Genomic DNA, 72,089 nt, shown 5'->3' with positions numbered 1-72,089 from the left:
AGTTACTCAGCCAAAATAAATTCTTCGTTGTAAGTAGGCTGGTTGTAAGTAACACTGAACAAGAATCTATGCAAAGTCCATGAGTACTAAAATAACTACTAGAGTACGTAATGCTGGAAACAGTGGAAACAAACTTAGCAAAATAATCATAAAACAAGAACAAGATGTCCACACAGATTACTTAATCAACTTGACTAAGTATTAAGCTATGCATATTATTAGGAAACGAATCGACCTCTCAACCAAATTACCAGAATAACTACATGTTCATTAGCCTACAACTAATTCCTAGGTAAAATGCAAAGAAACAAAGTCACCGCTGATCAGAAAGTGAACCCAACACTGGAAATTCAAGGTGACGAAGTCAATTGCCAATGATCAATCCCCACAATGCATCCAATGATTAATTTGATGCATTTAAGAAACTCTCAACAAGTAACAGGGTTTGTGAACTGCGTTTACTTGAAACATCAAACCAGATATAAGAGAAATTGTGATACCGCAATACAAAATTACAAACTCAATCAAAGAACACAACTTTTTTAATCCAAAATTGAATCATCATTTCGCTTTGAACTGACATTACCAAACCAATCTAACAAACAACTTTGAGATCTTATAAACAACCCAAACATACACTTTTCCATAAACAAACAAGTTCCCCCCAATTTCTCACAAATCCACATCAAAAACAACCAAATAAATGCGAAAACGAACCTGGGTTTTCGGAAAGAAGAAGAAAAAAGATGTCAATTTTGAACAAGGATGAGGAGACACGATTTCAATCTCTTTTTTCGTCGGTTTAGGTTTCGGGAGAGAGAGAGAGAGAGAGATTTTTTTTTTAAGAGCTCAATGACAATAAAACACGTGTTAGGCTTAAGGAGTGATTTGGTTAGATCCGACTGGATATAATTTGGGTGGGTTTAACTTAGGTTGGGTTGTAGTTTTGTTAATTCATTAAGGGTATTTTGGTTGTTAGCCACGTTTTGTAATTAAAAAAGATAAAAAAAAAAATATTAAGATGGGGCATATAAGAATAAACATGGGAGGTAGTAGGACAATCTTATATCTTATACAATAAAGTAAGGTATGCTCTCTCCTCTTTGCGCCACGTCATCAGTAAAAGATGGGCAAAATGCGACACATCAGCATTTTTTTTGCGTATAGTAGTTGTTGAATACCGTAATGGGCTTCTAATTTTACTCTTATTTCCTGGGCTTGCGTAAGTTATAGTTGTGATTTTCTATTTACGCTAATTTAAGAAACCCTAAAGGCGACGTAACATTGTCTGGTGAAACGCTTTCTCCCACAATGATGAATTATCAAACCGTTCTTCATTATTTATTTAAGGTCAAAGAGATGTTCTCTTCGTATCCCCAGCTTCTCCATAAAATACCCTAGGTTATTTCGCTTCTTTCCCATTCCGCGCACATGGAAAAACTCCAACTATCAGATCCATGGCTAACAAGCAGTGCCGGTCCGGATTGATGTGGTGCCTAAAGCGGAACAAAAAAGTACTGCCCCATAGTTATAATTTTTTGTTTACTCTATAATTATCTTAAAAAGGAAAAAAATCCACAATTTTATCACTAAAATAAATTACATTCATAATCCTACAACAATAAACATTAAAAGAAGAATATAAATTAGAGAAGAGAATAATATACACATATCTTAACAAATAAAACAATTAGACAGCATCAATTCTAGTTTGTAAAAATTTATTAAGTTTTTATAGTCTCTCAGCTTATGCTAAGTTTCAGAAAAAAATAGAGAAGAATGAAAACGAAACTCATATGCGGTTAGAAAAGGAGAAAGAAAAAGATAAAACCTTTGGTATGAATTTAACATTTACACCAAAAAAAAGATACAACTTTTGTAGTAAGAAATTGACAGAGAAGAATGAAAAAAATAATGCTGAGAAGTAAGGAGATAAGTGTCAATTGCTAAGGTAAAGAAAAAAATTACTTTTGTTTAGTTTCCTTCTTTATTTTATAACATGTATAGTTCGTATTTATAAGGAAATTAAAGTTTTTAGAAAAAGTGATCAAAATTTACTGATCTAATGTTCTTTGTATTTATTTCCATTAACGAAAGGGAAACAATGAAGGGGATACAACTAAGTTCAGGTTCGAACCTGCCTTTAAAGGTTATAAAAAACAGTTGATAAGCCACTGCACTAAAGGAAACTATTGAACTTGGTGCCCTAAATATTTATCTATATTTTGGCATCTAAAGCCCTTGCTTTATGGGCTTTAGCCCAGGACCGGCTCTGCTAACAAGATCTGAAAATCAACAACGACAGAACCCTTCGTGCTATCCTTCCACGACATTCCTCCCGGGTTGGGAGGCCAGGATCATCTCCAAGCTCATCCCTTTATGAATCAAAACCCCTGAGTAATTGCATCTACACATGGCATCATAAGTGTTTACTGTTTACTGTTTTTGTTTTAGTCTTTTGGAAAGATTAAACAATTTAATATGTTTCCATGTTTTCCACGGCAGACAAAGGAGTTCCAATATTCTGGCTGATGGCTTTGAAGAACAATGATTTTACTTCTGATAAGGTAATCTATATGCAGTTTTGGTATTCATTTGTATGCAACTCCCAATCATAACCATGGAATAACTCTAGCTTGATGTCCTTCATGGCAGGTCAAATATATTAATGGTAGGACTGAAGAGCCTAGATGATTGAAACTTGAGTTTTTATTTAACTCAAATCTCTTTTTTTAAGAGCACTGTCTTGACAAAGTCTTATCATATGATTGATGAAGATGATCCACTTCTTGAGAAGGCTATTAGGTAACTGCTTATACTGTTCTACAAATGTTGCATATACTTATATGATTATATATAATAGTATTAAATCATATTCATCTTATGTTGACCGTGAGCTCGAGCTATGCTCTTGATCAGATTCAGAGAGATGGGAGACATCTTAGGTAACCACTATGGCTGGAGCCTTGGCCACAGCTAAGGAACCAAGAGCTTGAATTCATGTGTCATTTATATTAATTCTCTTCAGGACTTTTTGAGGTAAAGAAATCATCTTGTGTGCTCCGAGTTGAGTTTTTATTTCATTTTTGATTGTTGATATGTCTGTAATTTAACGGGTTCGATTAAGTGTTTAACGCTTTGGTTTCCCATTAGGCATTATTCTTATGAATATTCTTCAAATGTCGATTTTCGAAATGCAATGTAGTTGTGATTTCTTAGGCGGCTTTGTTCATGTCACAAGTATTTTTTTGTATCAGGATCCTTTCTTTTTTTTGCAGAGTGATTGTTTTTTTTTTAAATCATGTATTGCAGCGGAGTTAGTTGTGGCTGCAGGAGAGGAAGTGGTTGTCAAAGACAAGGGTGATGGTAAGAAAAAAAATAAAGCAAAAAGACTGAGTAAGAAGATGAAGATCAATGAGAAAGCGGGTGGTTCGGTAAGGAGGGCAGTGACAAAATTTCGAAGAAGAAATCTTCACAGTTGAACATGAGCACGAGCTCACATCCATCCCGTAAGATATGTGGAAAAGCATCTTTAGAGTCGACTTCCCGTAAGGTTATTACAACATCTCCAACTATAAATATCAGTAATCACCTTCGAATCCCTCCACCACTAACCCAAAGCATAAAAAACAGAGAACATGAGCACGAGCTCACATCCATCCCTCCTAGAATGCCTGCCCCGGCCAATCTATTTTTTGACGAGGGTGGTCAAAGCCATCACGCGAAGACCAAAGCCGATGCATCCTCACGTATCCAACATTGGCAGTTAGCGCATGAACATACTTTTCAGTTTATATTAGTTTTTTATTCCTCAGACATAAAGTGAAAATAATAAAATGTGTTAACAATTATGTTTTTTGAAATATTATGTTCTTTGAGATGATGATAGGCCTCAATTAATCTCCTGGATATCTAAAACGATCTTTACGTTATCCGTTCATGTCGTTTAGCCGTTTGCGTTTTACATTTCTACTTCAGTTCTCAGTTTGTATTTCTGTTTCAAATGCTAGATTCATCTGCATCTAGACTTTGCAACTCTTGCTTTGTTTCCAGTTCTAAATTGCAATTTATAAAATCTAAAACCTTTAAAAAAATATCAATCCCTTCTTTACAGTTTTCCATTTGAATGTCTGTTAGTCTTAGGGTTCGACTGGTGACCATTCTGGAAACAAGAAGAACGAATAGAAAAGTAACGTAAGGAATAAAATTACAGAAATGAAAATGAATGGTTATTCCTTCTCAAATTTAACAAGGAATACTTTTATTCTTTATTTCTCTACAAAAAAAAAAAGGAATGGTATGGAATGAGAAAAAAAATTTATTCCTCGTGAATGGTGATATTTTTTAGGAACGTTAGAGAATGCATTATTCCTCACCGTTTCTGTTCACCATTCATACCCTTATTGTTTTGTCTACCATTTCTTACAATTTAACTACAAATGATCATGCGATCAATAACTTAAGGTTTTCTGACTATAGACTTCATGGGCTTCAATAGTCCCGAGCCCAAATAGCAACAACTCTGGAATCATACCGAAAATAAAATCTCCGGTCTTGCGCAAACCGTTCATTAACCAAAACATTGAAAACCATGTGTTACGTCTCACCCACGCAAACAAGAGGAATACCTGGAAAAAAATCATGCACCGCAAAATTCTAAATCCCATTAAGCCCGTTATTATCTCATTATATTCTATTACCATATTAACTTGAAAATATCAAAAACCACATCCACATTTGGGAATATCAAATCAGTGAAGATTACTATACGACTAAATTAAATAACAACATTAGCAATCCCTGATTATAATCAATCCGACGACAGTTACGTGAACACAATCGCAAAACAACAAAATAAAAAATCCCGAGGTAAACTAAACAAATATTATAAATTAGCTTCAAAACATATTCACTTACATCACTATCAAACACTCAATTTTTTTTTAAACAAAAAATGAATAACTCTCCAGATCTCCGTGATCCTTCATCTCAACAAGGTTCTAACGACGTCTCCATTCCTATGGAATCCGAGCCGGAGATCAAACAAAGCGTCGATACATCAGATGGAGACAGTTCGGACGCAGAACCTGCATCCTATTTCCGCAACCTAAGCCTAAAGTATTTTGCATCTGAACCACTCCGGATGGTGGATCTATACATGTACTTAATGGAGTCGTGCTTAGAACACAACAACCCGGAGGCACACTATATTGAGGGGATCAATAAGTTTTTCTTCCGTAAACGACGAGTCAAAGGCCTCAGACGCCTACGCCACTCGGCCAAAGGAAAATATGACAACGGCACCTACCTTTGTGGTAAATTGATGCTGTGCACAGGGAAAATCAAAGAGGGGGAAAAGGGTGCTTGATACACTTGACTGGGAACACACACTTTCGACTTCGGATCGTTGCTGGAGCAAAATCAAAAAAACGCTTAGTGTTTATCGTATTGATCCAGAGGACACGTACCTAGACAATATGGCCAGACTCAAACCCCCTCGAAGCTGCAACCTCCAAAACAATAATCATCTATGCAAGGATTGCTACTACTTTTTAAGAGTGGAGAAATTTGTACAATACGTACATCATAGATAGATTGTTTCTTTCATACATTTTTTCTTTCAATTTGGTTTCTTCTAAATTTATTTACGCAAACATGGCTTCTAAAAAATAAATACACTCTATTGTATTCATCCCTACATTAAAGTTTCTTATAAAACCAAAACAAATAAAATGCGACAGCAACTTCGCTATTAAGCATACGAACCATGTCATCATTTGACCATGTTCTAATAGGCGGAAAATCCTCCTTCTCTCTCCTCCTTATCTCCTCTCTCGCAAAAGTTCGATAAAGTAAAGCTCACTTTTCCCCGGCGTACGGTGGCGCGTCCGTGCGCGTACCGACGCCGGAGGCTCCGTCCTCGCGTCTATGTTCTTCTCTGTTGCTGCTGCTTCAACTGTCCTGCTTCCCCTTCGATATGCACAAGTTTCTGGGTTAGGGTTTGGCTCCGGAGATTGCTCCGCTGCAGAGGGTTTGCGTCTCCGGCGGTTTCTCTGCATCCTCTGGTTCCTTGGCGAGAAGGTGAAGCTATGGTTGGGTGCTGCAGTCGGCTCTTTGGGTTTGGATCTAGATCGTTTTTACCTAAGATCTGGTCTGTTTCTTCTGCTCGTGAGGAGGAGGTTTGGTTTGACTCTCCTAGGTCGTCGATGGGTCTCTCCTTCCGGACTAGTGTGTCATTTGGCTCGGGCTGGAGTTTCTTAGTTCTCGTCGTTCTCGTCAGGTGCTGGTTCTCCTTTTCTAGCCAGAGTGTGTGTCGGTGGGTCTCTCTACCACGACAACGTGCCTTGTGCTTTGAGTTCGTAGGTGAGTTGGTTCTCGAGTACAATCAAGGCTCGTGTAGGTCTAGCTCGTGGTTCAAAGGGCGGTTGTTGATGTTAGGAGTTTTCAAGGCTCCTAAGATAAATGTTGTAGTATAAATGATTGTCGAACCAGTTCTGAGAGATATGAAAGCACCGAGAATGCAAGTAATCACTTAATCTAAGTGCAACCAATGGTTTTTAAAAGGGTTTTTAAACTATAACTAACTAAAAGGAATAACTAAAAGATACTTTCTCACTACAAGAAAACACAAATTTAACGACGGCCAAAATCGTCGTTATTTCCTCGTAAAAGAAGAGTTACGAGGAAATGGCGATAAAAGGCGTTTTGTCGTTATACGTTTGTCGTAAGAGAAGATTCGTCGCCATTTCCTCGTCCATTAGCGAGGTTATATTTTCCTCGTAAAGAAGAATTAAGTTTTCCTCGTAAAGACCACGTGGGCTTTCCACGTAACGCGGTCGTTGTGCTTCCTCGTAATAAACTCGAAAAGGATTCGTCGTAAAAGACCCGCAAAAACCTCTAAATATATTCGTCGTAATAAAAACGTAAAGAACACGAAAATATTTCGTCGTAATTGAATCGTAAAGTATACGAAATAGAATCCACGTAAAATCCTCGTTAATAGTTCCTCGAGATTTTGTCGTTAATTTTCCTCGTTAATACATCGGGAATTAGCGACGAAATTACTTTGTTTTCTATTTACTGAATTTATAAATAAAAATAAAATAAAAATTATATTTATTTAATTTATTAATAAAATTTTAATTGAAATTAAATCAAATAGAAAATTTTTTTTTGGCCGAATCAAAATGAAATTATATAATATATAAATAAGTTTTGAATTTTAAAATACAATAACAAAAAAAAAAACTAATGCTGCATTGCCGCGTCGTAGAATTCCTCGCTCCTTCTCGAGAGATCTGCCTCGTTGACTTGCACGGATGTCTCGCCTGGAATGGGGTTTTGTTGTTTCATGGTCCTGAACATGGCCTCCCATTCCGGATTTGGGGCCGCTATGACGTCCAAGAAGTTCTCGAGACCACTCATACGAGCTGTGAACGACGTTTTTGTCGAGGCCAACTCGTTTTGTGTCGACGTCAGCTGATGTTGTGTCGTCTCCAACACGTCGCGCAGCTGAGAGACTTCATCATCCCGTCTCTGGCCATAAGAGGAAGTCGTTCTCGGAACATCGTTGACGGAACCAATCCCCAACACACGTCCCTTTTTCCTAGGAGCGACCTTAAAAAACAATAAAATATATATTAAAATTTAAATTTTAAAGTAAAATGGAATTAATAAAAAATTTATATAAAATTTACCTCCTCGTAAATTCTATCCACTTCTATTGTGGATAAGACGACGGGTGATCCGTCGGCGGACTCCTGCGCCAGCTGGGTCTCACGCTCGTCAATACGAGCTGCCACATCATTGTAGATCTTCTCAGACTTCTCATCTACAAATCCGCCCGCCTTGTTCTTGTGGGTCCGATCGAAAAGTTCCATAAGAGTCGGTAAACGTCCCAACTCCTTGGCCTAAAAACAGTTAAGAAAGTTTTTATTATATATATATATATATATATTAAAAATCAAAAAGTTAAATATTTAAATTACGTACCATTTCCAAACGGACGCGGGCGTGTGGCTTTTGGCCCGTACTATGTTGCATCGCCCTGTGGCCGTGCTCATCTACCGAGTTACGGGAGGCGGAGCAAGACTGGGCGACTCTCATGGCATCAGGATCCCTCCAATAACGGATGAGGCCATCCCACACGTCCGTGGTGATGGTTGAGGGTTTGCCCCGCTCATAGCCCTTCACGATCCAGTCACCCTTCCAGTTGGAGACCGTGTCCAACAAACGTTTCTTCGCCTTGTCGATAAACTCTTTCCGCACCTTCTCAGTGACCCCCATGGACCAATTAAATTTTTGCTGCAAAAAAAAAAATATTAATAATTAGTTTAGAAAAATAAAATTTAAAAAAATATAAATCAGGAATAAATTGTAAAAACTTACAGCGTAAATCTTGAACCACGTCCTTCTGATGTAGATCGGAGTGGATTTCCAGTTGGGATGTGCCATGGAGAAGTAACCTTTAATCGTCTCGGTTACTTCTGTTGCAAGGCAGTTATCAACCCCAAACCTGAAAAAAAAAAAACAAATTTAAAGTTTTAAATATTTATTAAAGTCACAAATGAATTTAAAAAAATTAATGTAACATACATACCAGAGAGTTCCGTCAGGTCGGTCGGGGTCTATGATCGGTAAGCCTTCTCTGCCTGGCAAACCGAGAATGTCCTCAACAGTGTACTGAGAGTAAGGACAACTCGGTGGCACCATCAAATCAGCATGAACCTGATTGGCGGGCATCTGAGGAGGCACATGAGGAGCTGGCATCGGATGAGGAGCTATCGGAGGAGGCACATGAGGAACTGATGGCGATGCCGTAGAAGAAGGCGAGACTCTCTGAGAAGATTGAGTCTCGGGGACGGTCTCCTGCTGACCCGAAGAACCGGGAGCTGAAGAAGAACCGGGAAGTGAAGGCGGGTCTAACCGACTACCCGGTGGACCGAACATCTGCGAGTAGTGAGCAGTACGCTGGTGCTTGCGAATAGTCTGCAAAATTTAAATTTCTAAATTAAAGTCAAGAGTAAAAAAAAAATTATGAACAGTATTAACTACGTAATTAATAAAATTACGAAACCTAAATTTTCTAAACTAATTTCGTAAACTAAATTCCCTAAACTAACCACCTAATCTAAATTCCCTAAACTACTTAGAGAGGAATGAGAGACTTACCATGGTGAGAGGAAATAGAGAGGCTGTAGAGAGGAAATAGAGAGGAAATGAAGAGGGCCTGCGGTTTCGCCTATATATAGGATTACGGTTCGTCGAAGATTAATCGCAAAATAACGAGGAAAGACAGAGGCCCGTCTTTCGTTTCGTCGCAAGGCCCACGCAAATTAACGAGGAAATACAGAGGCCCGTGTTTTTTTTGCGAGGAAATACAGAGGCCCGTCTTTTATTTTACGTCGTTCTTGCGACGATTTTTGTTTTTATCATCGATTTTACGTGCAAATGGCGAGGCTTTTTTTGCTAACCCCTAAAATCTTAAACCCCAAACCTCAAACCCTATCTTTCTTATCTCCAAACCTCAAACCCTATCTTTCTTATATTTCTTATCTTATACTTCATATATTTCTAACCCTTTAACTTCAATATATATATTTTTTTGAATTTGAAAGGTTTAATACGTTGAAAAACAATTTTACAATATCTTACGTATCAAATATGAAAGGTTTAATATGTGTTTCCAATATCTTACGTATCTCGTCATATGTGTTTCCAATATCTTTTTTCTCTTTTTTTTTTTAAGTTTATATAAAATAGAAAATAATTGTTTTTAGGGTTTGCACATTTGGGGTTTAGGGATTTGGGTTTCATTTTAGTTTAGGGTTTATATTTACCGACGAATTAACGACGAAAAGTAAAATAAAAAGCGAACCTCGCTCATTCCACGTAAGTTCACGAGGCTCTTACGACGTTTTCATCTTACGTGGAATAAGCGAGGTCCGCTTCTTTAATTATAAAGCGTCTCTTATTCCACGTAAGTTCACGAGGCTGTTACGACGATTTTTGTTTTTATCATCGACATTACGTGCAAATAGCGAGGCTTTTTTTGCTAACCCCTAAAATCTTAAACCCCAAACCTCAAACCCTATCTTTCTTATCTCCAAACCTCAAACCCTATCTTTCTTATATTTCTTATCTTATACTTCATATATTTCTAACCCTTTAACTTCAATATATATATTTTTTTGAATTTGAAAGGTTTAATACGTTGGAAAACAATTTTACAAATTTTGAATTTGACATATCACACAACAAATCAAACACACTCTACAATTTTGAATTTGACGTATCTCGTCATATGTGTTTCCAATATCTTTCTTCTCTTTTTTTTTTTAAGTTTATATAAAATAGAAAATAATTTTTTTTTAGTTTATATGAAGTAGGATGGGGAGTTTTAGGGTTTGCACATTTGGGGTTTAGGGATTTGGGTTTCATTTTAGTTTAGGGTTTATATTTACCGACGAATTAACGACGAAAAGTAAAATAAAAAAGCGAACCTCGCTCATTCCACGTAAGTTCACGAGGCTCTTACGACGTTTTGGTCTTACGTGGAATAAGCGAGGTCCGCTTTTTTAATTATAAAGCGTCTCTTATTCCACGTAAGTTAACGAGGCTATTACGACGTTTACTGTTACCGTGGAATATGCGAGGTAATGTATTATAAATCGTCGTAAAATTCCCGTGAGGTAACGTGGAAAGTACGACGACTGTCTCTAAACCCCTAAAACGAAACGCCAAACCCCAAACCACATCTTCTTTATCTTCTACTTCATATATCAAACACTTCTATCCTTTAACCTCAAGCAATTCATTCTAATCCAAACCGAAAATTATAAAAACACAATTCCTTTACTTATAATTAATGTCGATATCTTATTTATAAATAAACTCCCATTATCTTTAATTATATATAATAAATCAAACTCATACAAATATCAAATACATTAATCGGATTCATCGACATTCTCGTCATCACTTGAAACATCATCATTTTCATGAAACTCGTCTTCAACAGCTTCCTCCGTGGGATCTTCGGTAAGATCTTCATACTCGTGATTATGCGGATCAATGAGAAGGATGTCATCAATTTCTTGTTCAGGTTCATGAACTTCATTTATTTGTTCTTCTTGCAATGGTGGTTCTTCTCCTATGATGATTCGTCCTCGAGGTGTAACTTTGATCACGGCTAACCAATTTATACCCGACTCTCTCATCCGAGGGTATGGAAGGAAGCTAACTTGGTCTGCTTGTGAAGCTAAGATGAAGGGCTCGAATTTGTTGTACCTCCGGCCACCGTTGACATCTACAACACCGAATTTGTTCAACCGAACACCTCTATTGACGACGGGGTCGAACCATTCACACTTGAAGAGGACGCATTTTAGCTTCAATATCCCTGGGAATTCGACTTCAATAATCTCCGTCAAGATTCCGTAGAAATCTGTTTCTCCTTTCACACAAATTCCATAGTTACTGGTTGCCCGCTGTTTACCATACTCATATGTGTGAAAAGTATAGCCTCGTGTGAAATACATCTGTGATGTGGTGACCTTTACAAGTGGAGATTGAATTACTTCGTGTAACCACTTAGGATAATCTGCATCGTCGTCATAATCAACCTATTTAAAAATAAAAAGAACGTTGAAATACAAATCATTCATGTATGAAAATTTTAAAAGTATTTGATTAATACCTGATTCTTCAACCACTTAACAAAGTGTTGATCTTTTCTTTTGTCTACGTCACTTGTGGATATACCAGGAAATGTTTCTTCGACTTGTGAAACAAACATGCTGTAAAATCACATTTTACATGAATTAATCTCTCTCAATTATATAATGTATACTCAATTTAAGTTACCTTTCAAAATAACGCATCAATGGATCCTCGCAATTGAGTAGAATATAGGTGTGTGCACTATGAGCGTCTTCTTCACTCGACCACCAAACCTGTTTTGATTTCCCACCAAGTCGTCCAATCTGGCTAAAGATTTCTGGAACACCAACAACTGCATATGTGGGCGCAACGCCACCATCATCATATCTTCTTGGAGCTCTTCTTCGGGTACGTACTTTTGACGCAAAGTAGTACGATGTGAAGTGAGAAACTTCTTCTGTCAAACTTCCAGCAATTATAGAACCTTCAACTTTGGCGAGGTTCTTTGCTTTTCCCTTCAAATATTTCATGGCTCGCTCGTACTGATACATCCATCCGTAATGTACCGGTCCACGAAGCAATGCCTCATATGGGAGGTGGATAGCTAGATGCTCCATCACGTCAAAAAAGCCTGGAGGAAATATCTTCTCCAAGTTGCACAATAAGATAGGAATGTTCTCCTGAAGCTGTTCTACGACTTCTTCTTTAAGAGTGCGTGTGCTCAAATCCCTGAAAAATGCTCCAATGCCTATTCCAAAAACAATTAAACACATTGTTAGTCAAATACTATTATTGTAAACTAAACCAATTTAATATTATTGTCCTATTGTAAACTACCTGCAAGTGCTTCATGTACGTTTGTTGGAAGTAGCTCCGCAAATGCAAATGGCAGAAGTCGTTGCATAAAGACATGACAATCATGACTCTTCATCCCGGAGAACTTTTGACCCTTTTCAACACATCTTGAAAGATTTGAAACATACCCATCAGGGAACTTCACTTCTGATGCCACCCAATTGAACAAAACCGACTTTTTTTCTGAAGACAATCTAAAAATTGGAACGGGAACTTGGCCATTGCTTTTTATATGTAACTCACTTCTTGAGCAAATATCCGGCAAGTCCAACCTCGATTTTATGTTGTCTTTTGTCTTCCCTGGGACATTCAATATTGTATTCATGATGTTCTCAAAGAAATTCTTCTCTATATGCATCACATCAAGGTTGTGGCGCAGAAGAAGATCCTTCCAATATGGTAACTCCCAAAATATACTCTTCTTGTGCCAGTTGTGATGAACACCGTAAGAATCAGGCATATTACGAGGGACATGCCAATTACCACCCCAGCGAACTGTTTCGTTAGCTCCGTAGTAGTCGATTTGCGCTTCAATTTGTTCTCCAGTTAGATATGGAGGAGGAGTGTCTCTCACAACCTTTTTGTGCCTAAACAAATTCTTGTTTCTTCGGTACGGATGGCCAACTGGAAGAAATCGACGGTGACAATCGAACCAACTTGTCTTTCTACCATTCTTCAGTTGAAATGCATCTGTCGTTCCATTACAATATGGACAAGCTAATCTCCCATGTGTAGTCCATCCAGACAACATCCCATAGGCAGGAAAGTCACTTATGGTCCACAAAAGCATAGCTCGCATCGTAAAATTCTTCTTCGTTGAGCAGTCATACGTCCTCACCCCTGTTGACCACAAATCCTTCAACTCTTTTATCAGTGGTTGTAGGAAAACATCAAGTGACCTTTTTGGATGCTTCGGACCGGGTATTAATATGGTCAAGAATAAAAACTCCCGTTGCATGCACATCTCCGGTGGCAGGTTGTATGGCGTAAGAAAGACTGGCCACAATGAATATTGTCTCCCTGACATTCCAAATGGACTAAATCCATCTGTGCATAATCCGAGGTACACATTCCGGCTATTGCTAGCGAAATTCGGATGTACTTTGTTAAAATGTTTCCAGGCTCTTGCATCTGATGGATGAGTCATCTCACCATCCGTCTGAGTATGCTCGGCATGCCACCTCATCTTTCCAGCAGTCTGCTCCGATTGGTACAATCTTTTCAATCTATCTGTAATTGGTAGGTACCACATCCTTTGGTACGGTACCCTATTACGTCCCCTTCCTTGCGGCTTGAATCGTGGTTTCTTGCAGAATCGACATTCTTCCAACTTCTCATCATCTCCCCAGTAGATCATGCAGTTGTCGATGCAAACATCTATCATCTCCGAAGGCAACCCAAGACTATAAACCAGTTTCTGAATCTCATAATAAGAATCAGCAGACTCATTGTCTTCCGGCAAATACTCTTTAAATAAATCTGCCCATTCGTTCATGCAACTTTCAGGTAGATTGTGATCAGTTTTAATATTCATCATTCTAGCAGCCAATGACAATTTAGAGAGACCTTCTCTACAACCACTGTAAAGTGGTTGATTTGCCGCATCTAACATTTCATAAAACTTTTTTGAATCTATGTTAGGTTCTTCATCTTCATCATCATGAGCTACGAATGCATCAGTTACCATATCATGAACCCTATCATAATCTACCATTGCCTGATCCTCCTGATGGTAACTATGTGCATTATGCAATTGATGATCAACCGGTTCTTCTTGAAAGTTGCTATTACTACTACTAGCTTCATTCTGATCATAACTATAACCTTCTCCATGTTGAAACCAGATATAATAATTTGGCGTGAAACCTCTATTTACTAAATGCTTCCAAACATTTTCACGATTTGCCAACTTTGAATTGTTACATTTTCTACAAGGACAGAATATTTTACCGCTTTCTTGGGCGAGCGGTGTAGAATCTGCTTGATGCATAAAACGCTCCAACCCAGCAAGATATTCTTTCGTCACTCTCCCGTTAGCATCTCTATGCATATACATCCACCTCCGCAACTCGAAAATATTTCCCAAGCCCGACATTTTTTTCACGTTTTTTTTTCTTGTTGGTGTGCTTAAAATTATGTTCAAACCTCCATATTTATAGAAAATTTTCGAATCTGGTAGTTGAATTTTGCTACGAATTTACGACGAAATATTAGGTTGGTGGCAAAAAAAATGTGTTAAGTTGGTGGATTTCTCGTTCTTTCCTCGTAAGTTATTTCCTCGTAAAAATCATGCTAATTTTACGACGAATTTGCGACGAAACACATTTTTCTCGGAAAAACCACGTCAACTTACGACGATTTTACGAGGAAACGCATTACTCGGTATTTTACAAGGCCGTTACGAGGAAACTTTATTTCCTCGCAATTTCATCGTTAAGTCAACGTAATTTCACGAGGATTAGTTTTCATCGTTAAATTTCCTTGCTAAAACTGTGTTTTCTTGTAGTGTCTTAACTATGGGAAAAGAGAACTCATGGATATAGGGATTAGACCTCGGGTGATCAAGTTTCGAACTAAGGATGGCAAACGATCAATCAAACTATCAACCTTAAGCTTAGACGCAATCCTAAACAAACTCTATGTCTAGATGAATGTTCATTTACTAACACAATCCAAGCATCAAATGTCTTTGGTTGAATAATATGAAAGTAATCATAACTAGCAAGTCCAATGGCTATCTTAGCACCTTTAACAACAAATGTCTTTGGCAAAGTATGCTAAAAGCTAGGAAGAGTTGTCTCGGGCATTTCCTCGAACACCTTTCGGGTGAGAAATGCCTAAGATCAACAACTGAGTGGCCAACTCAGAAGATGCATTAGGTTCACTCTGCTAGCAAGGAAATATGAATGATCTACACTAAAACATCCTAGCTCTAACCTAATCACCCTTAATCTCCCTAACCCATGAATTCAAAGGGGATTACTCACTAATCTCCATGATTCCTCTTAAACCCATGTTGGATTTCAGATTAATCATGTAGAGAAACACAAAAAAAAAGATATAAGAACACAGAATTTCAATAACAAAACTGATCAATTGATTCAAGAGATGACTTTCCAAAGGTTTTTGGTGGTTTTTCTTAAGAACAAAAGATGATCTGCCTCCTGGTGGCTTACAGAGTATTAAAACATAGGTTTAGAAAATAAAAACGTGCATCATGAAATGACCAAAAGGCCCTTGAGAAATCATAAGTTCGAGCAGAAATAAGACGCGGAGCGACCTCCGCTCGTCGCTCCGAGTAGTCGCTCCATGCTTCGGGAGCGACCTCGCTGTGTCGCTGCGAGAGGTCGCTCCGGACTCGTTCTCGCGTTTCCGAGTGATGAAAACGCGAGCGACCTCCGCTCGTCGCTCCGAGTAGTCGCTCCATGCTTCGGGAGCGACCTCGCTGTGTCGCTGCGAGAGGTCGCTCCGGACATGAAAACGCGAGCGACCTCCGCTCGTCGCTCCGAGTAGTCGCTCCATGCTTCGGGAGCGACCTCGCTGTGTCGCTGCGAGAGGTCGCTCCGGACTCGTTCTCGCATCTCCGGGTGATCAAAACGCGAGCGACTCTTCCCTGTCGCTCTGGTAAGGTCGCTCTGATAGGGAGATCAGAGCGACTTGACGGTGTCGCTCCGGACTGGTCGCTCCGGTAAGGTGCTCGCCCAATGATCACTTTAAACACTTCTTTTGGACTCCAATTGCACCCAAATGTCTCCAAGAACTCCATGTGGTACTCCAATACCTGATAAGGACTCATGTATGCAAAATGCAACCTAAACATGGCTAAATCCTAATCTATATGATCAAAATGCACATGGGTGAATGGATAAAACATTAGAAATATGCAAGATATCAACTCCCCCAAACTTGTTCTTTACTTGTCCACAAGTGAACTTTCTAGAACTCATAGGGAGAGAGGTTTGAAGGTGGGAGCTCATAGCCAAAAGAAACACAACTAGCAAACACGATTAGCACACTCTCTTATTACACTCTAGCTTCTCTAGGCCTATCTCAACTCCTTTTGTCCCTACACTCGTCATCAAGCATCCACACATTCAAATCAACCAACTCTCACATTCATTAAGCACAAAACATCTAGTGAATTCTTGCAAATGGTCAGTCGGTCCAAGTCATTTGGGTAAGGGAAGGCTTTTATTCAAGTGATTCAAAAGGTTCGAAACATAAAATCTTTACGGTGGTTTACTCTCGAAACAAGTAGCCTTGACATTGCACATAATATATCTAAGAAAGGGACCAACTCATGCATACAATGCTCAATCTCCATTGTTCTACCCTTTTCCCAAACATACAATTACACAATTTTTCCCAAATGTCAAGCCCAACTCACATCTCTCACCAAAAGATCTCAAGAACACCTTGCACGACAAAACTCTTTTCTTTGAAATCTCATAAGGATTTTTCTCAACTTCAAAACAAAACTTAGCTCTAAACAGTTTTGCTAGCCCCCCTTTCTTTCTTTTTTTTTTTTTTTATTTTTTTTTTTTTTTTTTTTTTTTTCGGGGGCCAAGACTTTTCATAAACTGAGCTAGAAGTTTCTCTACTTATCCCATAAAGACTAGCCAATTAAGCACAAGAGTTCACTCTTTTCCTTCCATTTTCTCAAACTCCCAAATCAAACTTTACAACACTCACCCCCATCTATGGCTAGACAATGATGTGCCTAATCTAGCAAGAATGAAGATCAAGCATTGTCGTTCCCGATACTCTCAACATTATGCACATGTAAGACTTTCCTAAGAAGGCCTCACTCATCAAACAATGAAAGCTTAAAAGGAGGGAAAGGTTTTTGGGAGTGGTCTACCACTAGAGTTTGTCAAAAAAGATTGGCATAAAAGATGTGACAACTCAAGTGTGTATAGCCATGACTCAGTACACAAGGGACCCTAAGCAAGAAGCATTAAGTTCGTTTAGTTCAAATAGGGTTGTAGTTGGCTTCAAAGAGTAGGTTTCAGCAATCAACAAGTTTCAAGAAGAGTTTTCAAGGCACGAAACATACAAGTCTTTTCGAGAGGTGCATAGCTTTTCAGGTGAAACGTAGTGTTCTTTATAAGGCATTTAAAATCATTGCTCCCAGTGCAAGTGAATGCAACCTATATGCCCTAGACTCTCCTAGAAATGCAAAATGATGCAAACTAAATGAATTTGTTTTTTTTTTTTATATGCAAATAGGTATGCAATGCATGACTCATGAAACAACATCAAAGCAAACATGATCAAATGCTTGGTACCTCCCCCAAACTTGAGTTACACAGTCTCTGTGTTGTCAAGTAAAGAGAGAGATACCGAAATGAAAACTAATATGCAAAAAGGGAATGGTATATACAAGGGAGAGAAAGAAGTACCTCCTATGGATAGTAGGTGGGGGCTGATGCCCCAGCATCGTCGTCGTCAGGTGGGAAGGAGGTGTAGTAACCACCGGATGCTGAACCGGAGCCTCCATACCATGGTTGGCTCTCAACCTCGTCAATCTCGACCTCACTATCAGAAGAAGCGAGGGAGGGGGACTTGTTACCGGAAGTGGAAGGTTGAGTGGGTGGGTTCCTCCTCTTACGCTGAAGCTGCGCAGCAGTGAGGGGGAAGCCAAGAGCATCAGGCGGAGGTGGAGGCTGGGGGTTTGAGGTGTTCGCGAAAGCGAAGTCTGCTGAGCTACATCCCGCTATTCCTCCCCTGGTTAAGACATCAGCTACTTTCTTCATGAATTTGGCTGAGGTCTTTGCCTGCTTCTTTACTGTCTTGCTTAGCGCCTTGCACTTATCCTTCAGCTTTTCTATCGTTCTGTCCTGAGCCTTGTTCCACCTCTGAAGGCGACTAATGTGGTCATGAGCATCACGAAGAGCTCCAGGGGGAAGAACTCCGTCATGTGGCTTGAAGTAGTAGCGCGGAGGTCCATAGATATGCTCAGAAGGGTCTGCAACAGGCGAGTCATGTCGCGTAGGAACACTTCTTCTCCTTGATGGAGCAGCATTAACTGGATCGAGAGGCCCGTGTTCTCCAAGAAAGTACTCCTGGGGTATGTTGAAGCTAATAGCTCCAGGTATCTCTAAACTCGTCAGGTTCCGGTTTGGAAGAACCACTTCGACTGGCTTGCCCTGCAAATAGTAGTGGTAGACGTAGTCCTTCCCATACATCCCACTAAAATAGGTAGCAATCCTCAAGTAGGTGCCATCAATGAACTTCGGTCCCACTGCGTCCTTTCCCAAGGGAACATTCAGAAATTGGAGCAGTGGTGTGATCATTCCACCTATCCCCATCTTTGGGCGCGAATCAGTGGTGTACCACGCCCAGTCTCTGTAGTGCTGGAGACGACCCACAAAGAAACTGACCATCCCGAAGGTAGCATAGATGTCGGTGCTGGGAAGGGGTAAAACTCCAGGTTGGGCGTAGGGACGGATAGCCGGACAGAGCAGTCGCATGTCTTCCTCAGTAACCGTACCAGCTTGCTTCCGTGGGTAGAATGCATGGACTAGCATCCTGTGGAGGTAACGTACGGACGGGTGTCGGATGTGTGAATTCTTGTCAGCCCCGGTAGTGTGTTTGTTTCCAGTGATCAACTTCCAAAGCTCCGTGGGAAGGTTCTCACACTTGGGTAGGGAGTGGTCTTCTAGGTCTTGGAACCCCATGACTCTCCCAATGTCCTTGAAGTTCATGTTGTATTCTCGTCCATTGACCTTGAAACTGATTTTGCCCCATCCTTGCCTCACATGCGCGGTGTCGTGGTAAGTGACCGCAAGAGAAGATAAGAACTGACAAGTGACATCCTTGTAGAAAGGATATGCCATGGTGAGGAGTTTTGGCATCTTCAAATGTCCTAGCATCTCTTCAATGTCAGATTCAAGACCCAACTCCTTCAGCAGATCAAGGTCGGCGAACCTGGTTGGAGTCCAAGTGACCTCATTCTTCAAGTGATCATACAGCTCCTCCACAGATGGAGTTTTCGCCCTATCTCGATCAACCGCAACCCCTTTGCCTTTGGACATCTTGGCTTTCTTCGTAGGTGCCTGCTCATCAGCACTCTCAGTTTCACTTTCCTCATGGATGGGAACTGCTACACTTTTCCCTGCCCTCTTCTCCTGTTCTTTCGATTTCCTTGCAGCCAAAGTCTGCTGTCGAACAGTCTTCTGCGTCCCTGAGCCAGTTGGCTCGCAGGGCAAAGCTTTTCCTCTTAGTGCAAACTCTTGTCTTTCAGCTTCTTGCCTCTCAGCTTCCAACTTTCCCTTTGTCTTCTTAACCATTTTCACCTGAAAAATTAAAAACTTGAAAAGGGATAAGTAGATGGAAGTAAAGAGGGCAAGACTTTGCAAGTGAAAATTTGCAAAAGTGAACTTAACAAATGAATTATCAATTTAAACTCAAGTTCAACACAATGCAACGATTTTCACTCTTGTAACACCTTAACGCATCTAGTTCACTCACAGACACACCCAAGTAAGGTCAAATTCGAAAACCCCCAAATCCATGAACCCTAACTTTGCCAAAGTGCAAATTAAACTCAATTTCACCGTTTATTCGACAACCCAACTTGATAGATAAGCTTTCCCTAGTCTATTTCACCACAATCTAGCAAGAAAATGACCAAATTTCGATTTTTAAATCCTAGGGTTCATGGACCTACGAATTTGAATTTTAAAACTCAATACCTTGCTTTGGATGAAAAGAAATGGTGAATGGGTGGTGAGGAATAGGCTACAGGGGCGAAAGCTTGGATTTAGAAACAAGAACTAGTCGATTTGGGTGAGAATTGAGAAAGTTTTGGGATTTTTGGTGTGGGTGAGTTTGAGAGAGTTTGAGAGTTTGTGAGAGGAGGGGAGAGTGATAGAGATGGATTCGCGGGGGCTGGGGGTAGGTTTAGGGTCGTCCGGTTCGGTCTAGGGTGGTTAGGGTCGGTTTACTTGAAGTAAACCGGGGTTTAGAGTCAGAAAACTTACCTGGACCGGTTCGGGAGCGACGTGAGGGTGTCGCTGCGAGAGGTCGGTCCTGAGTCCTTCTCTCACGTCGTGATTTTATACGCGAGCGACTCTGGAGTGTTGCTCTCGAAACCTCGCTCTGGAGCTGGAGCGACTTCGAGGTGTCGCTCTAGGACGTCGCTCCGAGCCAGTTTTTGGGCTCCGTGACGACGAAAACGCGAGCGACTTCGAGGTGTCGCTCCCGTAACGTCGCTCCCAGTTGGAGCGACTTCATGTGCTCGCTCTGAGAGGTCGCTCCGAGAGCGTTTTTGGAGCACAAAACGTCTTTAAGCCGAGCGACTTCGAGGTGTCGCTCCCGTAACGTCGCTCCCAGCTGGAGCGACTTCGAAGTGTCGCTGTGAGAGGTCGCTCCCACGCACGATTTTTGCTCGAACCTGCATCGATCAAGCACCTGCACACGACTTCTCTCTCTTTTTTTTTTTTTTTTTTCAATAAGATGAAAATGAAAATACCAATGCAATATATACAAGGATACGCATGGGACTTCCTCCCAAGTGAGCTTGTTTTAAGTCTCTAGCTTGACTTTGCCTCTTTTTGGATTAGGCCGGGGTAGGGTCAGACAGTGGAGTTGAAACCCCATCTTCCTCTGGTGCAGTAGCCATGTAGAGCTTAATCCTTTGCCCATTGACTGTGAAGTCTCTTCCATCAGTACTCCACAAAACTATTGCTCCATATGGCCTAACCTCTTTGACTTTGAAAGGACCTGACCACCTTGACTTAAGCTTTCCTGGAAATAGCTTTAGCCTAGAGGTGTGGTGCCCAGTGGTATCTTGTACGCTGTCCTATAAGCCCAAAGTGCATCATCGAGCTTATTGGACCAATCCTTCCTTGTGATCCCCACAATCTTCTCCAAGATAGACTTGATCTCCCTGTTAGAAATCTCAACTTGGCCACTTGTTTGGGGGTGATAAGGGGTTGCCACCTTGTGCTTCACACCATTCTTCTTGAGAAGTCCCTCAAGCAGTTTGTTAATGAAGTGGGAACCTCCGTCACTGATCACAACTCTTGGGACTCCAAACCTTGGAAAGATGTTGCTCTTGAACATCTTGGTTACAACTCTAGCATCATTGGTGGGGCTTGCAATAGCTTCCACCCATTTGGAGACATAATCGACAGCCACAAGGATGTATTTGTTTCCAAAGGATGATGGAAATGGTCCCATGAAGTCAATACCCCACACATCAAACACTTCAACTTCAAGGATTGGATTCTGAGGCATCTCATTCCTCTTTGTGATGTTTCCTCTTCTTTGGCAAGAATCACACTTTGAGACAAAGTCTTGTGTATCCTTGAACATATGTGGCCACCAGAATCCAGCTTGTAATACTTTCGCAACTGTCTTGAAGGTGGCAAAGTGGCCTCCATAAGATGATCCATGACACTGTGTAAGGATCCCATCAATCTCCTCATTTGCAACCACTCTTCTATAAAGCTGATCCTTGCAGAGAATGTAGAGATAGGGTTCATCCCAGTAGTATCTCTTCACATCCTTGTAGAACTTCTTCTTGGCATAGCCCACAAGATTCAAAGGTTCTCTTCCTGTGGCTAGGTAGTTCACCAAATCAGCATACCAAGGTTCCTTCTCTTCTGTTGCCTTGACTTCTTCCAGCTTCCTACCAGTCTCACAAACTGCTATCACTGCTTCAATAGCCATGATCTGCTCCTCAGGAAGTCCTTCGTCAATAGGAATACCAGACTCTACCCTCAACCTGGACAAATGATCAGCTACACCATTCTCAACTCCGGGCTTGTCTTTAATCTCCATATCAAACTCTTGAAGCAAAAGGATCCACCTCAAAAGCCTGGGTTTTGCATCCTTCTTGGCCAAAAGGTGTCTCAAGGCAGCATGATCTGTGTAGACAATGACTTTAGACCCAACCAAGTAGCTCCTGAACTTCTCAAAGGCAAAAACAATTGCCAGCATCTCCTTCTCTGTTGTGGCATACCGTATCTGAGCATCATTGAGGGTTTGGCTGGCATAGTAGATCACATGGGTTTTGCCATCTTTCTTCTGCCCCAAAACAGCTCCCACAGCATAGTCACTAGCGTCACACATGATCTCAAAAGGGAGATCCCAATCAGGTGGCTGGACAATTGGAGCACTAATGAGTTCACCTTTCAGCTTCTTGAAAGCTTGTAGACATTCCACATCAAAACTGAAGGTGGCTTCCTTGCACAGCAGCCTGGTCAAAGGTCTAGTGATCATGGAGAAGTCCTTGATGAACCTCCTGTAGAACCCAGCATGACCAAGAAAACTCCGGATGTCTTTCACTGTCTTTGGTGGGGGCAAACCAACCATAACATCGATCTTGGCTTTATCCACTTCAATCCCTTCTCTGAAATCTTGTGTCCCAGCACAATCCCTTCCTTGACCATGAAGTGACACTTCTCCCAATTCAGCACAAGGTTGGTGTCTTCACATCTCTGTAGGACCCTGCACAAGTTTGACAAACAAGCAGAAAACGAAGATCCGTAGACAGAGAAATCATCCATAAATACCTCCACAACATCCTCAATCAGATCAGAGAAAATTGACATCATACACCTTTGAAAGGTGGCTGGAGCATTACATAGACCAAATGGCATCCTTCGATATGCAAAGGTACCATAGGGACATGTGAATGTCGTTTTCTCTTGATCATTGGGGTGTATGGGGATTTGGAAAAATCCTGAGTACCCATCAAGAAAGCAGTAGAATGGGTGATTTGCAAGTCTCTCAAGCATCTGATCAATAAATGGTAATGGGAAATGATCCTTTCTAGATGCGGAGTTTAGTTTTCGGTAATCAATGCACATTCTATGACCTGTGATGGTTCTTGTTGGTATCAATTCATCCTTGTCATTTTTAATCACAGTGATACCACCTTTCTTTGGTACAACATGCACAGGTGATACCCATTTAGAATCTGAGATAGGGTAAATAACACCAGCATCTAAGAGTTTAAGAATCTCTTTCTTTACAACATCCTTCAGGTTAGGGTTTAACCTTCTTTGATGCTCGATAGAAGTCATTGATTCATCCTCAAGATGTATCCTATGCATGCACAAAGAGGGTGATATTCCCTTGATGTCATCCAGTGAGTAACCTATTGCCTTTCTAAATCTTTTAAGCGTTTTCAAAAGTTCAGATAGCTCAGTTTCAGTAAGTTCACTACTCACAATGACAGGATAAGTTTCATTAGGACCAAGGAATGCATACCTTACACCATGGGGTAGAGGTTTAAGCTCCACTTTAGGTGCCTTAAGCTCACTCCAGTCATTCTGCTGGGTGTCATCTTGCTGAGTGGCTGAGACTTCTTGGTGAACCATCTGTGGAAACTCCTCGTACTGATCCTTACTGACAAACCCCTGGTGTGAATCCAGCATCATCCCGTAGGCAGTACTCTCCAGGTTCTCAATCACCACAGCCTCTCTCTCTACAGTCAAAGCATGCTGTAGAGGGTCCTCTAGTGACAACTCTTCAAGGAGTTCATCAGCAAGGGCGTCCATCTCTTCAATGTAGAACACTTGCCCTTGAACTGTTGGCCTCCTCATTACCTCTTTGATGTCAAAATGGAGAATGTGCCCTTTACCCAGATGGAGATCAATCTTGCCTTCTTTCACATTAACAATAGCTCCTGCTGTTGCTAAGAAAGGCCTTCCAAGGATTAAAGGGTCTTGAGCTTCTTCACCCATTTCAAGCACCACAAAGTCTGTAGGGATCTCATAATTTCCAACCATCACTGGGAGGTCCTCTAAGATACCCACAGGGTACTTCACTGAACGATCAGCCAATACCAGAGAAAGTCTACACTTCTTGTACTGAGTGAAGCCGAGCTTCTTAGCAACAGATAGGGCATCAAGCTGACACTAGCTCCCAAATCGCAGAGACATCTATCAAATACCATAGGTCCAAGAGCACAAGGTAATGTGAAGCATCCTGGATCTTCTAGCTTCTTTGGAATGACAAGCCTCTGAATGATAGCACTGCACTCATGAGTGAGAATCACCATGCCCTCCATCTCTTTCTTCTTTGCAGCTACAACATCTTTCAGGAACTTGCTGTATTGAGGAATCAGCATGAAAGCATCAATAATGGGCATTGTGATCTGGACTTCACTCATTTGCTTTTCAAATAGAGCTTGGTACTTCTCTAGCAGCTGCCTCTTGAATCGACCTGGGAATGGGAGCTTGGGCTCATAGGCAGGAGGAACAAAAGAACTTTCACTGGCAGGAGTGACAACTTCACCATCCTTAACTGTTTTCTTCTCTTCTCCAACCTTTCCTTTTCCTTTGGCTTCCACTATCTTCTCTAAGATCTCGTCATTGATCTTCTCATCAACAATCACCACTTCATCATCTATGTTGATGGCAACCCCCTCACTTTGTTTCTCAGCATCCTTGGTGAGAGTTCTCTGAGGTAACTCCTTACCACTCCTGAGAGTGATAGCTTTCATGGTTTCCTTTGGGTTTTGCTCAGATTTTCCAGGTAGAGAACCTTGTTGGCGATTTTGTTGAGTGTTCATGGCAGCAAACTGGTTCTCCAAAGCTCTGAACTTGTTGTTGAGCTCATTGTAGCTCCCATCAATCTTTGAGTGAAGGTTCTTCAACTCATAGCCAACATGCTTCTCACTTCTTGTTTGAGACTCCAGGATTTGTTTCAGTAGAGCTTCAGTGGTGTTGACCTGAGGAGTTGAGGTAGAGGGATTAGATTGCTGTTGGGAAGAATGGTTGCCCTTGTTGTTGAAACCAGGAGGAGGGTTTTGCTGAGGTTGATAGCTGCCTTGCTGATTATTCCGAGGCTGATAACCACTCTGTTGGTTGTTGGAATAGGATTTCTGTTGGTAGTTGTTGTACTGAAAGTTGGGCTCTTTCTTGTACCAGCTACCATTGTTGTTGATGAAACACAGCTCTTCCTGACCTTCCAAACCCTCAACTTCATGGACAACAACTGGTGTCTCTTGGCTTGGGTTGCCAACAAAGTGCAGCTGCTCTTGGGTAGCTTTGTCAGCAATGAGGATGTCTATCTTATCTTGTAGAGCCTTCAACTCCTTCCTCGTCTGCTTATCATCTGTTCTACTACCTCTGTCGTGGTCTCCACTGTAGACTGCATCACTTTTAACCATGTTGTCAACCAGCTCCTCTGCATCCTCCTCAGTTCTCCCCAAGAAGAACCCATTGCTAGCTGTATCCAGTCTGGCCCTGTACTTAGGAAGAGCACCACGGTAGAATGTGCTCAGCAAACTCTCCTTAGAGAAACCATGGTGTGGGCATTGAGCTTGGTAGCCCTTGAATCTCTCCCAGGCTTCACTGAATCCTTCCAAGCCCTTCTGTTGAAAGCTGGAAATCTCATTTCTCAGCTTAGCAGTTCTTGAAGTAGAGAAGAACTTCTCCAAGAATGCTCTCTTGCAATCATCCCAAGTGGTGATAGAGTCGCTGGGTAGAGACTTCTCCCACTGACGTGCCTTATCCCCCAAAGAGAAAGGGAATAGCTTGAGCTTTAAGGCATCTTCGGACACACCATTGGTTTTTGACAACCCACAGTAGCTGTCGAACCTGTCCAAGTGATCAAATGGATCCTCTAGAGCCAAGCCATGATACTTGTTGTTCTCGATCACGTTGAGGAGTCCTGATTTGATCTCAAAGTTGTTGGCTGCCACAGCGGGTGCTCGGATTCCCAATCTATGACCATGAATGTTGGGGCGATCGTAAGTGCCAATGGGTCGAGCTGCTCGCTGTTGGTTAGCTGGAGCATTGTTATTAGCGCCATTGACGCCTGCATCATGCTGATGAACGTCTCCCATATCAGTGTTCAGTCTTTGCAGTTGAGCCTGTTGCTCTTCTTCTCTTTTCTTTCTAGCACACTCTCTCTCTAAAGCTCTGATGTCTGCAGCTCGTGGAACTAGGTTTGATGGACCGTTGCTCCGCAAGTTCATACACCTGTAGAATAAGAGGAGGTGAAAAAGAGTCAGTAACAAAAGAAAATAAAAATGACTTAGTCTCAAGCAATTGACTAAATCTCAATGTTTAAATCTACTCAGAATTTGGCAACGGCGCCAATTTGATGTTAGGAGTTTTCAAGGCTCCTAAGACAAATGTTGTAGTATAAATGATTGTCGAACCAGTTCTGAGAGATATGAAAGCACCGAGAATGCAAGTAATCACTTAATCTAAGTGCAACCAATGGTTTTTAAAAGGGTTTTTAAACTATAACTAACTAAAAGGAATAACTAAATGATACTTTCTTAACTATGGGAAAAGAGAACTCATGGATATAGGGATTAGACCTCGGGTGATCAAGTTTCGAACTAAGGATGGCAAACGATCAATCAAACTATCAACCTTAAGCTTAGACACAATCCTAAACAAACTCTATGTCTAGATGAATGTTCATTTACTAACACAATCCAAGCATCAAATGTCTTTGGTTGAATAATATGAAAGTAATCATAACTAGCAAGTCCAATGGCTATCTTAGCACCTCTAACAACAAATGTCTTTGGCAAAGTATGCTAAAAGCTAGGAAGAGTTGTCTCGGGCATTTCCTCGAACACCTTTCGGGTGAGAAATGCCTAAAGATCAACAACTGAGTGGCCAACTCAGAAGATGCATTAGGTTCACTCTGCTAGCAAGGAAATATGAATGATCTACACTAAAACATCCTAGCTCTAACCTAATCACCCTTAATCTCCCTAACCCATGAATTCAAAGGGGGATTACTCACTAATCTCCATGATTCCTCTTAAACCCATGTTGGATTTCAGATTAATCATGTAGAGAAACACAAAAAAATAGATATAAGAACACAGAATTTCAATAACAAAACTGATCAATTGATTCAAGAGATGACTTTCCAAAGGTTTTTGGTGGTTTTTCTTAAGAACAAAGATGATCTGCCTCCTGGTGGCTTACAGAGTATTAAAACATAGGTTTAGAAAATAAAAACGTGCATCATGAAATGACCAAAAGGCCCTTGAGAAATCATAAGTTCGAGCAGAAATAAGACGCGGAGCGACCTCCGCTCGTCGCTCCGAGTAGTCGCTCCATGCTTCGGGAGCGACCTCGCTGTGTCGCTGCGAGAGGTCGCTCCGGACTCGTTCTCGCATCTCCGGGTGATCAAAACGCGAGCGACTCTTCCCTGTCGCTCTGGTAAGGTCGCTCTGATAGGGAGATCAGAGCGACTTGACGGTGTCGCTCCGGACTGGTCGCTCCGGTAAGGTGCTCGCCCAATGATCACTTTAAACACTTCTTTTGGACTCCAATTGCACCAAAATGTCTCCAAGAACTCCATGTGGTACTCCAATACCTGATAAGGACTCATGTATGCAAAATGCAACCTAAACATGGCTAAATCCTAATCTATATGATCAAAATGCACATGGGTGAATGGATAAAACATTAGAAATATGCAAGATATCAGTTGTCTATGCCTCCTCAGTGGCCTCCTGCTCTGCCTCTTCACTTCGAATCCTCTCTTCCCGATTCCCTGGCTTGTCCATTCTCTAGAGGCGTATGTTCTTCGGTTAGGTATGTGCTCTGGTCAATTGTTTCAGCACTGGAGTTAGCTCGTTGGTTCTCAACGGCTTCAAGCGTGCAAGTGGTTCTCGTGTCTTTGACTCCTTGCTTTGAGTGCTTGGTTTTCGCTCACATCACAGCATCACTGAGGTTCGTTTGAGGATTGGTGGTGGTGTGCGGTTTCATTTTAGTGCAGGTTTGGGGCTACTGGTCAGGGTGTGCAGAGGTTGCAGCCTGTTTTTGCTTGGTCTGGCATTGTGTATAGGCTGGTTCCGAGTCAAATAATTGCTTGTTCTAGCTGGTGTTGGTGTTCTTGGCCTCTACCTTTACAGTTTGTTCATGTGGGTGTATGCTAAGAGGTACTCCGCGAGCTGTTCTCGGCTGAGCCAATATCTTTAAGAGCAGTTGCACCGGGGAGGCTAAAATTACCGGGCTCTGACTCTCGGTTTAACTTGGTTCAGTCTTTTGCGGCAAGCGGTAGGTACCAAACTGGTCGTGCTTCTGGATTGTTATTCTAGTGTGTTGTGTCATGCTCCGATTTAGGCTAGATTGAGTTTTGTTTAGATTTTGTTTTCTTTTCTGCTTCTTTGTTAATCTCTGCATGTCTGTCAAAAATTGAAAAATAATAATATTTTTATATTTTCACTAAAAAAAAAAAACCATGTCATCATTTGTGGCACACAACATATCCAACACTTTCACACAGCAAGATATACGAACCCGTAGTATAGAATAAAGTCCGTTGCGCAACTGCAAGCTCCATCACGATGTCGACACTAACTTGTTTCTTTCTCTAACTTGTTTTCTATCAAGATTCTCCTATTTAATTACTGTAACACCCGTATTTTCCAAAATAACTTAAATAAATAAAAAGTCTGAAATCTCCATTTATTACTTCTCAAAAGTCCACTCCAAAATCGTAAATCCAAAAAATGACTATAAATCCAAATAACATAATAAATCCTGAAAATATCGATAAAAGCATAAAATCCGCAAGTCTGAAAAAGACAGAAATAAAACTCCCAAACACGCAAACCACTCACTTGAGTAAATAGAAGTCCCACTATGGAAGTTTAGCTCTAACATGAACACACACGACGCCTAGCGCGTCACACAAACCAAACAATGCGGTGATAGCATAAAGCTAGTCCATATACCCCGCATCTCCTCATATGGATATATAATACGTAGCGTCGCTAGTACAGTATGTCTCTGTACCCCCGCCCTCTCAAGTAGCGTCCATGGTACAAACGTCTCTGCACCACACGCCCGCACAAGTAGCATCGCAAGTCCAGACGTCTCTGAACCCCTGCCCGCACAATCAAAGTAGCGTCGCTAGCCCAGACATCTCTGAGCCCCCGCCCGCGCACATAGTCCCTACTAATAACTATGTATACATACATATATATATCGCATCTCTTAACATCACACAATCCAATCAACGGTTGAATCCTCTAGACCCCTAGTTCCAGTTTACAATGGATGAACTAACTAACAATCAAGACTCAAACAGACACAATTCAAACAGACGGATCATGATTCGAAATCTAAACTAACATAGGAAGAATTCTACACTGGTACGGGATTTACGGAATAGACCCTCACCTTAGCCACTGGCAGGAAATAAACAACGGAAGATGCGGTCAACTGAGGTCAGCTGCAACACGACAATCAGCGACTTAAGTTTCCTAAAATGGAACTTTTCCAAAAATGGAACCTTTCCTAAAATGGAAACTTTCCTAAAATAGAAACTTTCCTAAAGTAGAAACTTTCCTAAAATAACAACCTTTCTAAAATAGATTTCTGTAACTAGAAGTAAGGAGGCGACAAACTTACTAGAAAAATCCGCCGGAAGCTCGTCAAGAAATCCCGCCGGAAGCTCGCCCAGAAATCTCGCCGGAAGCTCACCCGGAAATCCCACCGGAAAAATTCACTAGTGACTGGTTGTCGAATAATTCAACAACAACTCGTCACACGCAAAGAAATACTTTGACTTAATGAGAATAAAGAGAAAGGGTGGAGTTTCTTATATAAGAGAAGGGAAGGGAGGTAGGTTATCTAAACTTCCAATGTGGGACAAAATAAAACGAAGGGTTTAGGGTTTTAATTAATAAAAACAAATGAGCTTTCCCACATTGGGTCACGGTCGTTACAATTCTTCCCCACTTAATCAGAATTCGTCCCGAATTCCAAGACGGAACACGAGAAAAACTTCAACGAATACGAAGGAGAGAAGAACACGAGATGAAAACAAAAGGAAACAAACAGAAACTTGATTTTCATCCACACCAAAAGAAAAAGTCAGAAACGCTAACTACTAAACGAATGATTCTGGACAGAAGGGTGTCACTTTTATTTTGAAATTCTCAATCCCCAACAAACATTGAAAACCGCTGAAATCCGAGTCCCATAAATCGCCGTCCCGGGTCAGAGCCGGGACGGAACCCCGCTCTGATACCAAATTGTAACACCCGTATTTTCCAAAATAACTTAAATAAATAAAAAGTCTGAAATCTCCATTTATTACTTCTCAAAAGTCAACTCCAAAGTCGTAAATCCAATAAATGACCATAAATCCAAATAACATAATAAATCCTGAAAATATCGATAAAAGCATAAAATCCGCAAGTCTGAAAAAGACAGAAATAAAACTCCCAAAGCACCAGCCCGATAGCAATCACTCCTGCTCGTCAGTCTCATCTGAAAGGGGAAGGAATGGAGGGTTGAGCAACAGGGGAGTTACTCCGTGAGGTATGGGATGCTAAACACGCAAACCACTGACTTGAGTAAATAGAACTCCCACTATGGAAGTTTAGCTCTAACATGAACACACACGACGCCTAGCGCGTCACACAAACCAAACAATGCGATGATAGCATAAAGCTAGTCCATACACCCCGCATCTCCTCATATGGATATATAATACGTAGCGTCGCTAGTACAGTATGTCTCTGTACCCCCCGCCCTCTCAAGTAGCGTCCATGGTACAAACGTCTCTGCACCACACGCCCGCACAAGTAGCATCGCAAGTCCATACGTCTCTGAACCCCTGCCCGCACAATCAAAGTAGCGTCGCTAGCCCAGACATCTCTGAGCCCCCGCCCGCGCACATAGTCCCTACTAATAACTATGTATACATACATATATATATCGCATCTCTTAACATCACACAATCCAATCAACGGTTGAATCCTCTAGACCCCTAGTTCCAGTTTACAATGGATGAACTAACTAACAATCAAGACTGAAACAGACACAATTCAAACAGACAGATCATGATTCGAAATCTAAACTAACATAGGAAGAATTCTACACTTGTACGGGATTTACGGAATAGACCCTCACCTTAGCCACTGGCAGGAAATAAACAACGGAAGATGCGGTCAACTGAGGTCAGCTGCAACACGACAATCAACGACTTAGGCTCAGATTCTCCAAAAATAAAGTTTCCTAAAATGGAACTTTTCCAAAAAATGGAACCTTTCCTAAAATGGAAACTTTCCAAAAATAGAAACTTTCCTAAAGTAGAAACTCTCCTAAAATAACAACCTTTCTAAAATAGATTTCTGTAACTAGAAGTAAGGAGGCGACAAACTTACTAGAAAAATCCGTCGGAAGCTCGTCCAGAAATCCCGCCAGAAGCTCGCCCAGAAATCTCGCCGGAAGCTCAACCGAAAATCCCACCGGAAAAATTCACTAGTGACTGGTCGTCGAATAATTCAACAACAACTCGTCACACGCAAAGAAATACTTTGACTTAATGAAAATAAAGAGAAATAGTGGAGTTTCTTATATAAGGGAAGGGAAGAGAGGTAGGTTATCTAAACTTTCAATGTGGGACAAAATAAAAAGAAGGATTTTGGATTTTAATTAATAAAAACAAATGGACTTTCTCACATTGGGTCACGGTCGTTACAATTACACTCTCTTTCATTCATGTCTTTGGAGTTTACGAGAATACTTCTTCTTACGCTAACTTTTTCATGATCCCGACGAAATCTTCTTGGTCACTCAATGTTCTCCATCGATGTTCGATAATCTCAGATACTATTTCCAATTATTATTATTTTTAATTTGAATTTTGTGAAACTGACTATGGGTTTTAATGTTTAGGTTATTTGGAAACTGTTTCCTCTATACTTGTTTGGATCAGATAAAGATTCTCTCTCAGGTATACTTCATCGAACACAACGTCAACGATCTCCTTTGAAATAAAGATTCATATTTTGACCATAAAAAGAAAAAGATTAAAACTATTTTTTTCTCCCTTCACAAGTCTTTGCATGTTGTTTGAAGTTTCCTACCTTTTTTTTAGGTAACAAGAAGTTTCATACTTTGTCCACAAAAAAGAAAAGATTGAGTGTTTTTTTCTCCTCACTCCAAAATCTTTGCATGTGATTTGAAGTTTGAATGAGTAGAAAATCAAAGAACAAGTACTTTTGTTCTGATATGTTTGGTTTTGTTGCAATGGGTCATCTGTTTACAGCAACAGACTCCATCTTGCAGGTAGTTCCTCAGACAATGATGGCTGCTTCTTCATCAACCATCCTTTGCAATGCAGGCGAGTCTGACCTTTGTCGTGACGACTCCACTGCGTTTCTGCTTAAGTTAGTAGCCATTGCTTCCATTCTCTTAGCCGGAGCTGCAGGTGTATCTAGGGATGTTAAAACGGGCTACCCGGACCCGTTTAGACCCTGTCCGTTTAACACCCTGCCCGTTTAGACCCTGTAACTTTAAGCCCGTTTACTTACATACCTTTTTAAACCCGTTTAATTTTAAACTCGTTTAGTTTTAAGCCCATTTATTTGGTACGGTCCGTTAGACGCGTTTATGTTTATGGCTTTTTTTTTTTGGTGTAATGGTTTTTTTCTCTTCTAAATGCAGTTTTAATTTTTTTTTTTAAATACCATGTTTTTAAATACAGTTTTGATTGATTATTTCACCTGTTTAATAACATGTAATGAACCTGATTTCTGATACTCAGAAAGTGAAATACAACAAACCATAGAGAATCTGAAAATACATAAAGTTTACTTATAAAGAAACTGCAAACCATAGAAAAATAAGATAGAAACCAACTTCAACCTCCTCCTTTGATCTCAAACCAACAACCCTTTCTCCATCTTCTTGTTATCTGAAAATATGCCAAACCAAAACATGAAAAGAATACATTTATTCGAATATCTAAGTAAGGAACATCACAGGCGAAGATAAACAGTGAGATAACAGCTAGCAATCATAAAAAAAAACAATGAAAAGAATCCACCTTTGGAATCACTAAACAGACGATTACTAAAAACCTCTTATTAGCGATGAACCACAACTAAGCTAGGTACACAGCAGAGTTCAAATTCAAAAAACACCTTCAAGAACACACAGTTTAAGTACCAAGAACTTCAGACAAGCCAACACATATAATATATAACACACGGTGCCTAAATAACCCACAAGTAAATATTTTTGAACATGGTTTGTTGGTTATACCTCTGGCTGTTTTTTCTATTGAGGTGTGGACTCTGAAGGATAATTATTGCCTTGAGTAGAAGAAGTACCACGTTCTTGGCCTGTACCGAAGAGAAACACGTGGTTCAAACATTGTATCAAAATCTGAAGAAACTGAATCTGAAGAACGAGATGGGTAATAATTCACTCAATCAACGAATCTCAATAAAGAAAAAGAAGAATCAACAAAATAACAACACTTCAATTCTGTGGAGAAGGAAAAAAAAAGACAGACACACGGATGAGTTTATGGTGCTTACAATTGAAGCGAAGATAGAGTTTCGGGACTCAGATTGAGTGGTAGTGAACGCGAGAGAAGAGGACTCCTGCAACCCAGAATCAAAATCAGAAGAAGAACTGTTTTAGAGATTACTGTTGAAGAAGATGAAAAAATGTCAAAACAAGCGGTTACCTTAGCTTAGTGAAGAAAATCGAAAGGACCCTTTTCTCGATTTCTCAAAGTTAGATTCGTATAGCTTTTCCAGATTTCATCTACTATGATGAGTTTGAGCCTTTGATGTAGAAAACCTAAAAAAACGGCGTTGTTTCATATTTTGTAGAGGAAAAAAATAAATAAATGGGGTACCCGTTTATACTTGAGGTGTTTATACTTGAGGTGTGCCCGTTTATATAAACGGGCCTTAAAGGGTAAACCTTGTTGAACCCGTTAATTTTTTACATATAAATAAACGGGTACGGGTTCTACCGTTTAAACCCCGCCCGTCAAAGCCCGCGGGCACCTTACCCGTTTTAACATCCCTTAGGTGTATCTATACCACTCGTCGGGAGAAACCGCATGTTCCTTCAAACAGACAGTAGTCTCTTTGTGACTGCTAAAGCCGGTGTGATCCTAACGACCGGGTTTGTTCACATGTTAGCCGGTGGCACGAAAGCTTTGAACAACCCTTGGCCCCTTGCTTACCGGAGTTCCCTTGCTCTAAGTTTCCTTTCCCTGGGTTCTTTGCCATGCTTGCTGCTTTGATCACTCTGCTTGTGGATTTCTGTTACAGGCTGGAGACTGGGTCGCCCAAATGGTTGTTGGAGGTTCAAATCGGATCAACCAAAGATGTGACCGGTTAGTCGATATGGTCTGAAATCGATTGTAAACCTGAAACAAAAGCAAAACCAATGAGATGCGGTTTATGATATGAATAAAAGAAACAAATCAAAGAGATAGAAAGGATAGATATGGCGGAATCAAGCTGCTGGATGTGTATCACTCTCAGCTTGATCAAATGATGGATTGAAGTGGATTTGCGGATGAAGGTTTGATTGAATCTCTCAATCTGATGGAATGATGGATCGAATTGATTGACTCTTTCAATCTGTGTACTGAGCTTATTTGATTTGCACAAATAAACTAGATTCACGAAATCAATAGAACAACAAAGAATCTCTCTTTGAATCCTAAAGACCGATATTTTATACAAAGAACAATCTTTGATAAAAACTGAATAAACTTTTTACTAACTTGGTGATTGAAGGTGTAGGTAAGCTTCTTGGGAACATATTGAATGCTGAAGACTTGGCCGAAATCTTTGTAGTCTTGGCTTGAAAAGACCTGTTGGGAATTGATGGCCAATAATTCCAAAAATAGCTCCAAAGATGGCAAGTCTGATCTTGCTTGAATCTGTGTGCTCTGGTGAGTGCTGGTGCATCTTAAGACTCTTAGACAAGTAAGGAATGCTTCCAAAACGCTGCAGCTTTGATGGCTTGGTCGTTCGTCACTTATTCTCCAAAGTGGGGATGCATCAAATTTAGGAAAGTTCTTAAACAATAAGATCCTCCTGATCATGTGGGCTCTGGTGCATGGTAAGAACTCTTCTACTCCTTCTGGATTGTTGGATATACTTCTCAGATGCTTAGAAACCTCTCCTGGTCGCCATTGTTTGGTTTGACTAAGATTGAACCGGTGAGACTCCAAATTAGGTAATTGCAGAACTGGATTGACCGGTTTAGGGAACTGGGCCATAACTCCATATTTCCGTGGACTTTTCTCCTCATTCTTGGCTTGTTGGAAAGCTAATAGATCCATATTGAAGTCCATGCGTTTTTTTGGGTCGTAACGCTTCTTTAGTGGGTTTGAAACAACTTCTAAACTCGGATATTCGCAGATGGACTGGCTGGATAACCTCCAGTTTGTAAAATTCATATCTTCTTGGTCCGAGTAGATTTGAAGATGATTCCAACTTTTCTTGACTCCTTGTTGAGTGTAGAATGCATGAAAATTGGTTTCATGGCAAAATTACTCCTGGTTGGTTAGATACGACGTTTTTATTGAACACATCTCCTGGTTGGTCTTTTGGTTAGCCGATTGGTGCAACTGATTGGCCTCTGGTTCAACTACTGATTTGATGGCCGCATCATACCCTCCCCCTTGAAAAAGTTTCGACCTCGAAACTGGATAATCTGTACCAAGATAGAGCAAGTCAGGTTTCATCCTCCTTTGAGATTCTAGGACCTTACCTTGGTATTTGATCGGTTTGATCTTTGATGGCACATCTGGTGGTTCTCCTTTGGGTAGGAGCGACATCACTACTCCTCTGTTTTGGTCTGGCACTCTGATGAGTGGTTCTTGATCTCCTGGGTCGTATGGAATCAAGAAGTTTCTTGTGGTAACTTCTTGTTTTACTTTGGCATCTAAACACCTTGTAATCTCCTTGTGTTGATCATCAATGTGATCACTTGCTTCTGTTCCTGAAATAAATTCGACACTTTTGGCAGTAAACAAGTGTATTTTATCTGGGTTTGAAATCTTATAAATAGGACAAGTAAAGTTTAGATTTACCAAAATGGTTTCAGCAACTTGAAGAATGATCTTCTTCATTGGACAAGAGTGCTCATTATTCTTCTGAACCCTAGGTTCCAAACTTGGGCTTCCTGTACCAAGAACACACATATTAGTTTTACTAATTGTATCTTGGTCATGGGTCATACCTGGTATAGTGCTGGTCGGATTGGCCAGTATGGATGCCTTGGAATCGATCTCCTTAGGCAACATGTGTCGCCTTATGTCTTGAGATTTATTCTGGTCCATCACGAGGGTTTCTCCTGGTGGTTCTTCTTTAATGGACTCATGCTCCTTAGAACCTGTATTAACACTTTTTGGCATAGACAAGTGCATTATACAAGCATTGGAAACCAACAAATCAGATTGAATTAAACTATCACTTATTTTTGAAATTTCAGTTTTCTCTCCTGGTGATGTTTCTTTCAATTTCTTAGATGGACAAACAGCAGCAAAGTGTCCACGTCTATGACATCTATAACATGTCTGATCTTTAAAAATTTTAGAGTTAGAGAACTTACCTTGGCTTCTTATGTCCTTTTGTTGGTTGAGAGTTTCTTTAGACCTTTGACATACTTCTTGTATCCCTTGTGATCCCATCAAAAGTGTAGGGATTGGTCTCTCTTGAAACTTCTCTGTTTGGGGACGACCTCATAGCTCCTTTGTGGGGTGTAAGGACACTTGATGTCACCTTCTTGGGCTTAAGGTCGTGAGCACTCATAGGCATAGAAGCAGATTCTGGTTTTAAGCTAGACACCTCTCTCCTTAATGTTGCTTGGTAATGGTGCTTTGATGTGGTGCTTGTCCAGCCTTGATACTTCTTGGCTGGAGAAAGTTTCTCAACCTCCTCTGGCTTCTTTGAAGTAGACAATGACTTCCTTGGATCAGGACAGTGGGCGTGCCTCTTCTCAGCAGCTGGTCTTGGCTTTGGTGTTGACATTGAACTCCACCGATTTTCTTGGTACATAGGCCTTGTGAGAATTTTGTTGCTGGCCCTGAGCTTTCTTACAAACTCTTATACATGTGTGCCTTAAGATCTTCCCAATTGAGTACTGGATTAGAGTAGTAAGTCTGGGCATCTTCTTGTTTCCACCAAGTGTAAGCCTTTCCAATAAGCATATCAAGGGCATATGATAGCTTATCTTCCTTAGGGATGTTCTTTGCTCGCAGCCACTGCTTCATATCATCCTCCCATCTTGAATAGACTCCAGGGTCCATGCTAGAGCCTGAAAAGACTAGATAATCAGGTGTGTTCCCACGTTCTGTTCTGGATTGCTTCTTTGTGGCAGCTGTGTTGATTGAGCTTTTCTAGTGGTGGTGGGTTTGGATCGGCCTGGTACTTTGTATGGAGTAACTCCATAGCTGGCTGGCGTCAGTGATTTCTTGAGAGGATTGCAACCCTGGGTAGGATATGGATCACATTCATCTTCCTCTCCCATACTGATTTCAGAATCAGTGTCAATGCTCCATGATTTGTTTTCTCAGCAACCTCCTTTCTTGTTAAATCTTGTGTTGCCTTGAGAGTGATCTGGTGGTTCAGGTTCAGGACTTTTTTTTTTTTTTTTTTGATTAAACTGGGGGTATCCCAGGCCCATGGAGAGGCCCAGACTAATCCCCAAGGGGAGGTGCAGCCCACAGATAGACTCTCTCTCCGGGTATTCAAATGAGCCCTAAAGCATAGGCACATATCCGTGTTAGGTGACCAGGATAATTGTGACTTAGTTTCGCGCAGCAGGTTGATCGAACCTAAAACGTGTTGGCTTCTCAGTCTCGTCTCCTTACCACTCGACCACAATCACCCGGTCGGTTCAGGACTTTCTTCACCAGGGTCGTCTCCATACTCTGAACTAGAGTATTCATCAGCAGAACACGACCTTTCACAGCCATCCCCCTTACTGGACCATGCTTGGTCGGTTTCATCAATATTGTAGTCTTGGCTTGAATCAAAAGAGTCTTCTTCTTCTGAGTAATATTCCATGGTTTCTCCTATGTATTTTCTCAATGTTTACCTTGCACAAACAAAGTGAAGAAGAATCAATTTGTGCCTTATCAAAACAAGGAAAGAAGAATAAAAAGAGAATGGAAACTTTGTATTTTTTTTTTGAAATTTTGTTTATGAAAACAAATGGAAATATTCACAAAACTTTTTTTTTATCAATGAAAGCACGAAATTTATAAAGGAAAACAAGATAAATACTTTTTTTTTTTTGGTTTTTAAATTTATCGAAACAAGGAAAAAACAATTTTTTTTAAATGCAAATGAACCGAAAAAAGAAACTAGGAAATGAGCTAATGCAAAAAGACTAAATGGTTTTATATATATATATATATATATTTAAATGCACAATATAACTACTATATGGTATGCACGAAATGGGTATGAAACAAATATGAGATTCCTTTTTTTTTTTTTTTAATTTTAAGGATGCAACATAAATGAGAAAAATTCAAAATGAGAAATTTTATGGTATGCAAAATTAAATATGGAAAGGGGAGCTGGGGGAAATGAAGGCAGACAACTAGACTAATATGTCAAAGGAATTTTGTGGATCAAACTAACAAAACTCTTTCTCTTTTTAATTTTCTTTTCTCAAGAACACAAAATGCAGAAATTCAAACTTGAAGCAAATAACAATTTTTATGGCTTTTTTGGATTTTATAAATGAAAACTAGCAAGGAATGAAAAGAACAAAGATAGATATGGATTGATATCACCTGATATAGGAGCTTTAAGCTCTGATACCAAATGTAAGCTCTGATACCAAATGTTACAGGCTAGAGACTGGGTCGCCCAAATGGTTGTTGGAGGTTCAAATCGGATCAACCAAAGATGTGACCGGTTGGTCGATATGGTCTGAAATCGATTGTAAACCTGAAACAAAAGCAAAACCAATGAGATGCGGTTTATGAAATGAATAAAAGAAACAAATAAAAGAGATAGAAAGGATAGATATGGTGGGATCAAGCTGCTGGATGTGTATCACTCTCAGCTTGATCAAATGATGGATTGAAGTGGATTTGCGGATGAAGGTTTGATTGAATCTCTCAATCTGATGGAATGATGGATCAAATTGATTGACTCTCTCAATCTGTGTACTGAGCTTATTTGATTTGCACAAATAAACTAGACTCACGAAATCAATAGAACAAAAAAGAATCTCTCTTTGAATTCTAAAGACCGATATTTTATACAAATAACAATCTTTGATAAAAAATGAATAAAATTTTTACTAACTTGGTGATTGAGGGTGTAGGTAAGCTTCTTGGGAACATCTTGAATGCTGAAGACTTGGCCGAAATCTTTGTAGTCTTGGCTTGAAAAGAGCTGTTGGGAATTGATGGGCAATAATTCCAAAAATAGCTCCAAAGATGGCAAGTCTGATCTTCCTTGAATCCGTGTGCTCTGGTGAGTGCTGGTGCATCTTAAGACTCTTAGACAAGTAAGGAATTCTTCCAAAACGCTGCAGCTTTGATGGCTTGGTCGTTCGTCACTTATTCTCCAAAGTGGGGATGCATCAAATTTAGGAAAGTTCCTAAACAATAAGATCCTCCTGATCATGTGGGCTCTGGTGCATGGTAAGAACTCTTCTACTCCTTCTGGATTGTTGGATATACTTCTCATATACTTAGAAACCTCTCCTGGTCGCCATTTTTTGGTTTGACTAAGATTGAACTGGTGAGACTCCAAATTAAGCAATTACAGAACTAGATTGACCGGTTTAGGGAACTGGGCCATAACTCCATATTTCCGTGGAATTTTCTCCTCATTCTTGGCTTGTTGGAAAGATAATAGATCCATATTGAATTCCATGAGTTGTTTTGGGTCGGAACGTTTCTTCAGTGGGCTTGAAACAACTTCTAAACTCGGATATTCGTACATGGACGGGCTGGATAACTTCCAGTTTGTAAAATTCATATCTTCTTGGTCCGAGTAGATTTGAAGATGATTCAAACTTTTCTTGACTATTTTTTGAGTTTAGAATGCATGAAAATTTTTTTAATGGAAAAATTCCTCCTGGTTGGTTAGATACGACGTTTTTATTGAACACATCTCCTGGTTGGTCTTTTGGTTAGCTGATTGGTGCAACTGATTGGCCTCTGGTTCAGCTACTGATTTGATGGCAGCATCAATTTCATGGGTACTCAGTACTATGAGAAGAAGCAAGAGAGGGAAGCTCCTCATCAGTCTGATGAACAGTCTCCAGGGAGTATTGTTGTCCCTGTGGTTGCGGATGGAGTGAATGATGATAAAGTATTTGGAGAAGAAGACAGTGGCGGCATTCACATTGTTGGCATTCATGCTCATTCTGCTCACCATACACATTGCCACCTTCAAGGCCATGGTTCGTGTGATGGATACCATAAACTCGACATTGGTCATGCTCATGACCATGGACACTCGCACGGAGGTTTGGAGCTTGGAAGTGGAGCAAGGCATATCGTTGTTTCTCAGGTACAAATCTCTGTTTCCTGATTCTTAATTCTTGTATAGTCTCAAATGTAAGCTCAAGATTAGTCTCACTTTATTAACATTGTTAGGTTTTGGAGCTTGGAATCGTGTCACACTCCATTATCATCGGTATATCACCTGGATTATCTCAATCTTGATGGACAATCCGGCCTCTAATAGCAGCACTATCGTTCCACCAATTCTTTGAAGGTTAGCTCTTGGTGGATGTATCTCCCAAGCGCAGTTCAAGACCAACTCAGCGACCATAATGGCTTGCTTTTTCGCCCTCACAACACCGATAGGGATCGGTATTGGCACTGCAGTGGCGTCTTCTTTCAACTCTCATAGCGTTGTAGCGCTGGTCACAGAAGGTATCTTGGATTCTCTGTCGGCAGGGATACTTGTGTACATGGCTTTAGTGGATCTCATAGCTGCTGATTTCTTGAGTAAGAGGATGAGTTGTAACTTTAGGCTTCAAATAGTTTCTTATATGATGTTGTTCCTAGGAGCTGGACTCATGTCTTCTCTTGCTATTTGGGCTTAGATTCTTTTCTTGCTGCTAGGTACAAATAATATGTATAGTTGTAGAATAATCAATATCGAATGTATTTTCTTGATTCTTCGAACGCGGAATGCTTGGCAATGCTTGGCAACAGAAGTTGATGTTGAGTGTAGTGAATCGCACTCTCAAACTCAGTATATTGAGTTTGTATTTAATTATTTTGTAATGACCCAAAATGGTAGCTCATTTCTTTTACCTATATAGGTAGTTTAACCTCTTCTCTTTTTCTTCATCCAGTCAAAGCAATACATTGCCATGGACCAGTTGTTGTTGAATTACCCAATGCCCAGCGAATTTTCTTGAAAGTTTTTAAGCGATTTTCTTGACGGGTTTCTTGGCGGATTTCGACGAGTTTCCGGCAAGTTTTCAGCGTTCCAGTAAGTTTACCGCCTCCTATTATATTTTTGAAAACTTTTTATTTCAAGAAAGTTTCCATTTCCAAAATTTTATATTTTAAGAAATTTTCATTTTTGAAGGTTCTATTTTTTAGAAATTTTATTTTCAAAGACACTATATGCAAACCTTTCATTTTTATGTCTTACATCATCCCATCTTTTTATTGATCATTTCCAACCAGTGGCTAAAGGTGAAGGTTAGATTCTCTCTACTCTGTTTAGAATTTTTAATTAATTTAGTTCTGAATATGTTTTTTCTCTACGAATTAAACATGTTTGGATCTATTTTACTTATTTTATTCTTTGCTTAAACAGAATATATAAATTTGGAAGATTCTGAGTGTTGAATAATTTGATTGATGTTAAAAGATTGTTATATATATATGTATACATATGGTATGAGATATAAGATTTATCAACCGAATACTGATGTAGTTTTTGGAGTGTAATGAAAATATGTCTTCATCTAAACTCAACATCAACCCTAAGTTATATTCCTTCTATTTGCATGTGTGTGTTGAGGCTTAGTGTTTTTCAAAATTCAAATTTAAGATTTTTTATTTATTTCTTTTAATCTTAGCCACAAAATCAAAATGGTCTTACCTTTCTCTTATCTATTTTATCATATCTTTGAGGTGCGACAGAGTGTATAAATCGAAACAGAAAGTTATACCAGCGCAAAGAAGGGTTGGATCGGTAATAACGAGTATAATAAGGTTGCGACCTAGGTGTGGTTGACATTATCTTTTGAGAAACTCATGGAGTCAAATTGAGAGCTGGCTGAGACTATATGCTGTTGAGATAAGCCTGAAGATTAAGGAAACTTGAGGAGCAAGTAAAAGACCTAATCCTATTATGATGGTATTAATAATATATTTAGGAGTTATCTAGATATATTTATGTAATAGGATTAGGAAGTTATAATCTCTATATAAAAGATATGTCAAAGAGTGGCATAACTTGAGAGTTAGAGATTGAGAGTTTGTGAACTTAAGTTTTTGAGTGAGTTTTCTTAAGCATTAATAAAGAAGAGTTAGTTCTTTATATTGACATACTTTCAATCTTTGATTCTAGATTTGGTATCAGAGCATATGAAAGATGAGTGGTGAAATCATAGCAATGGATACAAAACCAAAAGAAGGAGGAGGAACCTCTATTAAGTGTCTGATGCTTACTGCAACGAATTATACGGTTTGGGAAATAAGAATGAAGACCTCTTTAAAGGTGCATAAGGTCTGGAAAGCTGTAGAAGAAGAAACTCCCGACGGAGACAAGAAAAACATGGCCATAGCTCTTCTCTTCCAATCTATACCAGAGGTGTTGATTCTGCAAGTGGGCGAACTTAACACGACAAAAAAAGTATGTGAAGCCATTAAAACTCGACATGTTGGGGCAGAAAGAGTCAAGGAGGCAAGGCTGCAGACATTAATGTCTGGTTTCGAAAGACTAAAGATGAAAGACACAAAGAAGATCGATGACTTTAGCGGCAAGTTATCCGAGATTGCATCAAAATCTGCAGCTTTAGGGGTGAGTATAGAAGAATCTAAACTAATGAAGAAGTTTATGACAAGTCTTCCACGAAGAAAGTTTATACACATCGTTGCCTCTCTTGAACAAGTACTCGACCTTAACAAAATGACGATCAAGAAAAATTGATGTATGCAAACTCTGAATCGCAATCCACGCACCCTAACCGTGAGTACAACAGAAACTCTCGGGGCAGAGGACAAGGAGGAAGGTCATATTACAGAGGACGTGGAAGAGGACGATATAATGGAGACAGAGATACGTCGAGAGTCATGTGTTATGACTGTGATAAGCTAGGACATTATGCCACAGATTGTCCTGATCATCTTCTGAAGCTCCAAGAAGCCCAAGATAATGAAAATAATGATACACAAGACGCAGATGAGTTGATGATGCATGAAGTGGTGTATCTCAATGAGAAAAACTGCATACCTGAAAAGTACGAGACACATGCGGATACTGCAGACATATGGTACCTAGATAACGGAGCCAGTAACCATATGATGGGAGATACTTCTCTGTTTTGGATAATACAGTCATAGGAAAGGTGAGATTCGGCGATGATTCGAAGATTGATATAAAGGGAAAAGGTACTATCTCTTTAACAGATATGAATGGAGAAGCAAGAAGGATGAATGATGTGTACTTCATTCCCGATCTGCGGAGTAACATTATAAGCCTTGGTCAAGCAACAGAGTCGGGTTGTGACATAAGACTGAAAGATGATTATCTAACGATGAGTGACCAGCAAGAAAAGCTTCTTCTGACGGCTAAAAGATCAAAGAATCAACTTTATAAAGTGCGTATGGGAATCAGAGATGCAACACAACTTCACTAAAGTAAGATAAGCGAGTCAAATAGGTGGCACTACAGACTTGGACACATCAACACTGCTGCGATGAAGTTGATGATACAAAAGGAACTATTTATTGGGGTCCCAAGCGTTAATGTCAAAAAGGAATTGTGTTCATCATGCTTACTTGGAAAACAAGCAAGGAAGGTGTTCCCACAGTCAACGATGTATAGAGCAACCAGACCACTCGAGCTAGTACACGGAGATCTCTGCGGACCTATTGCGCCAAGTACTTCAGGTGGAAAACGATACATATTTGTGGTTATTGATGATCATACTCGATATATGTGGTCAATCCTACTTAAGGAGAAAAGTGAAGCATTCGGAAAATTCAAAAAGCTAAAGGGATTGATAGAGCAAGAAGTTGGAGAAACTATAGCCACATTCCGCTCAGACCGTGGTGGAGAGTTCACCTCTCACGAATTCAATATGTATTGTGAAGACAAAGGTATAAAGAGGCACCTTACGGCTCCATACACTCCCCAACAAAACGGGGTGGTAGAAAGAAGAAATAGGACGTTAATGGAGATGGCAAGGAGCATCCTAAAGCATATGCCAAATTACCTTTGGGGAGAGTCGGTGAGGCACGCAACGTATATCAACCAGATAGCAACAAGGTCTCTGAAGGATCAAACTCCGTATCAAGTCTTGCGAGGCCGAAAGCCAAATCTAAATCATCTTCGTGTCTTCGGGTGTATAGGCTACACCAAAATTGAAAAAGTCCATCTGAAGAAACTAGATGACAGATCGCACATGCTTGTTCATCTTGGAACAAAGCCCGGGTCTGAGGCGTATAGACTATATGATCATGCGACTAAGAAGATTGTGGTGCCTCGGGACGTTGTTTTCAATGAGAAAAGTTTGGAATTGGAAAAAGATCGATGCTGAGCACAAGAACTACAATGATTTTGAGGTGACACTTGGGGAGTTTGGCAATCATGGGATAGCTAGAACAGTTGATGTAACCATTGGTGATCATCAAACAGAGCATCCCGACAACAAAGACAACGAGAGTGATCATGTAGTAGCAGATGACAATATACCAAAATTTCATCAAAGGTGCACCACAAAGTACAATCATCAAAGAAACTGTATTTTCAAATGTTTAAGTTTGGATTGCATCAAAAGTTTTCCCGAATTTGCATGATCATAAGTTTTAAACAATTATCCATTGATATTACCAAAAGGTGGGCGAAACCAAGATCGATTACAACAGACAACAATAGATTTTACTAAGTAGCAACAAACTCAACCCAAAATGTAAAGACAATGATTATGAAACCATCAAAAGCATGTTGTGGAGCTTTGGTTTTAAACAATGTCATCTTCTCTGTGGGTCTCAATGGTAACATCAGAAGTAGGATAAGCCGCACAAGTGAGAACGAATCCTTCCGCAATCTGGTCATCATCGAGGAAACTCTGGTCAGACTGGTCAACAGATCCAGACACAACTTTACCTGCACAGCTCGAGCAGGAACCAGCACGGCAAGAGTAAGGCAAGTCGATTCCGGCTTCCTCAGCAGCGTCTAGGACGTAGACGTCGTCGTCGCACTCAACCTCTTGCTCTCCTTCAGGAGTGATGAACTTGACCTTGTATGTAGCCATGGCGATGACGCGTCCACCACGTGCGGTGCCTGATTTGAGACCGAAGAGGGATTGAGTGTTGGCTAAGGGGAGGGAACGGAGGCTGATAGGAGCTGTTTGACGACGAATGAAGGATGTTCCGACGATGGCGCTTGAAAGAGCTGTTGAGGCCATTTTTTATGTGCTTAGAAGACTTGAGGTGGTTTCTTTGTGAGTTATGGCTTGTGGAAATGGTGTGGAGTGTGTGAAGAAGATTAAAAAGGTGGGATGGTTGTGGAATCCTATCTTCCACGTGGCGCTAAACGTGTGGATTATTGGATTATTGGATTATACTTGGTGAATAGTGATTTGTTTCCTTTTTGTGTGTGTGATTGTGTTTAACACACTGCGCTATCTTGTTGAGGCGAGTTATACGTTTGCTTTACGACAGCTCACAGTCTCGCATATTCGATTTCTTGTTTGTATCTAAATTAAACAACTGGGCATATGATTTACAAATAAATTATTATTTATGATTTCATTTTCCGCGAACAAGTTTTGGGCGTTAATTGGGATTACGGGACAAGAAAATACGTTTTCAATCTTTTTCTTGCGGTTATAATTTTTAAAATAAAATTAGAAAATTGGGTTTTCTGGTGGCTGGCTAGCAGACTATAAAGACAATAGAACCAGCAAGTATCTCTGAATCCTAAAATAAATATAAATTTTTGATTACCATATAACCTCTTTCTCCATTCATTCTCAACTTTCCCTTGTGTATAATAACCTAGAAGATTCTTTCTAACAGAATTAACTGCCTCCAAGAACATTCCACGATCCATCTTTACCGCGTTTTTGGTTCGGTCACTCTCTCTAGTCGCACTTGATGTTTCTATAGATCCTTCTCACAAACAGATTTGATCCTAAGAACCCCACAGCTCCTGCACAATTTTTTCCCAGTTACCAAACAATCAAACCAATGCCACTTTTGAAGTGAGATGAGAGAGTGAAGAACAAACTAACCGCAAAGGATTCCGAGGCCCAGACAGAACATCAAGGTGTATCCGAAGTAGAAGCTGGTCTGGAAAAACCCAAACATCTTCGTCTTTACGTAGTAGTAATAGATCGAGTATAAGTAGACGTAAACCGCGGTAGAAGCAGCTGAGAAGAACGATGTCCATTGCCAGTGATAGTTTTCCGCATTCAGCAAGAAGTATGTTCCCACGATCGTCACACAGACGGTCACCACAAGAAGAATCAAAAAGACAAGCAGCATAAACCCGTACACATAGTATACCTGTCACGAGACATAAAATAGCCATCAAGAAATGAACAGTAAGTTTTGCTCTTTCTACGTTGCAAGAGATTTTTACCTTGTAATTCCAGAAGGATGTGAAGACAAAGTACATTTCAATGAAGATGCTGCCGAAGGGTAAGAGACCTCCCATAAGAGAGACTACTGATGGAGTCAAGTACCACTTTTTCTCAGGGATTGGACGTGGGATTGTCTTCACTCGGCATGGATTGTTTGGGGCACCACTCCAGTTTCTACCAACGACTGTCCCGAGGAGGGCAAGAGGGAACGAAATGAAACCCCAAATTACAAAGACGACCACCATTGTTCCGAAAGGAATAGCCGCAAGAGAACCGTAGAAAATGGCGACTGTGTTTAGGACGAATCCAATCCCAAAGCACAAGAATGGGAAGAGGGACGCTGTGAGGATCATGCATTTGATCCAGTGTTTACCTGAACAAACGAGCATAAGAGAAATTTGAGGATGAGTCAGAAGAGGGTATGTTATTGGAAATGTTGCGTGCTGCTTGCAACAAAGAAGGATACAACATACCACCACTTCTCGAGTACATTCCACCGCTCACATAACCAGAGATAAATGACGTCAGAGCGTAGCAAACTATAAAAGTTGTGACGATCGCTCCTCTCCTGAATAAGGTTAATAAGAAGTTTTCATTGCAAGAACGATATTCAGACAAAAGCCAAACTCTTATTCCATGAGAAACAACAAAATGAGAAACTGATTGAAAGTAAGTGTGTAATACATACCCAACATAAAGTGTCCCAATGATTGCCATTAATATGACAAGAAGAACAAGCAAAGCCAACTGGGCACCTGTGCCAACAACAGCCGACAGAAGAACCAGACTACTTGGTGGTCTGAACACATCTCCGTGCACGAGTTTCCATCCAGATTCTTCATTTACATCCCGTTCCTGTGCTCAATAATACAAACCGTCAGAAATTGCTCCACACTCTTGCACTTACAAGGAAGATAAAATTGACGAGTTGACAACATAATAGTAACACTAAAAGAACTTCTGCAGCTATTCTAGATAAGGGGTTGAGGAGACATCACCAAGCTCTCCAGGTCGTCGTCTTCCCGAGCATATTTAGCATAATCATTTCTGAGTGTCCTCATTAATATCATTGAGACCAAACCAGTAAGGAAGATAACCATCATGAACGAGTTAAAGATGGAGAACCAATGGATCTGCATGATAAACGAATCCATTAAAAACCCTTACAAAAAGGTTCCAATAAGAAAAAATTCTTAAGTCAACGTTTTAGCAGTTCCATCAACAAGCAAGAAAAGTGGCATTCAGTCTAATTACGCTAGCAGAAGGATGAAAACGATGAGACATAACAAAACATGATTTACCTGGTGTTCGAAGAACGGATAGTCTAGATAAACATCAAAACGACGAGCAAATGTGACATCGGTTGGGATCCAATTCACAGAATATGTCAAGTCCACCGTCCTCCCTGCTTCTAACGGTATTAGATTATCTTGTGTGAGATTCACATGAATAATCTATGCAAATAAGAAAAAGTCAGATCACAGAAAATTAAATATGAGATCCTTAATACTGCTTAATGGCAAAGAAACAACCAACCTGGTCTTTGTTGTATTTGACATTAATACTCTTATGAGTGTAAAGAGCATGCTTGCCGTTTTCACTTTTTTTTCCAGGAGGCAGCTCGCCCACAAAACCTATAACAACAATGAGATAGTAAAAAATCTATGTCAGGAACTGAAATTAAAATTTTGGTTGTTCAAACTGAATATAAGAAAATATCATACCCCACAAAGGCAAATCATCTGAATTTGCATCCACGTACGCCATAAACATAAAATGCCAATAAGAAGAAAGACAACAGATAAGCAAACGAAGGATGCTAAGAAAATTAGTTAGACCGATACAAGAATAGAGTATTTACGGTGATATTGTAGTATTAGCTCATTTTTAAACAATGTTCATAGCGCAGCAAGTTAAATTCCGTTGATGTACATAGAGACTTTCAATTTCAAATAAACTGACAGTAAAAGCCTTTTACAGTCAAAAGAATCATCAACTTCTTATCTTTGATGCTTCGTCATCAGTTATATGTATAAGTAAATGTGATACATACCCATAAATAACTCAAACCAGTAACTATTTTCGATGGCATCTTTGAAATGCTTGACCTTAGCTTCATCGAGTTCCAACTGACAGATCACGCCTCTGTCAACATTTTCTGGAAGTAAAACAGAAGTGGGGAATGTAAGTGTTGTGTAAACAAGATAACAAAATTTGAAAGAAAAACAAGCATGAGAACTAACATACTCAAGAACTTTATGTCTATCTGGCTGTCGATGAGTTCATTTCCACCAAGGACCTCACCAAGACCACCCCATTTGTGAATGCTATTTTCAGTTTTGCGGCAAAACGGGAGGCTATAATAGTTATATGTTTCTTGTGGATTATTATATGGGCCAACTTTGTTAACCCAAAGCGTAACCTTCTCATCCCCTTGATACTGGAAAAAAAAATCAGAAGAGGCAAATTTAATCACTTGGGGTAAATGAGAACGGACGGAAACACATAAGGGATCAAACGAGAGGAATAAACGAAAACCATAACAGAATCAAATATCAAGCCTAGACCTATATTGGAGCTTTTGTATGTTTGGAAAAGGAGCTTGCAGTCACAAAATAAGGAAGACATCTTTCTTTGGAATAGAAAAGAAACCATTACAATCTTGGAACTGCAACACTGTAATTTCCTCAAAATATAGGACTGTTCTTTAGCAAAGAATATTTTTTCTCTTGTTAGACGCATGATCTGGCTTTATCAAAGTATCAGATCAAACAGAAAAATGCAATTACGATTACTTATTAAAAGAGTGAGCTTCATAAGAAAATCTCAAAGGGAAAGAGGACATCCTGAAGGCAAAGCATTGAATATCCAGATCTTTAAACCTCATTATCCAAAACTGGAAACAACCCTGGTCACTACCTTAGATAGAACAATCAGGCAATCACAATTTAAGTTTAACTCAGAACTATTTGAAGCTAATTTCTCACAGCTCTAAAATCTATCAGATGTAGATAGCATACATAATACATCATCATAACAAGGCACTGAAAGAGCATATTCCAGCCTCACTGCTCTCTACTAAATGTGGCAAATTGAACCTATAATCACACCACAACATCCACTGACAATGATCGTAAACCTAGAACATAAGTTAAGAGTAATGATGAAGGCGATTTGTACATCAAACAGGCATGCGACAAGCACCAACTGGACTTTGTCGATTCAATCAAGGAAAACTAGAAATCATATCTATAATGCTGCAAAAGAAGCAGCTGAATCGAACATCCAATCCCGAACACACTCAAAATTTTACAGATCCGAGCCAAGAAAACAAACCCGTACAACATGCAACAGCGAGATCTACGAGAAAAGAACGGCAGACACTAAAGATTCAAAATCTAACCTTGTGATCTGACTCGGAGGCCAAAGCCGGAGAGAGAAGAAGGAAGACGCATGCGACAGCGGAGTAAACGGAGAAGAGAGAATTAACGGCGGAGGAGGACGACATGTCGGAACCCGGCGGAGGACCAGATCTGAGGGGGAGGCAGAGAAAACGGGGATGGAGATATGTTAGACCAGTGACTCGTCTTGGAGATACGACTCAGTTGGATATCTATATGATGTTACAGTTTTTTCCAATGTTTCCAAAACCATACCGGACATTGACTTGGCATGCTAACTGAGTCAATGGATCGGTCCATCTGGTTCACCGGGTCTTAAATTTTATATCAATTACTAGAATCTAACTAAAATTGATACATAAATAAAATGAAAACTTAAATGTAGTATAGGAATATAATAAAAATTAATTTATTTAGAAAGATATTTTAAAACATAAGATTTTTAATGAAATATTCTTCAATTTACAATTCTTTATTTTTTTTATTTTAACTTGAATCTGAGAAAACCAAGTTTTAATATTAAACCGGGTAACCGGTTTTACCGGGTTTGTCGGTTTAACTCAAATATGGTTTTTAGTACAACTTGAAACCGGTTAGAAAAGCGAGTCACGGTCTAACCGATCTGGTTTTCAAAACACTGATTTTTTTTTTGTTATAAGATAAATCGGCTATCACTTTGGTATAATTCTTTAATCTCTAGTTTAGGTTTTTGATCTTCTAGTTTTTAAGCTATCTCTGGTGTCTATGATGGACTCACAAAGCTTATAATGTATAGTGAACTCGGTCTAGTTAAAAGAAGACATTATTGAAGAAATTCAATTGTGAAATCAATTGTAACATCCCAGATCCAAGCCCATAATTTCTCCTTTTTTCATTAAAAAAAGCTCGTTAAAACTACGGCCCATTAGGGTAACCCTAAGTCTCCCTTATTTTTTCTTATAAATAAGAGAGCCAATCTTCTCTTTTCTGACATCAGAGAAAGCTAGCAAAGCTCTCAGAGATTCCGAAAGACCCGAAAACCCTAGCAGTCAAAGATCTCTCTCTCTCTCTCTCTCTCTCTCTCTCTCTCTCTCTCTCTCTCTCTCTCTCTCTCTCTCTCTCTCTTCGCCGCTTCTCTCTCTCACCTCGCCGGCTGCGTGTCTTCATCGGAGCTACCACCGTCCATCGCAGCTGTCGTCCACCGGAGCCCTATCCGTCGTCTTATCAAGTTTGTTGTTTGTAACCGGATCTGATCTCAGCCATAAGGTAAGGCTCAGATCCCCTTAATCCATCTTTCTCTTGTCATTGGGTATGACAGATCTGAAACATAAACCCTTTTCTCTTTGTTCTCGTGTAAGAGGAAACACATATATGAGTTTGTGGCCGCCTCTTCTTCCTTCTCTAGTTCCAGATCTGTACCGTCAGCAAGCTAAGATGAGGACCCGGCGGTGAACCCTTTTCAAGTTATATAATGTCTCGGGCATTAGTCCCTTGCTAATATTGTCTGGATCTAGGTCTGACTTGTGTTTATGTGATGAAAGTATGATGATTGAAGATTGTGATGAAAGAATGATAGGTTGTTAAAGGATAAACCGATTGTGTGTTGAAAATGAATGAGATGTGTCATAAGAGTGAAAGTGATGTAAATGAGATGATGAGATGTGTGATAAGAATGAAAGTGATGTGGCAAAAGTTAATGAGATGATGAGATGTGTGATTGCGGTAAGGCGGGGTTAGGTTAGCGGCGCCGGGTAAGATCGAGTCATGCCGAATTACCGAGTCTGGGCATAAGTGAATATGGTGAACATGGGCAGACGGGCAAGAGGAGCCTATGAGCTATAGAGGCTGAACTGTTAAAGCAAGTATGTGGGAAGTGCAGACGGAGCCACACAGGAGAGTGATGGCAGAAGGTGTGCTACCAGTGCGGCCAAGTAAGACACATCAGGAGGTACTGCCCTAATGGGAGGTAAGGCCAGCCTGTGGAAGCCCGTGGTGGTGTATGCTTCCGGTGTGGGATGAATTGACACCAGTCCAAGGATTGCAGGACGTACCTAGCAATGGATGTTGCTGGGGCAGCGGGACCAAGGGTGTTCATAGCTTGGGAACACAAAGGCATAGAACAAACTGCAGGTATGTTTTTGACCAAATCTCCTATTGTGTAAGTATGTGTAGAACGTCCTAGCTAGAGTCTAGTAACTTAGAATTAGTAAATCCTCTAAGGTTTGTCGAGGTCAGAGGAGTGGCGGCGCATACTCTTTTCGTACTGCTGCGGCACAAAATTTTTAAGTGCAAAGCTTAAAAGCTTAATAGTTATTAGATTTTCAAGGGTGCCTTCAAAGCATAGACCATTGGGTTGAGACCACTAGAGCCGAGAGAATGCCGATGAAATGGGTCTATGTGGAAGTACTAGTGGTTCTCGCTGGTGTGAACCTGCCTGGAGACCCAATGGAATTAGAGTTAGGCCATATGAAGTTATCCTTAGGATGGATTGGTTGGTTGGCCCAATCATGCGGTAGTCGATTGTGCTGAAGCATTTGTTCAGATACCCCCAAGAAGAGGAGTGAATAATGTGCAACAGAATGAATACGAGGACAAGGGTGTCTACCATATCCATGGTGCATGCGACAAAAATGATCACGAAGCGTGGAGAAGCCATCTTAGCCACCATCGAGATGGTGCGGGGAGGCGGAGTCGCCTGAGCTTTATAACGCACTTGTAGTACTCGTGTACACTGACGATAGTAGCTATCACTTGAGCATAGGGACTTACTGTACGAGGCTTGTATGGGCGAACATGTTAGACCCCTTATGCAGAACCAAAGTGGGGGAGAACCAGGATTTAAACCCAGAGATGATCAAAGAAACCGCTGAGCTAGCGAAAATTGCTTGATGACATGCTGCTTTCGAAATGCTTGAAAGGATACATGATCATGAGAGGTTATCCAGTCAAGCACCGTAAGGATTTGGAATTTTCATAAGGAATGTAAGGTATCTGAGGATGGGAACTTTTTAGAAATTGATATGGGCTATAAGTTGCAAACGTTAAAGTTGTGTACATGTAGTCGAATGGATGGTGAGAGAATTGATGTGGTGGCGTGCTGGTGTAATGCCACATGGGATGACTTAGTGCATGACGTGTTCATGTGGCGTCCTTGTTTAGAGTTGTTAAAAGACGCAAACTGATTTTTCAAAAATTCATTAGTAAATTTGGGCTGCAAAGTATCAGTGGTCAGCATAAATTTTGAGTTTGTAGATCGCAAGGAAGTGGTTATTCATGAGGGAAAGACATGGATGTTATTTGTTTAATGGGAAAGGGACGAGATCTAGGAGGGCGTATGAATCACAAAGAGGATAAGTGGACCGAGCATTACATGAACGAGTGGACTGAAAGATGATGAGTCATTTATTGGAATCAAGGGATTGGTCTGCGTTTGGGATGTTTGGTTTGAAGTTTTGCGACATGGAATTCGGGGACGAATTCCTTGTAAGTGGGGGAGAATTGTAATAACCCCAAACCTAAGCCCATAATTTTCCCCTTTTTACTTAAGAGAAGCCCATTAAGACTATGGTCCATTAAGACTACGGTCCATTACGGTAACCCTAAGTCTCCCTTCCTTTTCTTATAAATAGGAGAGCCACCATTCTCTTTTCTAGCATCAGAGAAAGCTAGTGAAGCTCTGCAGAGATTCCAAGAGACCTGAAAACTCTAGCCGTGAAAGATCTCTCTTTTCCTCTTCCTTCCTCTCTCTCTCTCTCTTCGTCGCTCCTCTCTCTTACCTTTCCAGCTGTGTGTCTTCGTCGGAGCTACTACCGTCGATCGCAGCTGTCGTCCACCGGAGCCCTAGCCGGATTTTTTTTCAAGTTTGTTGTTTGTAACCGGATCTGATCTCAGCCATAAGGTAAGGCTCAGATCCCCTTATTCCATCTTTCTCTTGTCATTGGGTAAGACAGATCTGAAACATAAACCCATTTCTCCTTGTTTTTGTGTATTAGGAAACACAGATCTGAGTTTGTGTCCGCCTCTTCTTCTTTCTCTAGTTCCAGATCTGTACCGTCCGTCAAGCTTATGTGAGGACCTGGTGGTGAACCTTTTTCAAGTTATATAATGTCTCGCAATCTGAAGATTCACCTGATCCTATGCAAGTTGATCAGGCTACTGTGGGAAGGACCTTGAGGAATAAGAAGGAAAAGGTCCCTAAGCATCTGAAAAGAGGAGCTAATGATAAGGAGATGGATAGTTTTACAAACAGGATTCTAAGGATTCCATTGGATAAACAATTTGAGGAGGCTTACTTTACCCACAGGCTGTGAATGTTCTTCAGAGAGACCAAGGAGACTGAAGAAGACTGAAGAAGACATTAGGAGAATGTTCCACCAGGTCAGAAAGAAGATGAGATAGAGGATTACACTGAAGAAGAAGAATGATCCTGGAAAGTTTGTAGTACCATGCTTAATAGGAGGCATTGATTACCCTTGTGCGCTCTGCGACACAGGTTCTTCAGTCAGCATTCTACCAAAGGTGGTGCAGACCATTTAGATCTGAAGATATAGCCTTCGGAGGATTCATTCACTTTTGTGGATTGTTCTCAGGGGAAATCAGGAGGAATCATCAGAAACTTTGATGTGCAGATTGGTAATGCCCTAGTTCCAGTAGACTTCCATATCCTGGACATCAAGCTCAACTTGAATTCTTCCCTACTACTTGGGAGAGCCTTCATGGCTCCTGTAGGAGCAGTTTGCGACATGCAGACCAATAAGTTGTGCCTGACACTCATAGACCCTACTGTCTACTATGATCCAATGAGAGTTGTCAAGCAACAGACATGCTACATGTAGATTGGAGATGATCCAGGATTCATTGCAGTTTGTTACTGCGACCATGGAGCTGAATTGGAATCGGAGACTGAAGCATCGATCGACACTCAACTGAAGCGTCGATCGACGAGAAGTCTGAAGCGACGATCGACAAAGAATTAGAAGCACCGATCGACAGTGATCCTGCGAATGAGATAGATGACTTCCCATAAGGATCTATCAACAGTTGGGAGAATGATTACTACCAACCTAGCTTCGCGATTCAGACTGCTACACCTTTAAAAGAGAAGATCATAGCAATGGAACCAGATGAGTATGATGAGGACTAAAGAGAAGACGAGATCATTGAGTACCATGGCCTTTCCATGGAAGAAGCAAGAGTTCTCAAGAGTTTCCATGAGACCAGAGGGGAAATATTGATCAACGTAAACAACAAGACATCGATCGATGCTCATCACAAAAAAAGAGTCAGACGCAAGAGTAGAAGATGCAGCAAATTTTGGTTCTCTCAGAGCAGATGAGTTTTGTATTTTCAGAAATTCAGGAGGACAAGCACGTTCTCTGGATGGACGAGTTATACATATCTTGAAATAATTCGAAGAAACTCTTGCAAGGGCTAGAGAATCAGAAAACCTTCTCAGCCAGCAAAACGAAACAAAGGATCTTGCATCGATTGATAGGAGTGGTTAACCATCGATCGACGGACTCTTCGAATTTTGACAGAGAGCTTATGATTCCAGCGGCAACAGAAGATTCAAGTGGGAAACAAGAGATGAATACGGCATATACAGAGACGAGCATGGATATGCATGAATTGTAGAGGTAGAATCATTCATGTGTCTAGGAAAGACATCAGAGAAATTCTGGAAAGAGCTACAATGCATGAACAAGCTCATATATGTCTACCTGGACATGCAGAGAAGTTCACCAGAACCATGCCAAAGCCAAACACTTACAGCAAAGCAGATATTGATGACATGGTATATGGGATCTACATAGCCCATGAGATGTCACTAGATGATTCCTACAAGAGGCTCGATGATGTCTACTACCCACTCAATGACAACATTGAAAGGCTGAATACACACATGGATGAGCTGAAAGAGGAGATAGACGTGATTCAGAGACAGACTACAATCCGGTCAGAAGCATTGATCGACGGTTACACTCGACCATCGATCAACAATAGTCGCACATCTTTAAGAGGAAGGCTGGTAATAGTGAAGTTGTTAAAAGACAAGCTTGATGAGATTACTTTTTCTCAAGACTTGATGAGGGAGGATTTTTCCCAGAGATTGGAGGACGTCATGGAAACAACTCATACCATACTTAGAATACAACAAGGATGTACTGGACATCTTCAGAAAAGGATGCATGTTCATGAGGTTGATAAGGAGATAATGAAAAACAAGTGGACCAGAGGAGATGTAGCCATAAGAAACTTCGTTGGTACGTGGTTTCAGATTAGCAAAGAAGATGTAGACACTTGCTTTTCAGCAAGTAGTCAATCACCTCCATACTAGTCAACCAACTTCCAAAGTTAAGCTAAATGACTATAACAAAGCGCTGAGTGAGAGGTAACCCCCATGGATTTTACCCACTTTTGCCATGGTCTATAAGTATTTTAATATATATTTACTACTATATAGAGTCTATTTTGGAGTCTTTTGAGGTGCAGAACTGCACAGGCACGTCAGATGTCTAGCTACAGATGGAGACCATCCCACCGGAAGATTGACCCCATATTTTGACACAAAATAGAACTTTGCGTTAGCTTTCCAATTCCACCGGTTTGAGGTCAATCAGCATCATGTATCAGAATTTATGCCCGCTTTACTGAGGAGTGGTCAGTCTGCCTCACGAGAGGAAGCTGTCGAGAAGAGGAATGTATGTCGATCAATGCAGACCTCTTGACATCGATCGATATGGATGCCAGAATGCAGGCAGAGCCTATTTTATAACCGACTGAAGCCCATAAGCAACCACAAATTATCAGAATATCCTTGGACGACCATAAACCCTATTTATGTTATTTCTAAGCCACTGTTGACGGCTACGCTTTCTATTATCCTATTCTATCGTTTTCTCTTAGGTTTGGAGAGAAGATCAATTCTCCTTCAGAGATTGATTGGAACTCCATTGGTTTTATCACTGATTTCTTGTTTATTATATTATTCAGACTATGATTTGTGTTATTGCTTGCATGTCTGAGTAATTCATCTTCTTAGGTTTAGGGATTTCATGAGCTTAATGTCTGTTGGGGTCAAAATCGGTCACGACGGAATCAATGTCTGAAAGTCCGTAAAAATCGGCATGAATGTTTTTACGAAAAATAAATCTTAGAAAAAGATCTATTTTTACGAAGAATCTTGCGGAGAAAACACATTCACGAAAAATCGGAGAAAGACGCAAACAAGGTTGCCGCGTAGCGACCGGGCACGTACACGGCTCGGTCGCTACGTAGCGACCAAGCATGTACACGGCTCGGTCGCTACATAGCGACCGAGCTCTCACCGAAGCTCGGTCGCTATATAGCGACCGAGCACGTACACGGCTCGGTCGCTACGTAGCGATCGAGCACGTACATGGCTCGGTCGCTACGTAGTGACCGAGCACGAACAAGGCTCGGTCGCTACGTAGCGACCAAGCTCTCCCCGAAGCTCGGTCTCTACGTAGCGACCGAGAACGTACACGGCTCGATCGCTACGTAGCGACCGAGCTCTCACTGAAGCTCGGTCGATACTTAGAGACCGAGCTCTCAGCGATGCTCGGTCGCTACGTAGCAACCGATCTCTCCCCGAAGTTTGGTCGCTACGTAGCGACCGAGCACGCACACGACTCGGTCGCTACGTAGCGACCGTGCTTTCTAAAAAATCGATACGACATGAATCCATGCATTCTCGTTTACTCTTTAATGCTATCTCCCGAAGACTGTAGCCAACCCATTTCATGTTTCTCGTCATTTGAAGTCATCTATCGAACTTTACGATAAAAACAGCGGAAAGTTCGTTTTTATCGAAAGAAGCCAGAATAAACGTTTCGAGTCAAACAACGGCCCAAAGAGACCTAGGACGTGACTCGAAACCCACTTACGATTTCTTAACCAAAAGCCCATAAACCGTAGGACGGTTTATGCTTGGTTCGCAAGGAATGATAAATGTCAAGTTTCCGCGGATAAATATGAAGTATTCGAAGATAATTAGAAAGATCGGGAAAAATGGAATATCGCCATTTTTAAGTTATGACGGCTTAAAAAGCGTAAACCGACCTAGGAGCGACCTAGGAGCGAGTATATAAGGAGTCCTAGGTGAGAGGCACAAGAGAGAACTTTTTAGAGTGAGAACTCTCGGCACTTAGAAACTCTGAGGCATTATTCTCGACATGCTCTGTTTCCATGACTGGCACCCGATTACCAGACGAACGTGCACAAGCAGTTCGATCTCTTGGTTCACTCTTTAACTACGTTCGGCTTGATCCTCGAAAGGGGTACGTAGGCAGCCTTTCATAAGGTTCAGTCCGAAATCAATCAAAAACCTTTTCTGCATTTTCTTCGTCTTTTGTTATCGAGCTGCGAGTCAACTAGGTTTGAGCTTTTAGGCCGCTAGAACTAGGTAACTCGCTGACAGCCTTTGCGGCCAAAGCTTTTATGATCTCTTGTAATGATTGCAACGCTCTCACGCGGACTCGAAATAAGTTCTACTGTTTTCTCTAAACTCGTTTGTTATCTTTTCATGATTTCCGCATATATTTGGTCACTTGCCGTTGGCTCTCGCAGAGATCCGGGACCTCTGGGAAATTAGGGTTTTCCTAGTTTCCTAATTTAAACGTAAATCGACAGTGCGAATTTCGGTTCCCACAGTTTGGCGCTAGAAGGAGGGGAGGTACGGATTACTCTAACTCATAGCTGCAAAACGCTTGATCAAAACAATGTCTGGAAATACGAAAAGAAAATCGCAGTTCGCAACAACGCTGGTAAGAAAACTCCAGCCGCCACTCCGCCAATGGCCAACGCCTATGCAAACGCCACAGTTCTTGAGAAAATCGAAAAACTTGCTGCGACTTTTCGCCACAGGACGTGCAATGAAACGATCTCGCGATTTCTCTTTTTAAATATAAAGGAAAACGATAAATCTTATCAAACCCCGTAAGTTTGGCTCATTACCGAACAAAAGAAATCTCAATGCGTAAGGATTTTACCAAAACACGTTTTCCGAAAACATTTCGGAAGGGTAAAACTTGTTCCCCCAAAAACCGCAGAAAACCACTAGGTTAATCGCGGAAAATGGAAGCACAACAAATCGATTACACAGCTCGGTCGCTACGTAGCGACCGAGCAAGCACACGGCTCGGTTGCTACGTAGCGACCGAGCTCAAGCCAACTCTCCACTCGCTATGTAGCGACCTGTCAAGCCTAAAAAGGGTCCTCCTTTGCGTTCTCTTTTGAATCCTCATCGTAACGCTTTTCGTTTCGTCTCAATCGGAGTTTCCGTTGAGATTTTACGACGAAAACAAGTAGGACTCTTCTTGGCTTGCTTCCACTCGCTACGTAGCGACCTGTCAGGCCTCCAGCTTGCTACATAGCGACCTGTCAGGCCTAAAAAAGCTCCTCCTTTGTGTTCTATTTTGAATCCCGATCGAAACGCTTTTCGTTTCGTCTCAATTGGAGTTTCCGTTGAGATTTTACGGCGAAAACAAGTAAGACTCGTCTAAACTCCTTCGTTTGCTTCGACTCGCCCTTGCCTCCATCTTTGTGTTCTCCTTCAAATCTCGATCGAAACGTCTCTTGTTTCGTCTCGATTGGAGTTACCATTGAAACTTTACGATAAAAAAAAAAAACCCGCGAAGACTAGTTTTCTCGTGTGTATTCAGATTAAACGTATAATACGGCAACAGTTAACTTAACACCTTAGCCGCCTAAACTATACGATTACGTTGAACCTTTTTATTGACTTCGTATCAGTCAAGTTCGGAAGGTAAATGTCAAGTCTCAAAGGATAAACACCAATATCGAAAAAGGCGAACATACACAAGAAGAGGAAGGGGAAACGAGCAAGCAAAACTGAGAAGAGACAAAACTGCATCTTCGAGAGAACTAAGGTATTTGCGACTTGAAATTTTTGAAATCAGACTTGAAGTTTTTGTAGGAAATTACTAAGAAATAAAAACGCCTTTGAGACTGTCATAGAACTTTAGGGAACGTAAAACCTAGGGGGATAGTCCAGCGAACTAAGTCTTAGGTGATTTTTCCTGTCTCGATATATTGTCCCATAACTGTTCGTCCAGATCTTGCAAACCGATCTAAACTCTCCGAAAATCGAGAAACGATCGCCACGCATATCAAGCTCGCTTCCTAAGGAGAGAAAAAACTAGAGACATGAACGTCGTCTTAAAACCGATTCGTTTCTGGCAATTCTCTCGGAACCGACATATTCCAAGTCTTCAACCTGGAAACAACCAAATCAGAGTCCAACGTCGTCATCAAACCGACTCGGACTGTCGATCATTCTATTCCTCGAGAAAAAGGGGCTGAGTAGGTGCGTATACTATACTCGTATACTCCCATACTTCAAAAACATATTCAAACAATGCGATGTCTCATCAAGATCAAGAAAACGCTTTCGACAAGAAAACGCTTTCGACAAAGCAAACTCTCGTAGAAATATGCGGAAAAATATTCATACAATGCGATGTCTCGTCAAGATCATCCTAAAAGCAAACGACAATCTGAGATTCGTCTAAACGCTAGGAACTGATCCAAACCATGTTGGAAAAATTCTCATAGACTATACAGCATCTATCATCGCAATCATTCGTTTAAAAACCTCTGCCAAACTTCAGAATGAAAGTCGATGATTTACTGAAGTCATAAAGATCTTTTCCGATTTGATAAAACGAGTTTCGTATAAGAATCATTATACGAGAAATCTTCACGCATCAAAGCATCACTCTCATTTTCCGTTGAACCAACCGACCCACGGAAAAACATCAAAAACATTTGCGACAAAGTAAAATCAAAAACAAAAGTAACAGAAAATACGACAAAGAGAACACGTCCTCCCCGCTCGTCGACTAAGTCTATCGCTGTTTAACTGATTCATTCAAGAAACCTGCAAAAATGTTTCGCGACTAGATCTCGGTGAAATAACCTTTGGTAAAACTCCATGAGTGACTCAGAGAAACTTTCACCGAAGAATAAAAACAAAAGCGATAACGTTTCTCAAAAATCTGCGGAAACATCGTTATTTTGACATCTCCATATGTCGCGTCAATTTAATAAATTCGTAAAAACCGGTCGCCCGTTACTTACGCAAAAAATCCTTCGTATAATCAGATCATGTCATACGAAGTAACTTTCGAAAGTAAACGTAACAGGTTTTACGAAAAAGTACTTTCCTTATAGCAAAAAACCAAGCTGTATGATCCGACATTGGACGACCAATATAAACTTTACTTCCTCGCACCACGATCTGAAAGGTCTCATTCTTTAGCTCCGCGACTCACTGGCATCCGCTCTCATTCCGCTTGGTCACGTCCGAGCAGGAAATCACCCCGCAACTGACTCCGCACGGGCTCTGTATCGAGCTTCTTAGGCTTTATCTCCCTCGGAAAACAAAGGAAACAACTTCCATACAAATAAATGAAACATTATACGAAAATTTCATCGTATAAATTAACCCTAAAGTGGAAAAACGTTTTCTACCACCATGGGCATACTCGGCTTATCAATCTCGATAAACGCCATTCGTCACTCGCCCAATTACGCCTTTCCTTCGAAGCCGAACTAGGTTACAGCATCCCCTTTAAGGACGATTCTAACCGACTTGACCTTATTGACAGCACGAAAGTGTCATGGTCTAATCCTTTGGCAACAACGTCCTTGGCTATAAAGCTGAGCACAACCTTCATGCAAAGCCAAAACAATTGAGCAACCACCGCTCCAATAACTTGACGGCTAAACGGTAATCTGGAATTTGTCTTGAAACGCCAAGTAACGATTACACAAACAATTATCGTACCACCCAAAAACGGGAATCATACGGTAAATTCGTCATAACAAAACTCAGTCCTAACAACCAAACAGTTAACGGAAAGGTTCCACTTGTCAAAAATCGACCAAGTTCCATATACTACGATTCACTTTAAGCCCGCTGTGTTTTACTCTTAAAATGCGGCATGTAAGGAAAACTCGTAACAGAGCTCCTATAGCTATACGGAACATCCTCAAATAGAGACGAAAGAAATCTCGGAAGGCCAACACCAACAAAGCACGGTATAGGAGGATGCCTCATTCCGGGGACAAATTTACGCGACCCCTTGGTCCTAACTCCTCGATCGCAAATCAAATCCAAACAGGAACAACAATTCTGGCTGCAAACATCCGTAGTCAAACTAGAATGTATCCCAAACACAGGGCTAAGACTAATCCCTTGCAACATCGCGAAACATCTTCAAGCCCGCGAACATTTCAAGCACGAAACACGGCATACGAAAGAATAACAAATCTTCAGCATCGCGAGACGTCGCAGACGCCTGAAGATTCGTTCTTCGACGAAATTTCCTTCCTCGATAAAAACACTTTCCTGGAAGACCAGACAGTCATACGCACTAACATCTTCTCAAAACATATCCTTAGCGAAGACTCGAAACAGTAATTTTAACCATTAAGTTTGTTGCTGATCACAACAAACTCTTAACGTCCTAAACAGACTTAGCCATCTCGTAGAGATGACTCTCGTACATCCGACACAAGGATAATAGCGCTATAATAGAAACCCAAAAATTTTCGTCAGCACTTCCAGGAGGCTTAAAAATTGTCCTTGGAGAGATGCTCGGTTCCAACCATACAAATCGTATAAGCCGAGAACCTATCGCGGACTTTAAATCGGTATGGAATCAGGATGAAACTGAAACGGGATACGTAAGTCGAATTAGTCATCGCACCCTCTAAAACCAGGAGTAAACCTAGGTCTTGCCCTAAACCCAGCACACTGGTCTCTAACATCTCTAGGCATAGGATCAAAAACCTTGATACGAGATCCCAAAATTTGTCTCTTTGCCAGTATTCGAGCGTCTTCAGAAATCCCGCAAGTTTACATACTGCAGAAAACTCTCGAAACAGATCACGGATATAGTAGTTCACACAGAGTTAGATCACGAGATGACAACTCGTAGTCTTCCTTCTACACCCATATAAAATGCCATCGGCAGCAACACGCCTGATAACCTCTACATAAAAACCAGACCGTAAAGGTCTCGCTGGAAAACTAGTCGTACAAACCTTAACTCCAAGATGAACTATGAAAGGCTTGATCCCTTCAACAAGGGTATGTAGGCAGCCGTCATAAGGCGCAGCCCCAATCTTATCGCGTTCTACTTTAAGAAGAGCAAGAAAACCACTTGCCACGGACCTTTTCGACCATTAATTCCGCCTAACTCACCTAACATGCCAAGCCACTCGCTAAAACCTCACGCTAGAAGCTCATGGTTCTAACGAGCTGGGGGGCTAACTTTTGGGGTCAAAATCGGTCACGACGGAATCAATGTCTGAAAGTCCGTAAAAATTGGCATGAACGTTTTTACGAAAAATAAATGTTAGAAAAAGATCTATTTTTACGAAGAATCTTGCGGAGAAAACACATTCACGAAAAATCGGAGAAAGACGCAAACAAGGTTGCCGCGTAGCAACCAGCGCAAAAGCTGGTCGCTACGTAGCGACCGAGCTCTCACCAAAGCTCGGTCGCTACGTAGCGTGCTCGGTCGCTGCGTAGCGTGCTCGGTCGCTGCGTAGCGTGCTCGGTCGCTGCGTAGCGTGCTCGGTCGCTGCGTAGCGTGCTCGGTCGCTGCGTAGCGTGCTCGGTCGCTGCGTAGCGTGCTCGGTCGCTGCGTAGCGTGCTCGGTCGCTGCGTAGCGTGCTCGGTCGCTGCGTAGCATGCTCGGTCGCTGCGTAGCGTGCTCGGTCGCTGCGTAGCGTGCTCGGTCGCTGCGTAGCGTGCTCGGTCGCTGCGTAGCGTGCTCGGTCGCTGCGTAGCGTGATCGGTCGCTGTGTAGCGTGCTTGGTCGCTACGTAGCGACCGAGCTCTCCCCGAAGCTCGGTCGCTATGTTGCGACCGAGCACGTACATGGCTCGGTCGCTACGTAGCGACCGAGCTCTCCCTGAAGTTCGGTCTCTATGTAGCGACCGACCACGTACACGGCTCAATCACTACGTAGCGACCAAGCTCTCACTGAAGCTCGGTCGCTACGTAGCAACCGAGCTCTCACCGAAGCTCGGTCGCTACGTAGAGACCGAGCTCTCAGCGATGCTCGGTCGCTATGTAGCGACCGTGCTTTCTTAAAAATCGATACGACACGAATCAATGCATTCTCGTTTACTCTTTAATGCTATCTCCCGAAGACTGTAGCCAACCCATTTCATGTTTCTCGTCATTTGAAGTCATCAATCGAACTTTATGATAAAAACCGCAGAAAGTTCGTTTTTATCGAAAGAAGCCGTAATAAACGTTTCGAGTCAAACAACGGCCCAAAGAGACCTAGGACGTGACTCAAAACCCACTTACGATTTCTTAACCAAAAGCCCATAAACCGTAGGACGGTTTATGCTTGGTTCGCAAGGAAAGATAAATGTCAAGTTTTCGCGGATAAATATGAAGTATTCGAAGATAATTAGAAAGATCGGGAAAAACGGAATATCTCCATTTTTAAGTTATGACGGCTTAAAAAGCGTAAACCGACCTAGGAGAGACCTAGGAGCGAGTATATAAGGAGTCCTAGGTGAGAGGCACGAGAGAGAACTTTTTAGAGTGAGAACTCTCAGCACTTAGAAACTCTGAGGCATTATTCTCGACATGCTCTGTTTCCCTGACTGGCACCCGATTACCAGACGAACGTGCACAAGCAGTTCGATCTCTTGGTTCACTCTTGAACTACGTTCGGCTTGATCCTCGAAAGGGGTACGTAGGCAGCCTTTCATAAGGTTCACTCTGAAATCAATCAAAAACCTTTTCTGTATTTTCTTCGTCTTTTGTTATCGAGCTGCGAGTCAACTAGGTTTGAGCTTTTAGGCCGCTAGAACTAGGTAACTCGCTGACAGCCTTTGCGGCCAAAGCTTTTATGATCTCTTGTAATGATCGCAACGCTCTCACGCGGAATCAAAATAAGATCTACTGTTTTCTCTAAACTCGTTTGTTATCTTTTCATGATTTCCGCATATATTTGGTCACTTGCCGTTGGCTCTCGCAGAGATCCGGGACCTCTGGGAAATTAGGGTTTTCCTAGTTTCCTAATTTAAACGTAAATCGACAGTGAGAATTTTGGTTCCCACAATGTCTAACTGATAATCAATTAGGATTGCTAGATTATCTATAGATCTCTACACCAGGGTGATTTTTAATACTAGGATCTGGAATCGTTAGAATAGCACGACAGTGTGACTAATTTTTTGAACCTAGAATCATAGGATAGTTGAGAGGCACGAAAGTGCAATCAATTAACGGAACCCGAACTCTGCTGGATTGGATACCTAGGCGGATACGAGAGTTGTTCTAGGAATCTAGTTGAACTAAATCGATTAGGTCGTTAATGCTTGTCTAAGGAAGTATCGATCGACGCTCAGGCCATAGCATCGATCGACACTCGCTCCAAGTCAACAAGCGACAGCTGAGACTGGACTTAGACATCTGATTAGCAATTGCATGCGAAAGCTGGATTGCTTACTTATTAAAATCGACTTCTAGAATTAATCTATAAACCATTAGCATCCTTGAATTGTAGTTTTGAATCTTTTGATTGATAAATCCCTAGGTCTAGCTATTTCTCCTAACTCTTTACAACCTCAATCAACCAATCGAACAAATACTTTGTTCACCTTGCTTTCATTTGTTTACTGCATTATAAACTGTTTGCCTAGCTTAATCTTGATTTCTAGTCTATTGTGTGCCCTAGCTCTCTGTGGATTCGATCCCTAAGTACTACAATTGAACATCTTATTTGAGAGAGTAAAATCACTCCTTAGGGTAATTTGAGTGGTAACAAATTTGGCGCCGTTGCCGGGGAGGTTTGATCCCCAATAGACTTGATTAATAGGTTTAGTTTAGATTTTAATTTTTGTTTTAAGTTACTTACGGAAAATTTTTCTTGTTTTTCAGGTACATGCCTATCAGTACCAGAAGCAGCAAGGACGGATTGCTTTTTTTCTCAGACCCAACACGTTTGAAACGCTCGATCCGCACAGAGAAACGCACAGTATCGATTGACACCAACACTTCCACATCGATCGACATTTACCATAGAGCGACGATCGACAGTTCAACTCGAACATCGATCGATACTAGTCCGCGAGAAGACATGATCGCGACACTTGTGCTGCAGAGGGATGAGAATGGAGACCTGCATGACCCTGACGGTCATTTGTGTAACGCAGCAGGTCAGAAACTAGATGCTCAGGGGACTGCAATCCCTGAGCACGATACTGATGCTACAGGATCTGCTATACCTGTAGATGAGGCTGCTCGACAAAGGACACTGGCTGACTACAACAATCCTGATGAATACTACGCCAACAGATCAGCCATTCGCCTTCCAGAGATTCATATTCCGAATTTCAAGCTGAAGCCACAGTATTACACACTGGTGGCACAGATACCCTACTCTGGGTTATCTCACGAGCATCCTATGGACCATCTGGATAGATTCGAGGATCTTATTGCTGCTATCAGTATGGATGGAGTCCCTGAGGACTACCTGCTTTGCAAGCTCTTCAAACACTCACTTGTTGGAGAAACTTCGCATTGGCTTAAGCAGCTACCACCAGGATCTCTTACATCTTGGACTGACATCCAAAAGGCGTTCCTGCATGAATTCTTTGGTGAAGCATGAGCTCAAGAGATAAGAGATAAAGTTTGGACATTCTCCCAAGGACCTACAGAAGCTTTCAAAAGATCTTTGGAGAGGTTCATGAGATACCAAAGGGACTGTCCACATCATGGTTTTACGGAGGTTCAGCTGTTGAAGAAGTTCTACAAGGGTATTGATCTGCAATATCGTGTGATGCTGGATACTGCAAGCGAAGGAAACTTTGAAGGATGACAGCAAGATCGTTGAGGCTGAGACTGGTTCTATACATGAAGTCTCATTGGTGGAGCAAGCTATATACCAAGATAAGGATCCGTGCCATTTAGATGACATGGAATTTAAGCTGGAGGACCTCTTGAAAGATCAGCTGGAGATGACTGAGGATATGAATCTGCATTTGGATTTTCTCTGCAAAGAGCTGAATGGAAGATTAGAAACCTTAGATACCCATGTTAAGATGCTATACACCCAAGCTTCTCAGACTGCAGAAGCTGTTAGGAAGCAAGAAGCTCTGATTAAAGAGAATGCAGTGGAAGTTGAAAGACACAGGGTTGATGACATCTTAGATAATGGATTTGGGGAAGTACTTGAGCAGGAGAAGCTGGAAGAAGATCCTTTTCTAGTCGAAAGTTCTATGTCTGTAGGCAGCTCGTATTGGTGTCGACCAGGCAGCTCGTATTGGTGTCGACCGACACCAACGACTGAGCATCGATCGACATCATCACTTGAGCGTCAACCGACACCATCAGACAAGCATCGATCGACACCACTTTTGGGATCGGACAAGATTGTTCAAATTCAGAGCCACTCCGACTTCGCCGCTCGACACCCACATCCTCCCTCCCGAGCTCGAGTTAAATTAAAGGAAGTCGATCGACAACAACATGAGTGCATCAATCGACAACAACAAGAAAGAATCGATCGACAGCAACATGGTTGCATCGATCGACAAGAGCAGCCGAGTACTGATCATCCATCCACGCCATATCAAGTGCGTTTACCAGATCTTGAGGCACACCGCTTGAATGCTACTAGAATTCCATCTCAGACATTAGTTTGCTTAGAGCCAACAGAGAAGATAAGTCAGCAATCTGCAGAAGCACCAGAGCAAGAGAAATCAACACTAGCTGAAACTTCTCTCGTTGAGATCGATCAACGCCAATGGGATGGATACGAACCTTCGATGGAAAAGCAAGAAACAAAAGAAGGAGTTCAAAGTGAGAACATAGTCAAATTTAGGAAAGTCTTTATTCCCAAATACCTCAGGAGAGAAGTTAACAAGGTGGAACTTGATGGATTTCACAAGAGGGTGAAGAGAGTTCATAAGGATATGTCTTTCGAGGATGCATATTATAAGTACAGACTTGGTAATTTCTTTAGAGAGAGCAGAGAGACGGATAAGGACATTGAGATGTTATTCAACAAGGTCCGGCGTAAGCCTAAGAGGACTCTGAAGAAGGAACAAGATCCTAGAAAGTTCTTGATTCCATGTTGTATACATGATCACACCTTGCCAAACGCCCTCTGCGATACTGGATCTACAGTAAGTATCATGGCTATAGACACTGCTGATTTATTAGGATTGAAGATGGAGCCTTCTCAGGATAGTTTCACTTTCGTAGATAACTCCAAGGAAAACTCAGCAGGCATGATCAAGAATGTCAAGGTAGAGATAGGAGACTGCAGTATCCCTGTGGACTTTCACGTCGTGAAGAGCAAATCTGGCCAGATATCTTCTCTTCTTTTTGGAAGAGCCTTCATGGCTACAGTGGGAGCAGTTTGTGATCATAAGAAGAATAGGATGTGCTTGACTAATGTTGATGAAACTGTCTTCTATGATCCTGTGGAGAAAAAGAAAGGTGAGAAGTTTATTTCCTGCATAGATGTGTTTGAAGATCCGGCACTTACGACCGATACATGTCGCGAGCCTGCACGACCAGCATCAGCATTGATCGACATCCTGTCTTCAATATCAATCGACAGTACATCCTCAGAATCGATCGATAGCACTATCTCAGCATCGATCAATAGCACTATCTCAGCATCGATCGACAGAAACTCATGTTGCCAATCGCTACCTGTTGTGATCCCTGGAATATTGAGTTGTCCTCAGGACATTGCAGACTCGACATTGGAGAGCACATATGAATCAAGCAGTTATCCTACCTCAGATGTCGACAGATTCACTCTAGAAGACTTCTTGGAGTTGGAAGAATGGCTTAGGCAGAAGCTTGATGACGATCGACACAGTTGAGATAGAACCAATTGAGGAGAGAATGCACAAGTCTGAGACATCACACTTTTCTGTCCCTAAACATCAGAGACCCTGTGAAGCTGTTGGGATTCACAAAAGAGTGAAAAGGATACATGATCCAGTGAAGTTTGTGGTTCCCTGCTTTGTTTTTGAAGATGAATCTCCTATTCCACCAGAGAGAAGTGTTCAACCAGGTTCCTACATTGGGGTATTGGATGAACATCAGCATGCATCAATTTCTCAGAGTGGATTGGGATATAGAGGTTACATTGACAAAGGTCCAGCAGAAGCATTATCGAATGACGCCAACGACCAGACAACATCGATCGACAGTATCACCTCACCATCGATCGAGACCCATCGCATATCAGAGCAGACAGTATGAAGTGTGTCGAAATCTTTTTGATGGAGGCACCACCATGAGATCAGATAAGTCTGGGGAAGGAAAAAGAATAGAAAGAAGAAAAAGAAAAGGAATGCAGATGCAGATTGCCTATCAGTATTTCCTTTGCAATGTCAAGAGGGTAGTCTTGAGTATAGAGTGCGCTGAAGAGAAGGTTCTGAATCCTTTACCAAGGTAAGAGTGCTTTACCAAGGTAAGAGTGCTATGTGATCCAGAGCTGAGAGAGAAAGGAGAAGTTTCTGCAAGAGATTTTATCAACTGCATCAACAAGATGAGAAAGAGAGACACTGAGACTTGTTCTGGACCAAGTTCACATCCTCAGCCAGACTAAATCAGATATCCAAAAGTCAAGCTAATGACTAAAAATAAGCGCTGAGTGGGAGGCAACCCACTATTAGGTAATTTCTTTCAGTTTAGTTTAGATTGTTACTGATTAAAGTTTTTATTTACTGCAAGTTAAAATAAATGAAAAAAAATGAATAGTAACGACGGTACTGTAGCAACCGCACTGTAGCAGAGGCACTGTAGCATCGATGGACACTGTAGCATGGAAATCGATCGAAAAAATGGATTGGTTTTTTAGTTATCTATTACTGACTTTTAGTGATTAAATTATGTTAGGTAAAAGGAAAAAACCCGAGGAAGATGAGTTTGCCCGAGGATCGACGATGGCTGTGCATCATCGATCGACAGAGCATCATCACTAGCATCGATCGATCGCCACTTAACTGTGTCAATCGACAGAGCTTCAAGAGTATTGATCGGCACTTAACTGTGTTGGTCGACACTCACATCAAAGTCAGGTATACCGTTTTTCCTTGTTAAATATTGTCCTTATGATTTATTTCCCCACCGATCTTAGACTGTATAACACTGGAGATAGTGTTGTTTAAGTCTAGGGGAAGTTCTACTAGTATTATGTCTTAGTTAGTTATTTAGAAAAAAAAATAAAATAAAAGATCCGAGTAGACGATTGCCCAACATATCTATTAATGAGAGCATGTCGATATCGCTCGACAGTATATTACTTGCAGCGACCAATGGTAACTCTTTTCCATCGATCGACACTTAATCCGGTCAGGTATATCGTTCTCACTTGTTAAATTGAGTACTTATGATTTATTTATCACCATAACTCCGACTAGATACACACTGGGGACAGTGTAGTTTAAGTCTGGGGGGATGTTTACTGATATTAGTGTGTTAATGGGTCTTATCAAAATGTTTTCAAAATAGTTTTATTGGGTCAAGAAAGGGATAATGAACTTATTAGATTTTTTCTTGTTATCTAACCACTCTTTAGCACCATTCTAGACTTACTGATTGCAGATAGTATTAAAGATACTAAAGTGGATCAACCTGTCAACTATTTACACTTGCTGAGATTGTTTGAAAGAACCAAAGCTGACCTCCAACACTAAACCTGACACAAATGCTTGTCTTGGGCTTGGTATACATGGAATCGGATTCTTCAAACAAGTCTAGAAGGTAAAGCCTTGTGTAGATTTATAACATTTTCTCTCTCTATTTCGACCCTAGATTTATAGGTAGAGATATTTATTTACAAAAAAAATAAAAATAAATAAACAACAGAAAAGAAAAAAAAAAGAAAAGAAAAATACATATATATACATATATATATAATAGGTGTTAGTTAGGTGGAATCCGAACATGACTTGGTGGCTACAACCATTAAGGCTTGCTTCATAAGGATTCCAACAAAAAGAATTAGAACGGGACTTGGTGGCGGCAATCATCAAGGTTCGATTCAAATGAATTCTTGGATATAGGTCAAAAAGAAGTGAACAGGACTTGGTGGCAACCACCATTAAGTTTTGATTCATGGAAGTCTGTCCAATCTTGGTCAATTATCTTGCAATAGAAGCAGACTTTGACTAAAGAGAGAAATTAGTAGAGAAAAAAGATAGGAACTAACTTTTACATGCAGATTCAAATACTTGTTTGAAGTCCTTGCATCCTGTGATCGATACTCCAAAGGTAAAGCCTGCATTTTTATTTATGTTAAGAAATGAGGTTGGTAGAGGGGAATGTCAGACAGGATTTGCTAAGTTGTTGGCTAGGTGAATTTGGTTGCTAAGCTAGGATATGGTGTAATGTGCTTTTGTGATTAGGACTTCTTAGATGTGGATTGCAATATTGTAGAGGTGATGATTCTAAGTTCTAAATCATGTGAGTCCCTGCTGTTTTCAAACCTTTTTCAGAGAGACTGCCCGTTTGTTTTGCTTGAGGACAAGCAAAAGGGTAAGTTTGGGGGAGTTGATAGACCATAGATTTTACCCACTTTTAGCCATGGTCTATAAGTGTTTTAATATATATTTA

The 72,089-nt window shown here is 40.9% G+C and overlaps 2 protein-coding genes, 1 long non-coding RNA gene, 1 other non-coding gene and 1 pseudogene across 4 annotated transcripts; 2 read left to right on the top strand and 3 right to left on the bottom strand.

The window, feature by feature from the left end:
• Window positions 1-25,775: 25,775 nt before the first annotated feature.
• On the top strand, window positions 25,776-25,882 carry LOC125586618. Its single transcript, XR_007323156.1, has one exon. It is a non-coding gene; the product is annotated as a small nucleolar RNA R71 (small nucleolar RNA).
• A 6,166-nt stretch (window positions 25,883-32,048) lies between these two features.
• Window positions 32,049-41,318, top strand: LOC106394672 (annotated as a pseudogene).
• Window positions 32,946-34,126, bottom strand: LOC106394673. The gene is made up of 4 exons (XR_001278948.3): window positions 33,949-34,126; window positions 33,797-33,862; window positions 33,519-33,598; window positions 32,946-33,168 (listed from the first exon to the last, which is right to left on the bottom strand). It is a non-coding gene; the product is annotated as an uncharacterized LOC106394673 (long non-coding RNA).
• A 3,945-nt stretch (window positions 41,319-45,263) lies between the features above and the next one.
• On the bottom strand, window positions 45,264-46,123 carry LOC106396473 (ferredoxin, leaf L-A). Its single transcript, XM_013836872.2, has one exon. The coding sequence runs from the start codon at window positions 45,867-45,869 to the stop codon at window positions 45,423-45,425; it is 447 nt and encodes a 148-aa protein (XP_013692326.1). The 5' UTR covers window positions 45,870-46,123; the 3' UTR covers window positions 45,264-45,422.
• Window positions 46,124-46,265: 142 nt separating this feature from the next.
• LOC106396316 (transmembrane 9 superfamily member 1) lies at window positions 46,266-50,773 on the bottom strand. Its single transcript, XM_013836669.3, has 12 exons — window positions 50,452-50,773; window positions 49,296-49,488; window positions 49,102-49,206; window positions 48,773-48,790; window positions 48,585-48,682; window positions 48,350-48,502; window positions 48,047-48,181; window positions 47,737-47,903; window positions 47,522-47,616; window positions 47,048-47,421; window positions 46,698-46,971; window positions 46,266-46,615 (listed from the first exon to the last, which is right to left on the bottom strand). Exons 1-12 carry the CDS (start codon window positions 50,554-50,556, stop codon window positions 46,548-46,550), a joined length of 1,785 nt encoding a protein of 594 aa, XP_013692123.2. The 5' UTR covers window positions 50,557-50,773; the 3' UTR covers window positions 46,266-46,547.
• Between the last annotated feature and the right edge of the window lie 21,316 nt (window positions 50,774-72,089).

Source organism: Brassica napus, chromosome C4 (genome assembly GCF_020379485.1).
Source record: "Brassica napus cultivar Da-Ae chromosome C4, Da-Ae, whole genome shotgun sequence".
Taxonomy (NCBI): Eukaryota; Viridiplantae; Streptophyta; class Magnoliopsida; order Brassicales; family Brassicaceae; genus Brassica; species Brassica napus.
Note: the sequence above shows the minus strand (reverse complement) of the source record. Positions and strands in the feature narration are given on the sequence as shown.

Bases quoted from the DNA above. Each gene is read 5' to 3' on its own strand.
- LOC106396316 (XM_013836669.3), bottom strand. From the start codon at position 50,556: ATGTCGTCCTCCTCCGCCGTTAATTCTCTCTTCTCCGTTTACTCCGCT. The intron at 48,503-48,584 runs GTTGGTTGTTTC...TTATTTGCATAG, and splicing joins TCAAATACAACAAAGACCAG to ATTATTCATGTGAATCTCAC. The intron at 46,616-46,697 runs GTTAGTTTGTTC...AAAATTGTGCAG, and splicing joins GGGCCTCGGAATCCTTTGCG to GAGCTGTGGGGTTCTTAGGA.
- LOC106396473 (XM_013836872.2), bottom strand. From the start codon at position 45,869: ATGGCCTCAACAGCTCTTTCAAGCGCCATCGTCGGAACATCCTTCATT.